This window comes from Barbatula barbatula, assembly GCF_947034865.1.
Source record: "Barbatula barbatula genome assembly, chromosome: 3".
In the NCBI taxonomy this organism is placed as follows: Eukaryota; Metazoa; Chordata; class Actinopteri; order Cypriniformes; family Nemacheilidae; genus Barbatula; species Barbatula barbatula.
This window is the reverse complement of record NC_136764.1, coordinates 17,070,359-17,128,941: the sequence shown is the minus strand read 5'-3', so window position 1 is coordinate 17,128,941 and position 58,583 is coordinate 17,070,359. Positions and strand designations below refer to the sequence as shown.

General features: G+C 38.4%; 1 protein-coding gene across 1 annotated transcript; it reads left to right on the top strand.

Annotated features, from left to right (window-relative positions):
* Positions 1-4,385: 4,385 nt before the first annotated feature.
* ntng1b (netrin g1b) lies at positions 4,386-56,403 on the top strand. Its single transcript, XM_079452838.1, has 7 exons — positions 4,386-4,709; positions 8,358-8,925; positions 27,853-28,496; positions 41,680-41,852; positions 47,086-47,112; positions 47,411-47,455; positions 55,292-56,403. The coding sequence occupies exons 2-7, from the start codon at positions 8,656-8,658 to the stop codon at positions 55,540-55,542; spliced, it is 1,410 nt and encodes a 469-aa protein (XP_079308964.1). The 5' UTR covers positions 4,386-4,709; positions 8,358-8,655; the 3' UTR covers positions 55,543-56,403.
* The last annotated feature ends 2,180 nt before the right edge of the window (positions 56,404-58,583 follow it).

Sequence of the window (58,583 nt, the reverse complement as noted above, 5' to 3'; positions counted from 1 at the left end):
CGGCACACTTTTTTCTTTAGCAGGGGGGGCGCCAAAACTGTTTCTGCATACCCCCCTAACATTGGGTAGTTGCGCCCCTGGATTTGTCCCCTTTTTGGGAAAGTGGCTAGTGCAGCCACTTAAAAAAAGGCCAACTGTACATATCAAGCCACATCAAAAAACCTGAAACCAACAAGAAGCTAATGTAATGAAACCTACGTTGAGCTTGAACCCATGCTAAACCAAAAGTCGAACCATGGCTGAATGACATCTCTCTGTAAGGTAAGGTTGAGTAAAGTCTGCTCAAATATCATATCCAACAACTCACACAAACCTTGTGTTCTTTTTAGTACTATGAATGCAGCCTTGAATGTTCCCCAACTTGTCTGGAGTTCTCCCATGAGATGTGTGAAAACTTTTTGAATTTCTTTGTTGACAAGGTTGCTGTTGTAAGAGCACATATCTCTTCTCCTCCTTTTGATTCATCTATCACTACCATGTTCTCGGCTGTTTTTAAACAGTTTAAGCCTGTGTCTCTCTCTTCATTTTGAGACATTGTAGAAAAAAATCGTCTACCTGTTGGGTTGATTATTGATAAAATTAGAGAAGGGTGTTTTTACACAACAGCAGTCATTTTTAAGCCAATATGGTTTGCAAGAAGTGTTTCAGTCTGGTTTTAAATCATTAAATAGTACAAATACAGCCCTATTGAAAGTTTTTAATGATCTTTAATTGGCCACTGACTCAAGTGATTGTGCCGCCGCCCCTTATGCTCCTGGAATTTACGGCTGCATTTGACACTGTAGACCATAATATCCTGCTTTCTAGATTAGAGCATTGCATTGCTGTTAAAGGGACTGCGTGGGAGTGGTTCAGATCTTATTTGTCTGACAGAACTTTTTCAGTCCGCCTCCGGGAATTTTTGTCTCCTGCTGCTTCTCTCTCGCGCGGTGTCCCACAGGGTTCCATTGTTGGTCCTGTTTAATTTTCTTTATATCTACTGCCACTAGGGCTTATTTTTTGGAAATACGGCATCTCGTTTCATTGCTATGCAGATGATACGCAACTCAACCTTCCTTTTAATCATCAGGATGCAAAATTGTTGGCACCACTGTTGAAATGTCTTGAGGAGGTTAGGAGTTGGATGGCCTAAATTTCTTTTATTTAATGAAGGGACAAGTCTTAATGCTTAGTCCTGGTAACAATTGTCTTCCCCCATATTTAGATTTGGGTATTTTAAAACCACTTTTAAAGTCCAATGTTAAAAACCTGGGTTTTATTATGGATGGTAATTTTAAAATGAACAAACAAATTGAAATCCGTTATTAAATCTAGTTTTTTCCAGTTGAGGCAATTATCCAAAGTTAAGTCTTTTTTATCTTTTGATGATTTTCAAAGAGTCATTCATGTTTTTATTTCAACTCGTCTAGACTACTGTAACAGCCTGTATGTAGGTATAAATCAGGCTGACCTCAAACGTTTGCAGATGGTGCAAAATGCTGCTGCTCGCTTGTTAACTAAGATACTATTTCTCCAGTATTGGCATCTCTCCATTTGCTACCTGTAGGTTTTAGAATTGATTTTAAGTTACTGGTTTTAGTTTTAAGTCTTTAACAGGATTTGCACCAAAGTATCTCTATGATTTAATTATTCTGCATAACCCAGTGAGAGCACTTAGATCTGCTGAATAATTACTTGTACCTCAAACAAGGCTAAAAAAATCAGGGGTGCCTATGGTGTTGCAGCTCCAAAACTTTGGAACACTTTACCTCTATATATCAGACAGGACTAATCACTTACTGTTTTTAAATCCAGTCTTAAAATGTACGTCTGGCTTTTAACTCGATGTTTATGTCTATTATGTATGTTATGTGTTATCTGTTTTTCATTTTCACCATGCTTGTACAGCACTTTGGAAAACAATTGCTGTTTTATAAAAGTGCTTTATAAATCAAATCAAATCAAATTTGATTTGGTTTGATAGCAGGCAGTAGAATAACTAAATCCACCAAAGGGGCTCGAGCTTTCTCATACGTAGCACCTAAACTCTGGAATAGCCTTCCTGATACTATTCGAGGATCAGACACACTCGCCCAATTTAAATCTATAGATTAAAGACACATCTTTTCAGCCAAGCATTCACTTAATGCAAAATAAACCACCGGGAGACTGCTGACATTAGATATTATTTACCAGGTGCTTTTATAACAAGTTAAACTATTCGTGTACTGTGTTTTACCTTTTTTTGTGTTTTTCTAATTTCCCCCTGTAAAGCTTCTTTGGAACAATGCAAATTGTGAAAAGCGCTTTATAAATAAATAATTTTTTAAAAAAACTATTAATTGAATTGAATTGAGTATGGCTCATGTGCCTAAAAGATTATCATGATGCTTGCTCTTTTCCAGCCGGATTCAACATGCCACTTTATTTTGATTCTGCTCCAAAAAATTATACTATAGATTACACAATACAATAAATGATTATTATATGCCACAATTATGACCTTAAAATCTAATTGTATTTAATTTAATACTCACAAATTTTAAATTTTAAATCATCAAGACACAGTGCCTCAATACTACTGTTGTTAAAACATGACAAAGATGCCATATAACCCCTGATCCAATAACATTACCACATAAATGACAGCATATGTTGTTGAAATCAAATAAAAACAGCTGGTGGGAAATGGAACCTATGCAGAGTTTCAGCATTGTTTGAATCTGTGATGTGTTTTCAAGAAGTTTTAGGTCTTGCTCATAGTGAAGCAAGAAAAACAATACAACTCCCAGATGTCTAAACTCTATTCTGTTGCTAACATTGAGTGGGAGGTTGTAGCTGATAAAAGCCATGGCAGGTGGGCTTCTCTTTGAAGCTATCAATAAACCGCTGAACAGAACTCAAAACAACTTTTCAGTCCACCATAACAGGTGTCCAACCAAAACAGGGAGTTAAAGGGAAAGCAAGTCTATAAAACAACCACACAATCTATAACAACACTCATATAAGTCTCTTTATTAAAGATCGAATAAAAATGAAAAAAGAGACTCAATTATGAAAACAACAGGGTAGAAATGTATGGGCTATAGTGTCAGTGGTTCCTGTGTTCCTGATCCAATCAAAGCACACAACACAACTGCAGGACTTTGACTTATGTGTCCGGCCCATACCTAGTGTGAATGTAAGGTTGATTTGAAGATCAAAGATTTAATAGAAATGTCAAGTTCATGGCAACACCGACTACAAACAAAGGCTGCAACCTACGACGCTCAGAGTTGTATACTTCAGATAAATGTTAATAGCTATTCAGGTCTTGGCTGCGGCAAAAAATCCCCTTCATCAGAATGGAAATTGCCTTGTAACTTTTTAATGGGTTTACAGGGCTATGTTGCATATAAATGGCTTAGGTAATCAATAACAATGTGTGTTTGTGGGGTCACACATCTTTCGGCACAGACAGACATTTTTCAGCAATTTGGAGATGATAAATCCATTACAATAATTTTCCATATAGGCTGCACTAGATCTTGTCCGATTAAAAGTACAAATCTCCCACCTATCTCTCTTTCAAATAAACACACATTTACTTATGTATATTACAACATCCGGGAAACGGAATCATAATGATCGATGTCAAGAAATGCACCGAATTGACATCTTTTAAACCTTCCCTGAAATTTAGCTTGGTGGTGTGGACGCTGTTCAACCCCTGAGCTGAGAGAAAACCTGCACTCAGTAAGATTTTCATTAGTAAATTGCTTGTTTTATTATGTGGTTGTCAGTTTAAAAGAAGTTAACAAATTGTACATGTTACCTCAAATGTATCAATATATTTCATAATTTGAAATATATAAAAGGACACATTCATTATTACAAAAATGCGTGAAGAGCAGATCATAAACTGAGCAGATCGTCCACGTGGCATAACTAGTGTAAAATGTAAACGCGGGATAACTAGTGATCATTCATCACGCTCGCTGTGCTGAACTCTGTTCTGCTCCATCCATTCAAGGGGAACGAACATTATATATTGCTCATTAGCAAGCAACATTCACCGTGTGATCTAGGGTATTTTAAAGAAAACGAAAAGGTCAGTAACCATTGGATCAATTCTGGTGACAATGTATTCTGGCATGTAAGAAAGGACACAGACTGCAAGCAAATTTCCTTGAATTGCGCTTTTATATGCTATGAAATAAGCACCGAAATAGCCAGTAAAAACAATTCCCCCAATTTGTTTTGTTTTCTTAGATATAAAGGAGCGTTTGAACGTTCAAAACGCCCGTATAAAGACCAGAAATGTTGTATAGCCAGAATACTACACATATTTATATCTAACAGGTAAACCGGTTAAGCAGCCGTCGCGGCAGCGGTTTCCTTTAGGACCCAGCGGAGAGCTCCAACGTGGGGCTTGAATACGGTTCTCTATTCCCTCAAACTTACATTTGGAGATCGACGCTTTCAGCATGTTAGTTGTTCTCTCTCAGCCAGGGTAGGTAGATCAGAGCACCCGTATTTGACTGAAAAGTCTAGCTAATAACTCGTTTAATGGGACGAGGTGCTGTGCAATCTTTTCAAAATTGTGTAAGAGTTCAGTGGGTTGATGAACAGTTGACATACGTATAGGGGAACCTGCGCATTCCTCCGGGAGTTATTTGGCAGTTGGATTTCTGGGACAGGATTTGACCATTGTCATACAGTGGATGCATTCAGTCTGGAAACCTGTCAAGGTGGGTTATATCTGTCGCTCGCATGTGTTGCACGAATCAAAAGATTTCATAAATGTATATGTAGCCTATGTTCCGAGCAAAAGTTTACGTAGATGCACTATCAATTACGACAGGTATAAAGTTATTTTTTTCTTTATCATTTTGCTCGATAACAGTGCAATGAAGTTTATTACGTTGTTGGTTTTAAACCTGCAAGGAGTTCAGTGCATCATGTTGTTTAACAGCCTTTTTGTGGGATTGCGTAAAATCGCACATTCACTTTTACACGCCCGTGTTTTTTCATGATCTTTTAATGCTTTACGCGCACGCACGAGAGAGTTTCACGAGCGTATGGTTTAGACGTTTTACTCTAATCTTAAATGTGTTTTGTATTTAGAGAACAAGTCGTTGTTGTTAAAATAGTTTTGTCTCCGTATAGTTCGTTTTGTTGCAGACGTTTGCGTCTCCTGTTGCACTTTATCTACTCGTCTAGCATAATCGGCCATTTATCATGACGCACGTTATAATTGTATTACAAGGAAATAGAAAAAGGGCGAGACCCCAATTGAGCATGTGCTTGATCACATAATGGTATTTATTCGTTAATGCATTTCCATCGTAACTGGGGCTCAATTTATATATTTACTTCAATTTAGTTAACTGGAAGTACGTGATCTCAGTGCTGCGCCCGCAGCTCACTATAGGAATTCGAGTAGCACTCTAGACGGCGCTTCGTCTGTGTCAGAGCATGCAAACCTTTCAGGAAAGAGGCATTCAATTATGCATATATTTCTCCAACGTGGTGAATGTGGTCCGAAGGGAAGCAAGTGACAGGCGGACGGTCACAAGCATTCAAGGAAACATTGGTGTATGTACCTTTTAAAAGAGCGTTTCATTCACTTGGATGCAAACTTTAGCAGTGTACTTTCCTAAAAAAGAAAATAATAATGAATCTAGATTTGAAGATGACATCATTAACACCAAAGCAGATGCTAATTCTGTCAGATTGACAGTAAACAAAGCTTCAACTTTAAAAAGCTTACTTGCACGGGAAAGGTGCTAAGCTGTTAAGATTTGTTTCCTTTCAGCACCTGGACAGCTCCACTCTTAACAATCAGCCATGTGTAAAGCACAGAGCGGAGAGAGAAAGAGACAAGAGAGAGAGAGAGAGAAAGAGAGAGCAGTGACAGCTGGGATTATAGAAATAGCATGAATGATCAAGCCATGTCAGTAGCATTGACACTATGAGGAACAACACTGCTGGTGGAAAGACCATTGAATAGAAGTATTCACATCGTCTTAACAGGGCACCTGAGTGGCTGTAGCCAACGCAAGCCATATGGTATGTGTGTCTGACCTGAAAACACTTTGGTATGCCTCAGTTGCCTTGGGAGTAAAATACAAGTGGACACTGGGGGGTGTTTTCAGCAGGTTTGATTTTAAAAAAAAGAGGAGGGATGAAAAAATAACCAGCAGCGCACTCGCTTTGGACGTTTGGGACACTTGTAAAACATTCATGGTATTTTTTTAGCAAAAAAATTGCTTCATTTTCTAAAATTTTGACGGTAAAGAAACATGTTGCTCTCTGCGGTAAAGAAACTGAAATTTCTCAGACTAGACTGATAACATATAGTAGAGAAAGGTACTGTTGTGATCTATGTTGCCCAGTACAGGTATGGAAATACCTGACTGACTTGAGGGGGAAACACTTACTTTATTTGCCATGATCTAAAGCTTCAACTGTCTCAATGCATCTCGTGAAAATTCCAGGAAGCTCTCATACTTCGGCTATCTCCCTCAGATGTATTAGTTTCCTCTCTAATGCAAGCCTGATAAGCTCACACTTCTCAAATTCCTAGAGTTAAGTGCATGGAAAAAAGTCTCTCCCATCTCTACAGTAACCCAATCACAGAACTGGGAGACTGACGCTTTATCTGGATTAAGAGTGTGATAAAACAGTTCTGTGATATCGGACCGAACCCTTATCTGTTCTTCTATCCTTGACTGCCGCCTTAAACTCAACGCCTGTTCTTGTGCTGTAGAGCAGTCCTATTACAGACATTTTTTATGAAACCTGTGATGCTGATGGCTATACAGTAATGTCTTATTAATCACATCCTACCCCGTGCCAGGGGCTGAACGTGGTAATTGGCTCCTTGTTAGACGTCAGCATGATTGACAGAGCACATTTAGTGGCTCCTCTGTCTCATCTATCATGGTCCGTCCCCAATTTGAGGGGGCATGGATCTAATCACGTCAACCGTACCCCTCTATCAGAGATTTCTCATATTGACGGATATGATGGAAATTAGCATTGAGTGCATTCTGAAAACTGCACGTTCCTTTATAAACGATCGTCGTGTTTATGCAGATAAAAGGCATGTTTATGAGATATTTTAACGTTTTATAGTTACTGCGTAAAAGAGGACCGGTTATGAAAGTGATAGTTCACCCAAAAATAAAAATTCAGTAATAATTTCCTTACCCTCTTGTAATTTCAAACCTGTTTGATTCTCGTTCTTTCGAAGAACAGAAAAGAAGACATTTTGGAGAATACCTGCACCCATTCACTTCTATTGTATGGACACAAAACCAATGCAAGTGAACAGGTGCCGGTTACCAACATTCTTCAAAATATATATTTTTTGTGTTCTGCGGAAGTCACAGGTTTGAAATGGCCTGAGGGTGAGTAAATGATGTCAGAATTTTTAAGTCAGTCACTTTAAGGCATGAACTTTTAAAGGAATACAGTTTCAGTAATAATTTCAGACGACTGGGTTTTGATTAATTGAAATCATACATAACTGAAGAAATTAAATAGAACTTAAAAAAAGTTTCCAAAATAATATTATTTTACATCATCTGTATCTCTAGTACTCTAGTAATACATAGGAGTTTTAACTCGATTAAATCAATGAAGGTCTACAGAAGGGATACTTCACCCACAAACAAAAATTCTCTCATCATTTACTCACCTTCAAGTTGTTCCAAATCTGTATATATTTCTTTGTTTTGATGAACACAGAGAAAGATGTTTGGAAGAATGCTTAAAACCAGACTGATTTTGCCCCCATTAACTACCATAGTAGGAAAAAATTTAATGGTAGTCAAAAGTGCCCAAGAACTCTTACATTCTTCAAAACGTCTGCTTTTGTGTTCAACAGAACACAATAAATAATAAAGTAATTTTTCCTACTATGAGAGTCAATGGGGGCCAAGATCTGTTCGGTTACAAGCATTCTTCCAAATATCTTTCTCTGTGTTCATCGGAAATACAGAAATACATGGGTGAAGTATCCCTTTAAGCATAAAGTATGCACAGTCTTCCAGAAAAAAAACGACATTGGCCTCTTTCCTCCACCGCCTGTCTAGGACAGAATCCTTGAAATTTCAAAGAGCTGAGGGATTGTTGAGACTTGCACTGTTGAGAGATCTGCAGACTTAGATGGTCTGTTTGTGCCTGCGGGGATGTTTGGCTATTTGTCTTCCGTAATAAGCAGGTATTTTTAGGATATTTCTCTATGAAATCTGTCTGGGCTATAAAAAACACTTGACCTGCACCTCCTCACCTCTCCCACCCGGCTCCTCGTTATACGCGCAACACCAATCCTGAACCTCCTTCACTGACATGCTCTTTTTCTCTTCTCCCTTTGTTCTTATCCCCTACAGACTTTGGAGGACACGCAAGAAATAGAGATGGACGGAAGGATGTCCTGAAATGGCACACACTAATGGCTTCGAGAAGGAATTAATATTCACAACGGTGACTTACCGCAACTTTGTCAAAATAACGCAATCGCGCACGCAGATACAAATGATTGAAATTAGATTGGCCTAAAGAAGCTGAGTCAAAGCTGGCATGCTGCCACAGATTCCAGCCTCTTTACCCCATTAAAGTTCAGTGCTAGCACAGAGGCTGTCTGCCTCATCACCCTCTGCCTGCATATTATCTATCAGAATCCATTTAATGAGGCATCAGAAGAAAGGGGAAACCATGTACTTAATAGTTCTTGTGCTACAGACCCTGTGGGTGAGTTGGTGTCATGCCATGCAGCATTTCCCGGCCTCATGGGGGCACTATGACGTTTGTAAATCGCAGGTGTACGCAGAGGACCGCCTGGACTGGCACTACATGGCCTGCCAACCTGAAGCAACCGACATGACCAACTACCTGCGAGTGTCTTTGGACCCCCCCAACATTACCTGTGGAGACCCACCGGAGATGTACTGTGCTCTGGTGAGTCATTTTTATAAAATTAGTAATAAAGAGAAACACTTACCTAGTAAACGGGAAAAATCACTCTCTGCATCTCCAGTTTGTTTCACAGCTTTCATTCTGCAACAGGATAAACGAGCAAACATGATCATATATAATAATGTATGAAATGTGTATTTCATGCACTTTTACAGTTTATAATATGGCATCATTATGGCGTTTATCATAAACTATGGACCAACACATCAACCCAGGGACAGTGAGATCTAGGTGCTTGACACGCAGATGTGACAGATCAGCTGATATCTGTAAAAAGTTTAATTATTTAGGGTGTTTTAGGGCAGTGTATTCTATTCATGAAGGGCTTTATTCAGAAATGGAACCAATAAATAACAGTAACACACTGTCAAAAACACACGTGTGGGAAGTTAGTAGATGTGTATAGGGAGACCGAAGCTAGTTGTCACACAGGGTAATACTGTATTTGAATAGAACAGAATACAGTTTGAGATTCCAGAACAAAGTACTACTAGTACTATTATATTGGTTTCAAATCTATTTTTGTGAAATTGATCTTTTAAAGAAAGAAATGTATCAAAAATCATCATATTGTCAAAACTCCAAAAAAGGTTATTTTAATGTTATTCTAAAACAAATGACTTCAGTTGATAAAAATAAACCTACTGTGGGAAATATTGCCTACATTATTGGTTAAAATGAAAATAACGAATATTAATCTGAAGTCCCCTTTTCCCCCATTTTTATGCTTTAATCCTGTAAATCAATGTTCTACAGGATACAACCGTTTATAAAAAACTAATTTCCGAATGAGACAATAAACTAATAACAGACAGACTACTGTCGGTACAGGACGCCAATATTTCGCCACAGTGGCGCCCAGGCTTAGGTCATCTAACCTATGTGAGGTCTAACGGACATAGAGGTCTATGTTTATCTCATCTTAGCTGGTAAAACAATGAAAGTTGATTTCATATTGTAGTGTGCCTTAGGGGAAAATGAGGTTGGGAAAACAGGGGTGTCATGTAACAGCAACCAGGAGTTATGTGTTAAGTGCAGTGCTCAAGGGCACAATAGCAATGCTCACTGTTTGGTGTTACGGAACACAGAGTATCTTGTTACTCAGCAATATTTTGTCTTGGTGCCTCATTAGGCATTTTATAGTGGAAAGGAAGAGCAGTATTTCTGATATAATTACACACTTAAACTAATTTACTAACTCACACCATGGCTTCAATCCATTAAAAGATTCAATCAGTTGTGTTTGCTAAGAAGCTTAAACTTCCTGGCATGATCAAATGTAATAGGGAAAAGGAACAGCAGACGGTTCATTTAAGATGCTATCAAATTTTTATGAGTAACCCCCCCTAATGTGAGATGGAAGAACAGAGATGACTGGTGTAAAGTAAACAAGTAAATAAAGCACTGCTGTGGGCCCCATCCAAGTGCCCAAAATGAATTCAACATATGAATACAGACACAAATGCGCAAAGAGTGTGTCCCAAACAGTATTTGGGCACTTGCTGGATATCATAACAAAAAAGATAAACTGGATATGTTCCTAATGCATTTTTACAACTTGTAAAATGTGTGGATATTAAATAACAAATTATTAATAGTGACATTAATTCAAAATAATACATTTTGAGCATAACATTGGACAAAATTAAGTTTGTTAGGTTTTTAATTATATTAAATAATAAATAAAATATAAAGCATATTATATATAAAATATTAGTGTTAAAAATAAAATATAGATATGGATACTTTTTGGTTCTCAAACTAAGATCCACGAAAACAAGTTGATTAAATAATGACCCTACTCAGTTTGCTCTAGCATTTCTCGTGAGAATATTTGTAATTTTCTTGTGTTCTTAGGTCCAGTGTATAGACGGTTTCAGAGGCAACAACATAAATAAACGTCATGTGGCCCAAAGTTACCTTCCAGTAGACCACTGCAAAGAATAAAAAACTGTTGAGTAGTAATCATTTAATTTATTAAAATTAAATCCGCATCGATTTACAATAAAACATTAATTTAAATACTTCATATAAATTAATTATTATTATTATTACACATCTGCCTTCCAAAAGTGAACAACTGCAGGGTTTTTTAAATGCCCCTGCACCTTTATACAATTTACTGTTTTTTATACTAAAAATGTCTGTGGGGAAATTTCACTGAAACTTATTTTATTGAAGTTACTGTTTCACTGAAGATGTCTTAGATGTCAGAAAAGTCTGCCTACAGGTAGGAAGCCATGACAGGAATTTTAACAATCCAGCAGCGCAAGACTTGAGACGTATTCCCGGGGAGAGAGAATTTGAAATAATCCAAGCTAAAAACACAAAAAGGCCTCTTCTGAACTCAGCCAGAGGTTTTATTCAGTGTGGATCAGAAGTGTCATCTTTATTAATAAAATAACTGCAATAGACTTTGTCGTAGTTCTCTTTGGACTGGTCCAGACTTGGACTGATGGGCCGGGGGCTCTTTCCCTGACTGGAATTAAAATGGGATGTTTAAAGAATGGGATTCATAGCGACATCATATTGTCCAGCTGAGTTTCTCTCGGAAATGCTGTTTATAATAAGGATTACTATCATCCCTGAAACACCATTATATCATTGTCCTTAGTAATGTGACACAACATTATTATTGAAAATAAAAACGTGATTGCTGGTCTACAGTTTGTTATGCTCTCTAAATATTAACTCACTCTGTATGAAATCTGAGCATGAGGACAGCATGACCTGTGGTTCCACGATAGCAATGAATCTGTTTTGTTTCACGATCTATCACCTCTTTCACTCATTTATCACCTACACAGAGGTGGGAGTCTGGGCTACACACACACATAGCAGAAGATGGAGTGTGTGGGACAGCTTTTTGCAGCAGGGAGTTAACCCTGATTTTATTTTTAGCTGCAACAACAAGGGAACGTGTCCAAAAACATGTAGATGAGTATTTTCTCCTCTAGTTCTCTATAACCTTACATCTTCAGCTTGTTTGCAAAATCAACAAAATACAGCACAGCGATGCAATGTTCTCTTCTTTTCTCCAATCATGGTATTAATAATTTAGCAAAATAAATCAAGTAAGCTGTCCTGAATGACTAATTCAGTTTACCAATTACCGAAATCCTTGAAGTTCATAATAAACACAACCATTTGTTTTGTCGTTTTCTTGCACTTCTACAAAAAATCTAAACGCGGACCAAGTCGGATCAACTGAGCAAAACACAAACAGCATAAACAAGAGAAATAAAACAAACAGTGAAGCGTCCCAACGGTTTTATACTAAATATCAGCACTGCTGGAATGCCACTTGACCAATTAGATTATTAAACTGTTAAACAGTTTGATATTTAGGCTACAAGATAAATATTTTCTGCAACGCTAGATCCTGCAATTAATAAAGCAGGTTTAGCATAACACATTCATCTTGTTCATTAAAACAAAGTGCTCAATTACTCTCCATCCATTTTAATTGCTTTGGGGCGGGGCCATTAATACAAAGATGCTCTAGCAAGATTTTAAAAGATCAATTACAACTACAAAAGCGGGACGAGTATGTAAGAGACACTAGTATTTGTTAATATACATAATTTCAAGGAATGTAAAAAAAAGGCATTACAAAAAAAAATTTGCATTACAAAAACAAATTTCTTTTAAGGTCAATAACTTTTTTTAATTTTAAAAGTTATGAAGATGACAACAGCTGTTTTGGAAGCTGCACATCAGTGCATACATAAGCATTGTTATTTTACCTTCTTAATGATAAATTATTTTAGGAAGGTTGTCAATTAACTACTACACTAAAACTAAACTTCACTAGATGTCTGTCCAACACAAAACAATATTGGGCTTTTATCACTTTGGTTCAGGAATCAAAAGTGAGTCAATACGGCAAATTACAATACGATGTATGGCACCAAATATACCTTAGTCTGGGCTCACAACGTTTGCCACAAATTCTCACTGAGATCGACATAGTTTTTAACCCACTGGACAGACTCTATCTAAAGGTACTATATCTATGTCCATTTCTCACAAACCATGCATTCCACATTTTTTTTGTAACTAGAGATTCTATGGAACAATAAATCAATCATGACTATGTGGTATAAAACCCTAACGCCCATTGAACAGATTATTTTGACATTGTCATTTGCTTCCAGTTAAACATGTCTAAGGTCCAAAGATTCCTAGTAGATTACTGTTTATATTTTATTATTCTTATGGTGTTTGACCTGTTCTTTCAGAATGGATAAAAGTGAACAGAGGTGCCCGATCACCATGAGGTCCCCAAGCAGCTTAAGCAAGCAGATGAGGCGAGCAGCATGCACTCTAAGCTGCTCTGAGATCATCAAAATATGGACAGGCTTTTTGACAGAACTGTCTTTGTTTTGGAACGATAAGGAAAACTATTTATAGAGCCTCTTGTTTGGTGGTTCAGTTGTTGGGGATGAAATTAATTCAAAACGCTCTATGGATAATCACATCATCAAAACAAGTCCTGACAAGGTGGCTTTTGGTATGCGAAAGACTCCTATAGGCAAGGGTATGGGGTGGACCACAAAAACATGGAAAGATCCTGTCAAACTTCCTGTCAGAAATATTTTTATATGTCATTTTTCTGAGGATAAAATATCATTGTGCAGGGACATTTAACCTTCCAGAAGTTTAATTTCTCAGTGGATATACCGAATATGCAAGTAAAAAATGAATAATGCAGAGAGTATAAAGAGGAATTATAGAGTTCAAGACCAGTAATCCTATTGTGAATGTGCTGACTGCTGAGATGAAGTGATGGAGAATGACAGTGAGACTTGCTTTTTCAAAAGTAATGAATGTACATATGGGATTTAATGGAATTTTGAATTGCATTATACAAACATTATAATAATGTGGAATTAACCTTTCATAAAATTTCTATATAAAATAATCAACAGTAACTTATTAAACTTCAATGCTTGCACTGTGCCTAGACGTGACATCGCAACACATTAGCAAAGGTTTTTGTTTGCTTGTAAGTTTCTCCACACCAGCTGCGCCGATAATACGCGACAAGCTACAATGGATTCTACATACTTTTTTCTTTTTTTTGTCATGTGACATGTCCAACTGGTGTGGTGTGGCATTAAAAAAGAAAGGTAAATAGTGGTTTTGAAATCTGAACATATGTCAATCTACTGTATAATGAGAGTGAAGGAAAACCAGATTTGGGTGATTAAAGATATCTAGCAACATTTTCCAAATTCAATCACTACTCACTCTTTTCATTTAATGTTATTTGCTGCTATGGAAATACCAACCACACATAAATTACCACAAAGCAACTTATCAGTCTCAATTCCCTAAAAAGCTTGAGCCAAGATCCGGCAAATAAATTAATGAAACTAAGGGCTTTTGGCAATCCAGCACAAACTGTCTGCCAGCCGTGTGCTCCAGACGGCAAGGGATTCCTTACAGAGTCTGGCCTGCTGGCTCTGGCACTGTGAATTTCCCATCCTCGCCTGATCTCAGTGGCTCGGCAGTCTTTGAGGCAGGGGCCTGATGAGCATTTGTCGGACTAGCAACCGAGAGAGAGACTGAAGGGATCACAGAGGTCTCAGATGGTGAAAGGGTTTTCGCTCATACAGAAGCTGCAAAACCGCTTGTGTTTGGACAGTTGCTAGAGAGATAGTTTATGGGTAATATACTTCATAAAGTGCAATAGCTATAAACATTGTTGTTCTTTGTAAAACTATGAGTGATTCTGTATTGTCCCCTTGAGGCTCCGGAAAGGACTTGTCAGCCTGAGGTGTTTTATTGCAGGTCCAAGGAAGCTCTGCCTGCTTGTTTAAGTGGCTGAGGAGAGGAGCTGGCAGTGGCCTGTGTAAGTTTTGGCACTGGAGGGGGACAGCTGCCCCAGACTGAAAAAGCCAAGCTTAATGTGGTCAGAGAACATCAGTATAAGAGTGAGAAATGTAAAATCTGTTCCAGCTTCAGAGAAGGCCAAGAAGAGATAAAACAGAAAACAAATTTTAAAGTACATTTTTGCTTAAACACATAACTTAAAGGTGCACTCAGTATTATTATGGTTATGTTGCACAAGTAAAAGTTCAAGTTAGCACATCCGAAACTTCTTAGCCAGGCGCATACTGTTGTTCTCCCTTAATTCAATTAAAAGTGGCACTATGTGGCCAATGTAGAGTAGCAAGCGTTTTATAGACCTCTTTGGATGATGTAAACAATGATGCTGTTCCAGAAGTTTATGTTACGAAAACGTTTGAACAAAATACAACCAACAAAATATGTAACATTTAAAAATATGAATAAAAATAAATAAAAACTGAAACCGGATGTGCTTTGGACCAGTGTTTGGATCTTGCAAAGTGGTCTATATTTAGTACCCTTTGGCACAAATGCATGCAACCAATGCCAAAGTCCAGATATTTCCACATGGTTTCCATTTAAAGATGCCAAGAAAGGACAATCAAGACTTGAAATGTAATTCTGACCTGAAAACTTCTCCAATTGGAATTATACTGAAAACACGTGGCTAGATGTCCCTCCACCTAATCCACATTCAAAGAAATCCCATTTCAAAAGGATTGTTTAGACAAATATTTCCTAGTAAATGTATGGAAAAAGCAAAAAATATGAGCATAACATTGCAAGTGTATTACAGTTCAAGCATTACCTGTTTGATTGAGGGAGGTGTTGAAATTTTCATAATTGCAATAAGAAACAGATGGCGTAGGGTTGGTAAAAAATAACATGGAATATTCCTTTGGGCAGTAATACAAGGCGGTGACAGCTTTGCAATTCGTAATATATAATAATTGGAGTCTAAAAAAAGGATTTTTCCCAAATCTATTAGTATCTTCAGCTGCTGTTGTGAGATGTGTGAAATCGGTTATATTTGGGATAGATTAGAATTTGTGAAGGTGAAAAATGAAATACATTAGATAAATACAGTAAAAGACAGCTTCTTGAGAAACGAAAGTCAAAAGGGTTTAGAAATATGAGCGACAATGGGGTAACTGTTATCACTAATATTTCAATTTAGGACATTTGATGATTGGAATAAATTATAAATATTGGAATAATAATATTGCACAAGAATGGAGGCTTGTTTCAAATAAACCTAAAAAAATTTAAACAAAACGAAAAAATTAAAACATGTTTCTTTAGTTAGTTTCTCTTCTCAAAATTATTTTAATTACTCATTGTATCTTAAAATACACCTAGTGATTTTTGATCTGAGCCTAACATTTATGGGAACTTTTTAGTTTTAGCAGTAATATTGAGGAATTGACTTCATAAAAAAAGAATCCCAGTAGATGTAAAGTTTCAACATTTATTACAAAGCCAATATGTTTAATCAAAGGCCGTCCCGGCAAACATTCACAGAGTTCTTGGCTGATCCTCGAATATTCAGTGACCACAGAGCCGCCTCTTCTTTATCTCTGTAACTCAAATACCAATATTAAACAGAATGCAAAGTAAGAAAGCTTGAAGTCATCTTCCAATTCTTCACTAGTACAGCTGAGCTGATGAGAAAAGCAGCTCATTAATCATGCTATGAAGTTTCCATGAATAACCCTACAGTAAAGGGGCAATCAGTAATACATGAATAGTCAGATGGTTAATCAGCCCGAGTCTGTTGTATAATCCTCTTCATAAGTATAACATCTTTAAATTGTTAGTGAGGGTCACTTGTTTCACAGAACCTATCTGACTATCTGAGTTTTACCATTTTGGTATCTATTTAGCCGATTTCTTGGTCTGGCGATAGCACTTTTACCATAGCTTAGCATAGCTCATTGAATCCAATTAGACCAGTAGCATCGCGTTCAAAAATGAGTAGGCCTACAGAAGAATCAGGTTTTAAATATGAAATATATCTAAACACTTTGGTCATTTTTTAACGCAATGCTACTGGTCTAATTGGATACTAGTCTAGCTAGACTTTTCATTTAAAAGACAAACACCAAGAAATAAGAAAATGACCTGGTCACATCTAAGAAATTCAGCTTGATTTTACGCATTGAATATTTGATTTGCCTTGGTGTAATCGGTAATAGTGCGTGAAACTGTAGTATGACAATAAAATGTATTTACCTTTACACCACATGCAATAAAAAGTTAGTACATCTCAAGACATTATAATTCAGTCAAGCAGTGACTAAATATCTTTTTCATACACATATATACTTTAGCTGAAGGCATACTATGTGCATTGACACTCTAAATAGCATTTTCTTTTCAACTTTCACCTACCACCAATGGTTTGGTAAGATTTCACAGTGTTATTTAATTAACACTGCATATAGGAATGTATTGTGTGTCTGATATTTGACCTGTGTTTTGACATCCATAACCTTTTATGTTTTACTTATAGTCAATGTTTTCTTGTACAGCTGCTTTGTAACAATGAAAATTGTGAATAGCGCTATATAAATAAAGCTGACTTGACTTGTTAAAAGTGGTTTTAAGAAAAACTGATATGTACAGTATAGCTACTCACACATGTAGTCAATAATTTAAATATTAATGCAAATCTCTACATGAAATATAGGAAAAAACTACAGGACAGTGGGTTGCACCATAACGGATTATATCAAATGCAGAAAACAAATAAAAAGGAAATGAGTTTGTAAGCTTAATCCATGTGCTTTGCATACAGAGTGATGGGAAGAGCCGGTTATGGAATTCTGACAGCTCGTTGCATTAAACTCCATCTCAAACCCCCTCTGGATAATGAAGCTGTGATAAGTTTCCCCCAGCTGGACCAAAGCCCATGGGATAGATAATGAGACCAGTTGTTAATTAATGTGGAGTTCTCCTGGTCTCTGTATGTTCTGTGAATCCTAACTAGACTGAAGCTTTACAACATGATGCACTTGAATTTGAAGGAATTTACCTTTTTAGATGCCAAAGTATGGCAGCCATTGCTTATTTGCTATATTGTCTGTGTCGCCTTGGTATTATGAGTTTCTATATTATAAGGTTCTATCTGGATTCGGAGCAGTTTTGAGATATTGAACTTCAAAGTTTTTGCATTACATTTGACTTTGTCGATTTAACCTTTTCTAAAAATGTCCAGATTGTCACAGAATAAGAACATGAATTAGAATATGTGATTGACATAAGTGGAACCTAATTTCAAGGCAACGATATGTCAAAATGAGTCATAACAATTACTTTTGACCCCTTAAAGTAGGAATGGACAGACCACAGGGAAGACTTTTGTACATAAAAATAGTAACTTAAATATTGATTTAATATTTTTTGCTATCAACACCTACTCAATATGTCCTTATTTTTCACACTCACTATTAGTGTTTAGTGGTGATGTAAGGAAAACCTTTTGCGGGTCCAAAGCATCTTTTAATTTAAAGCGGAGCTACAGCTTAAATATTTAATCGAAAACTTTATTAACTACTAACCAAGTCACCAGGCTCACAGAATCTCCGACATAAATATTTATTTAACATAATTCATAATTAAATTATGAAAAATAAATTGCTGACTGGCCATGTGTCATTTTGTTATGAAGATAAAGGTTAGGATCGTGGTTTTCTGATTTTATAGCTCGCCATGAGCGTATATTAGCAATTCAAGTTGTTTGCCTATAGCATCATATTGAGAGTTTGGAACCGGAAACAGTACATGACCTTCCATATGTGGTGGTGTGTAATGTCAGGCATAACGAGTGGATCGTTTTTGGAATTGCATCCCCCACTCTCATTGAAAAAGATTTGTCTCCTTGCAGGTAACTTACCAAGGGGGTGGGGTGCCATGCCATAATGCATCACGCCCTATCTTGCATGTTGCAGTGGCCCCGCCATATTTGGAGGATCATACTCCACTGCTATTCTTGTTTTAATATGTACCATTACTTGTTTTGTTTGATATATGGAGAAATTGAAAGTGAAAGCACCATGGGCTTTCCTGAATGACTCAGCGTAATGCAATTGCAGTTTTAACACAGCAAGACTGACCTACCATAGTTATATTTCCTAATCAAACAAGAAAACAAAACACTGCATTGAACGGACTAGCAGCGATCCTCCCAATATTCATCATGGAGTGACGTATCTTCACATTCTCTCTACAACACAGCATGCCAAAAACATAAACTCGGCTATAGACACACTTTGTCACGCACTCATCGCATTTGTTTACTCGCAGCTCGCTTCAGGTATATTATGTCGAGGTCTGACGTTTGACTGATAATTTATATAGTGCGATAAATAAACATGCCCACAGAGCCCGCAGTGGGGCCAACCGGGAATGTCACGGTAGTCCTAAAGGCCAGTACATGCCTGGACAGCAGTCAATATAAGTTATATGGTGGGAGTGTGCTCACCTGTGTGCCGGGCGGAACTCTGCCGTGCACGCTACAGAGAGCAAAGGAGAACTGCCATGTAAAGACAGAAACATGCCGTGTAAATAAGATTAATAACAACAAGGGGATCTAGTTTAATAAAAACTCAAAAACTGTAGACCTGTTCTATACGAAAGGTAACATTAATTGACTTCTGTTGTGATCTGGCACTATAAAGAAAAGAAAATTAACTTGACCTTCAAGGTGGCAAGGGTTGCCGTTGGAGGGGCGCCCCCCCCCCTAATATGATGACAGGGGTAACACTGATTGCTTATATGTTGCTCTGCATATATGAGGGTTTTCCAAACTTTCAAACACCAAAAAGGTAAACCTTTTGTGAGGTACCCCTTACCTAATAGATTTATAGATTTTTCAACTGTAAAAAATATTTTTAGTTTAAATGTATTTGTCCTGTAGCAACATTTTCGAACAAGTTTTTGCTTCAAACTGTATGCTATAATGTTGCATGTGTAGTTGCCCCAAGTTTTTCATTTCCTTAGGGTTTTACAAATTAAACTTGAAAAAATTTATTTGACAAACACTTCGGAAATCAAGTGTCCGAAAACTGTTGCACTCTTAGCACCATTTACATTTAGTCATTTAGCAGATGCTTTTATCCAAAGCGACTTACAAAGAGTTCAGGGAACAATAAGCGATATGTCATACAAATAATGACATACACCATGACTGAGCGAATCTATAATTTCTTCCACGCAGTATCTGTGTTGTGTTTTCTGTGTGATCCAATGCTACATATCTTTTATACGCCGTAGACATGCAGGGATTTACCCGGCCCAGGTTCTTATCATAATGTGTTCATGTTACAGCCAATGAAGTGATTTCCACATATCCTATCGGCAATCTGTCAGGCCCATGCCGCCGACCTTTTTCAGCAGCATGTGCAGATCTCACTGGCTTGAGAGCGCACCGCTGTTTTGCCTTATTTCTTCCATGGTCAGTGGGGGTAAGTCCTGTTCTGCAGTAAAGCACCTCGATGACTATGGACCATTAAAGCGCTATTGAGTTTCTGTCAAATCGCCAGCACCCACAATCCCTCACTGTCCCACCTCTCGGCCCACTTCATTATCAGGGCCCTGCAGCCAGCACAGCTCAACATCGCCAGAGATATAGCTAAGATTACCATACCTTGACAGAATCTGCTTTAGTTTCGACCATGTAAAGCTTGTGTGAGACCGGATGTGATGTATCCCTGTGATTTTGGGGCTAACCCGTAACCCTACATCAATATAAGCTTAAGCAATTTGGTTCTTCTGGGAGAGATTGGCAACCCAATCTCATATAGTAGCTCGTGAAAACCCTTGTAGTAATTGAAAAAAGACTCTTCGAAATGGAGAATCAAGCAGACAGATTGAATTTTTCCCATAGTGGATGGGAGCGAAAGAAATCTCAAAGAGTGTGCTGACCTGGTGGGGTAACAAAAACAGAGTCATAAATAACAGGCCTACCTTTTAAAAACACCAGCATGAGATGCTGAACTGGTGACCCTATCGGGCTTCTTATCTCACTTAACCAGCAAGCCTCTGTCAACCAGCTTCAACAAAACTACATCATGGTTAACCAGCTGAGGTTCATCCCAGCATGAACTATTCTGGTCTAATGCATATTTTTACTGTATTTACTGCATTATAGAACTCAATACCAACACAACACAAAGACTCATTCACATTTAAAGAAACTGAATTGCTTGGGAAATATGAACACCCTTCCTTCATAAATTCTAGAAGCACCACATCCTGTGTTTGTCTAGGCAGGATGAGATTAATATGGCAGATTAATCAGACATGACGCTGAAGCCAGACCTCCTCAGGCTCTCCCTTGATCTAGAGTCTAAACGGTGAATCTGCATTACAGCACTCCCATATATCATCTGAACCACTTCAGTTTTGCTACTTGGTTTAGCTGACAGGATGTATTACGGATAGGTTTGGGTAAAAGAACAAAGACCAAAAAAAAGATGCATTTTTTTCATTAAATATGTTATTTTAATAAGTACGTTTAGTTATATACTGTAGCAATTTTTACAATTCACAATTGTAAAACACACTTACATAAAACCCTACTGTAGTGTTATAAATATCTAAAAGACCGATCCTGTTTTTAGTTGAAAATGAAAAGGTTTAATTTTTTTAGAGATTTATTAAATGAGGATACAGGCATCGATTCTGTGCATGTAAGGAATGGGAAAGGACTGAGTCTGTAATCTGATGAGTGATAGTCAAACATTTGTAACCCCAGCTGATTTGTGGGGCAGCTTGAACCTATTCATCAGAATCTGTTGTCACTGTGCAGTGAATTTATGTCCCTCATCCACATCCTCTGTCCCAAACCACATCAACAGAAACTCTTCCTGTCAGTCTCAACCTTCGTGTCTATCACATCTGCTGATGTGTGTGCGATAGTAAGATGATTTCTATCTGCCCTTAAAACATTTTTGAAGCATCTTCATACATATGTTTATCTTTAATGCTCAAGCATTTTGTCCAGATCTCTGAATATAATGGTCAAATGGTGTAACTGCTTAAAATGTATTTCCAATTTCATCCTGAATAGAAAAAGCTAGTTTCTGTTAAAAAAAATATGACTTTAAAATATAAAGTCAAAGAATTATAGAAGGGTTAGCTGGGGTTAAAGAGATTTATTTTCAGTAATAAGTAACATATGGTGTGATGCTGTATTGTAAATGAGTAGGGCAGTTAATGGGCACCTTTGCAGGGAAACATTGTTTGCTCCACCGGGAGGAACAGACGTCTCTGAAGGATATAAGAAGGTCAAGAAGATGAGTATTGTCTTGTATTGCTTTTAAAACATGCCACTGTGTTTTTGTCACGCTTATGGTGTATCTTTTGTGTCACTGTGTGCCCACAAATGTTTGAAAACAATATGTTATGGTTAATTAAAGGCACAGTTCCCCAAAATGAAAACTCTTCACCAGAAAATTAAATAAGATATTTTGAACATTTTCAGTAACCGAACAAACATTGAAATAATTTCTAATTAAAGGTATAGTTTAAAATTAAAACATTAAAATTCTGTCATGAAATACCCTCAAGTTGTTCCAAACCTCTATACATTTCTTTGTTTGATTAAACACAAATAAAGATATTTGGATATTTGGTTAGCAACTCACCTTTCTGTGGCACCATTGACTACTATAGTAGGGATGTGCAAAACAACAATAACACATAGCTCGTTGTCACACAGAAATAAGCAAGGGCTGATTCAGTGGGTGTGTTTGACTTTATGCGGTGCTGAGCGGAGTGTTCTTGCGGCACGATTTGAGAACACAAATCTCAGCAGTCCTTTCTCGGGGTGTGCACAAGTGGTGCTGCGCCGGCTGGTCTCACGGTGCGATTTGAGAGCATTCACGGAGCAGTCCGCTCTTGGGGTGTGTGCAAGCCAGTCTGTACACAGCACAGAGTAGAGCAAACCTGTACCGTATGTTTTACCACCGTGTCAACAAGCATTCGAGTGGTGGATGCAAAGCGATAAAAGACAATAAAAAGAATTAAGGCATTTGTCATATTGCTTCGCGCCGTATCCAGTGACAATTGTTTTTATTATAATGGATACTAAAGTAATTTGTTGCATCGCATCGTGCGATTTGTGTGCGGTGTAGACAGTGCAAGGGCTTATGTTTATAATTTGATGCTTAATGTTTGGCAACTGAGCTGTATGCTTTAAATCAGCGCAGAATTAAGAGGCATGGCGATCTGCAATGACGCAAAATAATTCCGATATGACAGTTCAGATTGAGGTGGCATTGCAAAACAACAGACCTGTATCTGATTAAGGACCATATATGGAAGTGGCCCAGATCAGATTTAAGAAGATCGAATTCCATGTGGTTTGTCCTGTTCACACTGCCATGCAGTTAACAGATCACATATGAGGATTTTGGTGGCAGTTTCAATGTAGTCTTAGACGTACTGTAGGCCTACTACATTATAAGTGAACACAACCCCTAATATACTGAATGTTTTTTTCAGTGGACGAATGAGTTTAAAATAAGTGTGTAACATGGACCATATGTTTGAGCTGTACAGTTCTGTACTATAATTCACCTCATGTTTGAAATTGTCAGCCAGTTTTTACGCTCTTGGGGCAAGTTAGGGTAATGTCATTGAACACTTTCATTGAAACTCACAAATACTCAATTAGCACAGGCTTGTATGATGAATGCCCTAACATTACCAGTTCAAACCATCGGCCCGCTCTCCCTCTCACAGTCAGACACAATATTGGATTGCCCCTGTAGCTTTTCGAGGCAGGACCTCATTAGCGACCAGTCTGACGTGACCTTTACGTTGAAGTGTCTGTGATGTGCACTTCTGTGGTGGTACTCTAATCAACAGGGATTAATAGAAAGAGGCTTTGGAAATTACTCCTGTGGTCCAGTCTTGCTGATGGAGATGTCAACTATTCTAATGCGCACCGCTGCACTGTCTCTGTCCGCCTCTCCTCATCTAACAGAGACTGTGTACGGTATGGAATACGATCCTTCAACCTTCAACATTGACCACATTATACCGAAGTGTAAATAAGAGAAAGAGAGTATTGATTGCGATGCTTTTGGTTAGAGAACAACTGAAGAAAGGCCTTACACCCTTCGTCACCATTAAGCCACTGAGTTTTAGTGGCATTAGTCGGTTTGTGTTGTGATTTGGTGGAGGAAGAGATGATCAATAGTACGGTGTGTCGCATGTGTGAAGGCAATACTCTGCTATAGTTTACCACACATTGAGAAAAAGTGATGATTCAATAACATGCACCAATAAGTAAAACTGAAGTTCACCCAAAAATGAAACCTCATTATTTACTCTTCCTCGTGTTGTTCCCAACACATACAGTATGCTGTTATTTTCAGTAACACAAAAGCTGTTGTTATAAGGGGGAATATGAGGAATATGAGCCGTTATGGATACTATGACTATAGGCGTACTTTAAAAACACAAAAATACTTAAAAAACTTGAAAGGGGAAGTTTCTTAAGATATTTATGTGACATCCAAGAGATCCTAAAAGGGCAAGCGGATGTCGCCTAAAAATCTTCATTTGTGCTCCGAAGACGCTGGAAGTTCTCTAAACATGTTTAACATGTGGATAAGTAAACTATGACACAAAGTTGATTTTTGGTCGATCTTCACCTTTATAGTTTTTAAAGTATTTTTTAAGTACTCCTATAGTTTTCCACAGTCAGGTAAGTGAATTTACAACTATCCATAACGGCTCATATTCCGCTTTAATGGGCTTAGGCCCAGGGCCCCGGGCTGAGCAATGTTGAAAAAAATGTAGGCACTGTGAGTGTCTATTTAAGTTACTGTATACTGAGAAATAGCCTAACTTGTTTGTAGAAGATATTTACGTTCTGTCCACCTGTATCTGATTGTAATAGAGAAAGAGTAAGAATGACAAAATTTGGAGTTGAGAGTGACTCCAGTGGTGTAAGATGTAAAGTCTGTATAGATTGATGCTGGAGACCCGGGTTTGATTACAGCATATGTGAAATTTGCTATTTTGCCCCTTTCCATTACATATTAGATAACAAAGACATTTCTTTTCAATAAAATTTAGAATGTATTTGAAAATTGGTAGCAACATTTTAAATTAAGTATAAAGTTAAGTCTAGGTGTAGGGCTTTATTATCTAAATTTTAATAATTTTAATAAATATAAGGATTTACACTCTGTTATTAGGTCCATTGCATAATGTTTAATGCACAACAATATTGAGGTGCAAATCGTAGCTTCCACTTATAAGTTGGCTATCAATAGCATCTATCTACTACACTTAATTCAACGAAAATACAGCTATTTTATTTGGTGTAAAGCATATCAAAGCAAGGAAGGAAGACTGGTTCAGCTTTACTAGGACTTGTGCATTTATTTACTCTCCCCCAAAGTTCAAAACCTACGCTTCTTGCGCATGCTTCTACGCTTCCACAAACATTCATAAAAATAAAGACAGTTCAATACAATCCAGTTTACTCTCTCTCAACTTTCTTCTTTTTGGCTGCTTTTCTCCTGGCTCCCGAAGCCACTCGCTGCAGTCAGGTGTGTGCTATTTGTACTTGATCCTCACCGCTCCTTTTGAAAATCTCTCTCCTGCTGCAGACTTCGCTAATCCCCGCCCCAATATCGCTAAGAAATGCTGCTATTTTCACTCAGTGTAACAGAAACTTAGTGTTAATAGCTGCTGCCAGTAACTAATTATGGAACCTGAAGTTAAATTGTTAAAATGTTTAAATCATGTTTCCAAAAGATTTAAATATAAGTCATTAGAATTTTAAAACAATAAACAAAATTATCAGACAATCAGATGATACATTTTATATAGATAAACATAAGGGAATCCTGTGGAGCTGTATTATTATTATTGGGCTATGTGCATAGTTAAAGCAGTTATATTTGTATATATTTTACATGATTTAAGATTTTGTGAGTAAGATGTAATTCTGGTGAATGAAGAGCCCCTCAAGAGGTAAAGACAAGGGGCCCCTTACAGTCTTGAAAACGATTTTATGTTCTATAAATAGTCATTCCTTCTCCATTTGTTGGGTATTGTTGCTTCTGGTTTGTACGTTTTAAATTCACAGAAATCCCACAGAGTATGTTGTCTCTTAAAAATGTGTGTCCTGTTTGTCACATTCATTACACGTTAAGTTTTACAGCGTTTTAAAGTGTATAGACTGATATTTCGGAAATGTATGGAGTCTATTATCGAGGGTTTAGTAAAATATAAACAGATGGCTCAATATATTGGTAATAAAAACATTCTCTGAGAATTTATATGTCAAGTTCAAAATGTCAATAATCCCTTACGATGAAATTGCCCTTTTACAGTTTGTTCCACACAAAGCCATTATATTACTTGGCATGATCTCATAAAGTATGAACTACTTTGATGCTGCCAAAAGTCAGTATTTCTAAAAAATGCTAAAAACCAAGCATTCGTGTTTGTAACAACACGAAGGTTAGAAAACAATGACAGAATTGTCTTTTTTTGGATGAACCATCCCGTTTATGTGGGTACACTATACCTGATCATTTTGCCCATGTTTAATTATTATATAGTCAAAAAGGTATTTGAATTTCACTCTGAATATTCCTGAACTAAACAAACGTGGGAAACAAATCTGGATCCAACAACACAGAGCAAACCATTAATGTGATGGGAGAAGCCATCACAATCTGTCGACTCCTCACCTGACAGCGATGAGATTAAATTATTATTCAAACAAAGCCAAATATTTCCAAATATTTCAATTCAGATGTTAAGCATCCTTTGTAATTGTATTCCTGGCCTGTTTCTACCTAAAACAAACCATGATTTATGAGACTGGCAGGCAATCAAACATGCATACAAGACAGAAAGCTGGAAATGAATGAACGTCTCCTCAAAGTTCATGGCTGATTGTCATTTGCGCCACGGCTCAGAGGTGTGCTGAATGTTAATGAGAGAGTTGATCTGAGAAACAGTGGCGGTGCAGGGCAGACACAGGTCCATGAAAAATGCATGGAGCTCTGTGTGTACCTCCAACTACACTCATCGGAATTCCAATCCCATTCCAACTGGCCAACAAGCAAGAATATCAATTACATTTGCAATTTGGGTGGTAGTGAGTGAGTGAGTAAGCACGGAGCTTCACATGATAACTCTCACAAGATGAACCGCTCTGAAGGCACACAATGACCATTCTGAGCGCAATACTCCACGGGCAGTTTAGGAATGAGGAGGACATCCAGCTTATTGTGTTAAATGGAGACTGAAGCTGAAAGAATGTGTTCATTATCACGATTCTCGTGGAGCATTTAACATCTTCAAATGAGAACCTATGACTCGTGTGCAATCTGCCACCATTAGCCCAGGTCAGAAATTAACCACGGTTTGGGGAAAATACACAAATGTGTGTCCAAAAAATGTCCCTTATATTCTATTGTAGAGCTAAAGTATCTAGTTATGCGTTTGGCACATCTACACTGACCTCAAGCTGTCTGAAATCTGCTCTCAGTGGTGAGTGTTGTTTAATATGTAGCTAATATGCAATTTTCGATGGAAATCAAAACTGCAAAAAAATCATGGAACAAGTTAAGAGACCATATCAAATCATTTTCGTTTTTTTCTGTGAACTAGTAACAATATTTCTCCAAATATCCGTTAAAAATATTGTTTCAATTTGCATTTATTTGCAGAATATGAAAACTGGAGAAACAGGTCAAAATAACAGAAAAGATGCAGTTTTTTTCAGACTTCAAATACTGAAAAGAAAACAAGTTTATATTTAATTTTACAGTAATATTTAGAACATATATTTAAGGTTAAGTTTTCCTCGATTTTTATGACAGTTTGTCTTGTCACCCTTCAGTCTTTCACGTTGCTGTTTGATGACTTTGTCACTCTGTAGGTTTGATTTTGTTGAAATTCAACAGACACTGGACTGAAATAGCCACAATACATCTAGAAATGCTGAGAAATTTTACATTTTGAATGGTATCTTTAAAATTAACAGATTTTCTTCCTATCTGTGTGTTGCAGGAAAACCCATATATGTGTAACAATGAATGCGATGCTGATACTGAGGAGCTAGCTCACCCCCCTGAGCTCATGTTTGACTCCGAGGGACGAAACCCCACAACGTTCTGGCAGTCTACCTCCTGGAAGAAATACCCAAAGCCCCTTCAGGTCAACATCACACTGTCCTGGAACAAAACAATAGAGCTCACAGATGACATCGTCCTCACCTTCGAGTCCGGTCGACCAGAGCAAATGGTCTTGGAGAAGTCGCTGGATTACGGCCGTACGTGGCAACCCTACCAGTTTTACGCTGCTGATTGTTTGGATGCTTTTACAATGGAGCCAAAGGCAGTGCACCAACTCACCCCGAGCTCCATGCTGGAAATCATCTGCACCGAGGCCTATTCTACAGGCTATGTGTGGAAGTACGACAAGACTGTACGCTTTGAGATCAAAGATCGCTTCGCCCTTCTTGCGGGACCTAGGCTGCACAACATGGCCTCTCTTTACGGGCAGCTGGACACCACCAAGAACCTTCGGGATTTCTTCACCCTCACTGACCTTCGCATCAGACTTCTCCGACCTGCCACTGGAGCCACAATGGTGGATGAGAACAATTTGTCTAGATACTTCTATGCCATCTCTGACATCAAAGTGCAGGGCAGGTAAGCTAATGTTTCCTTAGCTCGGAGTTGCAATTTCACTGTTTCATCACACAAAAAAACTGAACTTAACAAGGCAACAAATGCACTGAAACGCCGCAGAAAATAAATTAAGCCAGTTTCATTCTTTACAGGGAAAACCAAATAAATTGCGTTTAACATAACATTTGGCTGTGCATGCCCCTAAAACATGATTTGCATAATTCGCTTAGTGAATCAGAGGCTAAAACAACACAAATAGAAAACATTTTAGGCCATCACAATAGGTTCCTCACAAATTCCCCCCTGAGTCATAACTAACAGAACACGCCTAGGGCATTGTACAAAGGACAACTATAAAATGTCAACACTTATGAAAGAAGACTGTAAATAAATGTAAACACACACATAAATCTTACTGCCAATTTCCCCTAGCTTTTTCTTGCTCTTTACTTTTGATCAAGTATGATATCTCAACTACATTTTCTTTTAGTAACTACAAAAAAGAAAAATCAGTTCAACCAACTTGAAACAACTGGACAACAAGCAAATGTATGAGTTCTCTTAACTATGGATTAGTTAACCCCCAATATTAAGTTTTCTGATCAAAGCAGCTTGTGTTGAATCCACTTTCAGGGATTTTTTTATAAATTTGATTCAAAACCGAACTAAATATGCCACAATGCATGCTGGGAACTTTTCTGTTTGTTGTGCTTACATAATCTTGGACAAAAGCTTGAGTATCTGAGTCCATATTGGCTCCTTTTTTTGTAGAAGGAGCCAATATACTATTTTGTGTGTACTGAACAAAAAAATTTTCCACAGCATTTTGCTGACAAATATTTGTTGACTACACACAAAATTATGTTGGCTCCTTCTACAAAAAAATATTTGTTCAAGTGGCTAAATTGTTAGCTGAAAATATTCAAGATTTTTTACATTGCAACGCCCAAACGTCCCCTCTCAAAACCAGCGTTTTTTCGAAGGGCTCCACATGGAGTCAAGACAGGACATGCATAATAAGTGGCCACCCATTTTCTACTCTAAAATTAGAAGTCAAGCTGGATAGAGGGAAACGGCGATGGCAATAAAGAATAAAATGAACCTCCACGGTCTCATTCAGCTTTGCGAATAAAGGAAAAAGGGAAAGCATGACTTCGAGTATCTTCACAAGTCGAAATGACGGCACAATAGAAACAAAAACTCAACAGCTGTTCTCCAAATTGGGCCGGAATGGCTCATAAGCAGTTGGTTTATGTGAGAATAACTTGGTTCATAATGATGCGTGTGATAGGTCCCCTGTGAATCTAAATGCACGGCTCTGAATGAGGATTCACAGGACTGCAGTGGTAGATTAGGGCAATTAGACAGATATCTAATTGGAAAGAGACTAATCTTCTAATTAAGACCATTTACTGCTGATTAAATAATAACCACTGGGGACACATCACCATGCGAGTGTGCCTGTTGGGTGACATTAATATGACTTTGCATCTGCAATGAATGCTGAAGATATTTCATGTTGATGGCAGCACGAGGGGTTCAATTCTTTATGTTGTACAGCTCGAGTTGAAAGGCGGGGTGTCCCATTTACGAATTACGCTTGTTTGGACAAAGTCGGGCCGAAAACAAAACAACCTTGTAGCCAATCAGCAGAAAGGTGCACAGGACGGACATTAGTCGAGCCGAGTGCTGACAAAAGCGAAAGATGGGAGTAGGTGGGTGTTTGTTTTGACGATTTGAATATCACCATGGCTAAGAGAAATCAGACACCCCGCCTTCAACATGCATGAAGACTTTTTTTGTTTAAAGACACATTTATAGAATGCTTGTCAGAGATTGTTTGCTAATTAAGTCATTAGCATGTTTTCACACACATTATTAGCTATGTTTTCGTGTGCATTTTGAAGAATCACATCAGAAACAAGTAAATATTTTTACAAAAATGTGTTATGCTCTGTCAAGGTGGTTCTTGACATGCGCGAAAAATTGTTCATGTGAATTATAGGAGATGGAAACACATTTGCTGAATAAGTCTGACGTAGCGAACATTAAACAAACTAAAATGCTTTTGAAACGGATGACTTTGAATATATAATGAAAAAAGGGCAGCCTATAAGAATACAGAATAGATGGGATCTCAATTTTATTTAAAAACATTTCAGCGAAACTCTGAGAAGCTGTTTGATAAAATGGCAAGAAAAGATTTCGGCAAATTAAAGGCAAAAGATGACTACGCTAAAGATGTATTATTTTTCTGACAATGTGAAAAAAATATGAATAAGTAACGTCAGACAGTATCGTAAAACGTTTGATCAGTAGTAGATGTGTGAACAAACAATTTACAAATAGCATCAAGCACCTTGAATATAACTGTCTGAAAACGGCTATGGAAATAAAAGACTATCTATAAGGCTTACAAACAAAATAAGAAAATGCTTCAAATTTGCCAGCTAGTATTTCTCAATGCCAACAGTTGCATTGACAGCACAGAGCGTCAACAAAACAATATCACAAAAATCCGTGCAATTCGGGACTACTTTTAACACTTTTTATAAATCACAAATGAAAGTATGTGGCAGCTGAGGGTGATTTTTTACTATGAATGCTCGATCAATCAACTTTGAGCAGGCGATGAATTATAAATACGTTTGTGGAAAATTGATTGAGCCTATGATCTAAAGTGAGTTTTTCAGAGCACCTCTGCCTCAGTTTTGAAAAGCAAAATAGAGCAAAGAGGAGATAAGTGACTGCTCTGGGTCTTTAATGAAGGCGTGCGGGCTGCTGTTGTTTAGCTTTGATGTGTTGAGAGGCTGGCAGAAGAGGAAGGTATGCAGGGTGGAGCTCTTAATGTTGGCAAGTTCTCATAAACTACTACATGCGCACAGACTAGTCTGATTGAACCTCACAGGAATTGTGGGTTCATTATAAGCAGCAATTGAGTTATCATAACTCAAATATATGCGTCTCTGTTTCCAAAAAATAAGACCATAAATGTGTTGCATTAGTTAAAATTTATTGGAAAAGTCCTATAAAAACGTGAAATGTAGACTAGCTGTGTTTTCTCCTTGCATTGTTAAAAGTAAATAATCACATAATTCAATTTACTTATTTTGGTAAGGAGTTTGTAAAAAATAATAAGTAAGGAAAAGTTTTGTTAAGGATTCAGCAAGTTTTCAATCTCAGGTTTCTACCTCTCTGCAGTGACCCTATTTTGCCATTTATTAGTTCTTTAGGCAAATCAAGGTACCTCCATCAGTACCTTCAATATCGTATGCTGCCTGTGGGTTTTCCATTTAATTTACTCCCAGAAATCTCTGACAAAGGGAAGAATATTACACAGGGGCTCTTTTGACCGAGGCTATGTAGTTATTCACTTGGATGGTGTTAGTAGTTTTGAGGGAAGCAATGACAATCTTTTCAGTCTCTGAAGTTCCCTGGCTGCACACAGATGAGAGGCATCACAATAAAATGCCTTTTCCTTTTTTACACTTTCCTATAATAGTGAGAGGCATAACACTGGACCTTCAGCAGATACGATCAGCATTGTCCAGAAAAATTGCGTACTTATGATTCTTCTTGCATAACCGGATCTGCATAACATTGCCATGATATACAAGGGTTACAAAATGTTATATAAATATATGTTCTTCATTTGAAATCAAAACAGGAGAGTGAAATAGCAGACATTTCTTTAAATTGTCATTTTTTCATATTGTTAATGACACTTGTCGTGCGGTCAAATAGAAAACATGAACTGACCCCCAAATCTCCTGACATAGCTCTCCACTTTTAAGACCTTCTCACATTTAATAAAATATATTTTTAGCCCATTGCATTTTTCCAGCTCAATTTAAATATGCATGATCTGAGGAGAAGATTATTCAGATGAAACGCTCCAAAGGAAGATTCTCTGAGAAAAAGCTGCACCACTTTGGCTGTTTTTAGTCCCATCTGACTCTCACGTTGTATTACTAAAATAAGTGTTTCGCACGTCAAAGAGTGCCAAATTTGTTGATGATTTGAAAGCCTAGCAGTTGAATCCTTCCGTTTATTCCTATTTTCAGTCATGTGATTTATATTTCCTGTTCTCACACTGATACATGGTCATGGCAGCCAAGATGAAATGCTGCATAAAATAACAACATTTTACAATTTAATTTAATAAAGCATTAATTATTTTAATAGTGTAATTTTATTGAATATTTCCGATCGTCTGATATAACTGGATAAGAATGATCTACATTACATGTTCCCCATTCCAATAAGTGCTATTGTTTAAGTACCACAATTTCACCGCTGGCACTCCACAGTTGGCTGCCAAGTTGTGTGATTTTGCCTGAGTAAAAAACAACAATAATATAAAAAATACGAAAGAAATGAAATATTACACTTGGCTTAATTAAAGTATATCTGAAAAATTAGCAATATAACTTGAGATTTGTCAAACTTCATAAAGTAATGTGGTGTTCGCCTGAGATTTGATTTAGCAAGTCAAACTAAAGGCTGAGCTTCTCAACACACATCTCTCAGTTTGTCTCATCTGCCCATGTTTCATGCCAGTCATTCTTGATTCACAACTAAGATGTTTAATTAGGCCTAATGAGAAGCTTTGCTGCAGTCATCAATAATAAACAGGAATATTAACTCAATATAAACTCTCCCTGGAGGTACTGCAGTAAACTTGAATATCAACACATACAGCACTCTGAAAAATAACACTGCATTATTCATTGATCCCAGCTGCTTTGGAGCCAACATTATGCCACCGAGTTTTTTTAATAACAAAATCTAAGTGAACATAAATTCAGACCCATCCGCTGTGACTGAAAAACTGCCAAAAAACAGTCATGCTGTTGTTTCGAAATGTCCTTTTTGGTTCTATTTCAGCCATTTACTAAACAATTGATAAGAATTTGTTCCAACACTAAACGTATCAATAATCACATCATTTCTTTACATACTTCCATATACGCCATGTCCCCACTTCACTGTTTATCCGAGCAGCTTTGAAGATAAGATAAGAGGTTATGTTTGATCAAAGCACCGATGTGGCAGATCCCTTATTAGCATAATTTTCAGGCAGATCAGTGTAAACGCTCCATAATAGACTCTGTCGTTGAAACAATTTGCAGGCGTAGCTCCCAGCAAAGCCAACTACGTAGAGTGCCACAAATTCAAATCGGATTTGGTTGCAGTGGAATAATCGAAACAGTCGAATTACGTTTTGATGAATTCCTAATATTTCTGCAGAAATCTGGAGAGCCCCTCCGGGGTCGACAGCATTTTGAGGTGAGACACAAACAGTTTGCCTGAGATGTATTACATTCCGCCTGGATGACAGAAGAAATTGGCCACCCTGAGTTAGTCAGTCCTAATACGGTTCCTTCAACAGAATAGCAATAGTGAATAATGTGGCCGTCACTTGAGAGGGTCATTTTAAAAGTTTTATAATACCGAAGGCACAGGGCATGTCAAAAGGCAATTGTGACGCTTCCGCATTGCTGCTTAATGCAAATAGTAATAAAGGAATAACACTGACTTGGCCTGAAGTATTACACCCGCGATGATCTTATGGTGGGTGACATAGAGGCGTAGAAGGCGATCTAGTACACTAACATCACAAAGAGTCTAATACATCAGAACAAGGTCAGTGCTTGTTTTAAATTTGCTCTACTTTCACAATTATTTTCCCACTAATCCTCACTTGCCTACTCTGTGTTCCCCTTTAGAAAAAAAGACAGCTCTCTTAGATGTCATCATTTACTCACCCACTTGTCATTTCAAACCTGTATGAATTTCTTTCTTCTGCAATACAGATTTGAACATACAATAAGATATTTTAAAGAATGTTGGTAACCACACAGAGATGGGACTCATTCACTTGCATTGGTTTTGTGTCCGTGCAAAAGAAGTGAATGGGTACCGCTGTTGTTCGGTTTCATTGTTTTGGGTGAACTATCCTTTTACAATGAATTCAAGTATCAAGTCATAAAGAGCAAAAAATATTGAGTTATTTTCTCTCCTCACTGAAATAGTTCCTCAACAAAAAGTGTGGGTCAGATCAACTAAGCAGATTCCACAGTAACTACCTTGGTTGACACACAAAAGCAGGTAAACCTTGAGCTGGAGTTGTGAAGTTCAGGAAGATGGACAGGTTAGGGGTTCTTTCGCCTTTGTGATGAGATGGCTGTCAGACTTCTCTGCGGCTCCACTATAGTTTTCCTTCTGAGCTTTACTTTCTTCTGCTTCGAACTACAAAGACATCTGAGAGTCTTCTAAAGGCCCGAATGTGGGAGATGTTTTTTTCTGCGGTCAAACAGCAAGAGCAAAACTACTGTGACTTTTCCTTTATACCTGTAAAGTTTACTTACACACTTAAAATTCTTCAGTATCATTTCAGTTTGTAGCTTGTTAAGTTTCAACAGCGGTGAACAACAGTAAAAGATGTGGCAGGGTTGTGCACAATTCAGGAATATAGGCTACTGAGAATGTATTTTAAATTATAAAATGTTCAAATATAAATTTAATTCCAAAGATTAAAGGAAGCAGTTATTTCTTGAGGAGAATACATTGACAAAATAACAGACAAAAACACAAACCCACTATTCTCACGCCTTAAGAAATACAAAATAAAAACAGATACAGATTTGATGTTTCGTAATGCGACCTCATGCAACAAATCACTATAGAATCCATTATAAGAAAGTTTGCCACTGAATATGGCACGAATGCAACATGACAAACGCCTTAATGGTTTCTTTTGTCTTTTATCGCTTTGCATTCACCACTGGCGTGCGTGTTGACACGGTTGTAAAACATAAGCTATTGATGTGTTCTACAGTAGAGCTACTACACCATGCTGCAAGATGCCAACCGGCTAGCACACATGAGGACTGCTCCAGGAATGCTCTCAAATCGCGCAGTGAGACCGGTCCACGCATTCTTTTTAGCACCTCGGTGAGCTGATACCGAAACAGCGAGAACTTTGTGGCGTAATGCTGCAACTGCAATTACAAAAGACTTTCGTGAAGACACCCGACATAATTTGACAGAGGCAAATCATTGGGATCCTTGAGATGCTTCTATATCCCATGAGCCCAAGGGACAGGATACGACGCACAGCCCGCAAAACAGTCACAGCCACCATTCTGGTCGATTAAACATGTTGCTAATTATTGTAAAACTAATGTACCTTTGACCTTGCTTTGTTCTTAAATTGACCGTGTTTTATATTGTACATAGTTTTAATTCATAGCATTAATATTTAGCTTATTTTCAGCAGTTTATTTACATTTGTGTTTTATATGTATATTTGCCCTTTACAATATTATATATTGCTTAAATGTTTTTTTTTACTCACAGATATAACTAAATTAAGGATGCATGGATATGTACATTTTGGCCGATAACGATAACCGATAATTGTTTAACCTTGGAAGCCAATAAGCGATATATCGGCCGATTTAATATAAAATTCCCTAAGACTGAAGCAAAAGGCTAAAAAGTGGACAACTGCGTTTATTTGAAAACATTGACTGCAGAAATCAAGGTAACCATTAGTTCTCTTTTTACCCCCTGAAATTCATGTACCAAGTCTACTTTACAATAATTAACGATTCTTTAACCTTCAAACTTTTCTGGTATATTTTTTATTTAATAAACAAATTATAGATATTCTTCCCATGAAAAAAAATCTCAATAGCCACGTGTCTAACAGGTCTCAAGACAGAAAGCATTCAAGCATTCGGCTTTAAACAATATGTTCCTATAATTTACACATTCATAAATAATTTATCTACATACTGTACCTACTAGAGATGCGCAGATGGGCTATTATTTCATCCGCAACCGCATCACAAAACTCATCATCCGTCCGCCATCCATCCGCACCATCGTTTTTGACCAATTTTCAAAACCGCACCGACCCACCATCCGCTGATTGGGCGATGCAAGGCGCTGCTGATGACAGCCACAAGACTAGAAAGCTCTTACCTCAGAATATCAGCAGTGAACTCCGATCGGTGCACAGGGAAAAAATAAATAGACTAAATTAAAGCAAACCGAAGCGCATCTCTAGTACCTACATCAACAATGTTTTGCTAACAGCAATCTCTAGTCCTAGTCCAGGCTCTTGTATTGTCCAAACAGGATTATTGCAATGCGCTTCTGGCTGGACTTCCTGCTTGCACAATCAAACCTCTCCAGATGATCCAGAATGTGGCGGCAAGAGTGGTCTTTAATGAACCAAAGAGAGCGCATGTAACTCCGCTCTTCATCAGGTTACACTGGCTCCCTGTTGCCGCCCGCATAAAGTTCAAAGCTATGCTCCTGGCCTACAAGACCACCACCGGGTCTGCACCATCCTATCTTCACTCGCTAATGCAGACATATGTTCCTGCCAGATCCCTGCGGTCTGCAAAGGAACAACGATTAGTGGTACCATCCCAAAAAGGAAAAAAGTCACCCTTACCTTCTCTGGATCTGTTCCACATTGGTGGAATGATCTACCTACTGATACAAGATCAGCAGACTCTGTTGCCATCTTTAAAAAAACGCCTGAAAACGCATCTCTTCCGTCAACATGTCGCGGATTGATTTTAACATAATTCTCCTCCCTTTCTTTCTTCTTAATCAAATTCTTTTTTAATAAATAAATAGAAAAATACTAACCCCACTATTCTTAGCTTAGGACGGGAACAGAGACGAGACCGGAGAGAGCCTATGGCTTCAGCAAATAAACCATAATCGCCGCTCTCCACACAAAACATGAGACTCTGTCATGATCCTGCCACTAAACCAAGAGAAACATGACATGATGCGGCAGAATCATGACAGTATTTTGTTGCCTATGTTGTTATAATTGCTTCCAATGGTTCCTCATCTGTAAGTCGCTTTGGATAAAAGCGTCTGCTAAATGACTAAATGTAAATGTAAACAGCAGTAAGTCAATGATCACGACAGAAAGTTAGTACTGTGCTGTATTTTAACTGTGAGCAGCGTGCAGCTGAAGTTGAACAGTAATTGATTATCGGCTATAATATATCGGCCTTAATTAAATTGAGATAAATTATCGGCCGATAAATGATCATTTAAATCAGGGGGTTTTAACGGATACACTTTGGCACAATTCAACTTTTGAATCACCTTTCATAAACGAATAATTACAAAACACAAATAAGCCCTAAACCAGTTAATTACTACTTATTTATCCAAACGAAAAATGAAGAGATGTGTTAAAATGGTGTAGTGTTATGGAAAAGGAAAGAAAAGAACAGATTAGAAGAAAGTGAAAGTGAAACGAGAGCGTGGTCAGATAACATTTGCATAACGTCCATGTCAAAACATGCTTAGAACATAAAGAACACCACGGAAGAGATTTTCTCAGGTTGTTTTTAATACTGCAATAGAATGCATATAAGAGCAACGTATATACGTAAGAGACATCAACCAATAGGCAACACAGACAAAAGAATAATTCGCAACAGTTCACAGTCGATCATTTTTCTTTTACAAAAAAAGCATTTCATTGGCAAAATCATTCTTCACAATTGTAAGTGTGGATTGGCCTGTTATTGCCGAAATTAAACTGAGAAAACACATCGCAAAATCAGAAAGATGCTGTCCTTTCAATTGTTTACTTTTATCAAAAGCATATAGCCCTACAAGGTAAGGTGAATGTGAATGTGCTGTACTTGAAAATGTTAAGCTATGTTTCATGTGTTTCTTTACTTCTTTACCCATATTACGGTGGTGATGCCTGTCTCTTATAACTTAAGTTGTTGCGCTTGTCATTACATCACTGGCCCACATTCCAGTACAGTAAAACAGAAAACAGTGTTCCCATGGCATACGATGGCCGGATTGCAGTCATACTACACCCAATCAGAGAAAACCATACGTACCCATTTAGCGCTGTTAAGTAGGTAATCAATTCACACTTCTGTCACTCAGTCTGTAGGGTGTGGCCAATTTCAATTCCAAATCATGACTTGAGTGTTTTTTCCATCCCTGAATACAAGGAACATCCCTTGGTTTGTTTTTAATAGTATCATATTTTGCACCATTTATTAACTTGCTGCTTCTAATGGTAATTTGGTCTCATCTATTACCAATTAGTGTAGTCTGATAAGCCTTCATATTACAGCCGCTGTAGCCTCAGGGCACTTACAAACAATGCAAAATAAGACAGACGATGAATAGCAAACAGCAGGACCGGGATGAGGCTGTGATAAACATCGGCTTGAAAATAACCCTGTCCTATTAAGTCTCATTTGCCACGGCCATTAAGTAATAACTCTATAACACTTTTTTTGATAATAGAGTTCAAACACAATAAAAATAAGATAATGGTATATAAAACTGCAATTATTCTTTTATTAGACTACATTTTAGAGACAAGGAGCAACTCCAAACACAAAAATATAAACAGCTAATGAATAATATAAAGTAGACTCTTATATCTGTTAACATATTTCAATATCTAGATACATACAGTGGTGTCTGCAGAGAATAAAGGATGCATTAAGCAGTTGCATGGCCTCAATGGTAAACACTGTGTATTGTGATACTGTAGGGAATTCATTCATACAGAGACATACAGAGGACAGGGAAAAGGAATAGACTGTCATTCTGGAAAAACACTGTTAACACTGTCAACATTCCACGAGAAACCAAGGTCAGACTGAAGCATAGCAAGAGGAAGCGACATGAAAGTCGGCCTTCTACTTCCTGTGAACTTAGCAAATCAATTTCAAACATTGTTTATATTTCTCAGTAAAGTTGCATGGGAGTGCAGACGCCCGCATGTGAGAGGAATGGTTATTTGGCAGGCATTTAGAATGCATTGCATCATGTGATTCCATAATCTAAGCCATGCACGTCCCCAGTTGAAACATCCACAAAAAGGAGGGTTAGTTTATTTTCTATTGAAAGAGGCTTCATCTGAACAGAGTGTGTAGAATTCCCATTGTGGCAAAAATTCATGAATATGAGTTATGAACTATACCTAATAGACAATGACGCTGTGCACAACGCCCCGAGCCATGTCTTTAGAGAGCGAGCGAGTGAAGCGAAACACTTACATACGCGATTCATAACAGGCGGGTGGAGCGTGGAGGTAAATGAGTCACTGAGTGGTGCCATTCTTAGATAATGGCCAAAGCCCACTATGGGAGTGCAAGCAGAAAAAAAGGCCAATAAAGAACTATTAAATGGATTTTCATCTTTCTTCCAGCACAAATGGTTGCGGTGCCAGGCTTCTTTCTCCCAGTGGTACCTGCAAAATGTTATGCGACGGTTCCTCCAATTTCAATATGACAATGCCGACGGCAAAAGCATCACGTCCCTCGCTGCCGTGCCATGGATACGCTGAACTTTGTGACATAAGCTTGATGATCCAGTTTTGACTGGTTTTTAATTAACCCGAGGGTCAGATCTCAAAGCACACCACTTTAGGGAATTTTACTATCTGGATGAAGGGCGTTTAGATACATCCACAGATTACAGATACGGGAGAGATTTAATTGACTACACTTATGACGCTCTACAGAGGCAGTCCACGTGATGAATATATTTGCCTCCAGAATGATTAAATTCAGACTATTCATATCAACACAAAAACATAGGCCAATACACCAAAGTTCAGTGGATTCTTCACTAAAACACTGACCGGTCCTATTAAAAGTAGGCTTGAGGAAGAACAAAATAGCCGTCCTCATCATCATCATCATCAAAGTCAATTCTGTAGACTCTGAACAGATCGAAGCACTCAGATTTATTGCACGTTACCGTAAATGGGTTCCTTTGCCGAACGAGGTACAGAGGCATGTCTACAGCTAGCCATCATTAAAGCGGAATTGAGAATATTTTGGTGCAGTTTTCCCGCAGTTATTAATCATTGATGTGCAATGTCACGAGAAGTAGAAAGTCAATTGGAATGGATGTATTTCTGACTGTTTCTGTAATATGTCTGTCTCAGGTTCACAGTGGGAGGTACTCACCACTGTGGTTCTCCAAAGAGCAAAAGTCCTCCTGCGAACGCGCTGCAGAAAAACAAATACAGACTTGATATCATACCGAACACAAAATCCCCGGAGAGGTGTAGCATATCCAGAATGCTCAATGATCTCATTAACCGCTGCCCATCACACTGGGAAACGGAGGTCAGAGGCACACAACACGGTTGTAACCTTTTGTCTCCTGGCAAAATCAATGACTGCAAATTATATTTAGAGTAGATATGGAAAGCGAGACCACTCGTCTCAAGTGACAACCGAGATAATCATCCGCAAACGCCGCTTTGTGTTCATTGTGCGAAGTGTTCATTGCCCTTCTAACTAGCAAATTATGATTACAAACTACAAATGCCCCTCCCTAAAAATATCAGGGAGAAGTATCGTATATCGCAATACAAAAACATTAAGATATGTATTCTGTTTTTTTGTTTAAATAAAAATGGTTGAATTAAACCTTGAATATTGTAAATTCTTAAACGTAATAACAAATGTTTCTAAAAAACAGTCAGTTTCATATTTTATTATTTTGACCAATATCATGATGTTATCATAATGGAATCATTATCGAAAACTTAGAATCGTGTATCCTATTGAATCGTGAGCTGAGCATATCGTTACACCCCTACAGGGAGACCAAAGAAAAGTAGTGTTTGACATGACAAACTCACAACTTCAAAAGTCACGACTCACTACAGAGCAAAAATAAGGCCTTTTTATATTTAATGCTCACCAAACAACCTAAAACAACAGTTAGTTTTTTTTTCTCAGCAGACATCAGAGAAACTTTGAAGAGGTGCTGTTAAGTGTCAATAGACTTTCCGCTTCTATCGTTCTTGATTTTTTTCACATTCGAGCCCAACCACTGAGAGCCTTTCATACAGCTTTCATGTCACAGATGTGACCTGCGCTTCTGTTCAGCATCTCCACAGGGGCACGCTCAAATGAGCTCTGTTTTAATGGCATAATGAAGCTCTCTTCCGAAGCATCATGGGAAGTCTACGTTAAAGGTTGGAGTTTGTAATGGATATGCCACAAAGAGGCTCGAACCCCCATTGCAAGGAAATTAATATTATGATCCGGCTAAGACGTCAAACGTGGCCATTTCTTTGTTCGCGGCACCGCCGTTGAAACATTAGCCCGGGTTGACATTTACCATTTGTTTTGATGTTTTGTGTTGTTCACCATGCTAGGTGCAAGTGCAATCTCCATGCCAACAGCTGTGTGTTTGACAAAGGGAAGTTAGGCTGCGAGTGTGAACACAACACCACGGGTCCGGATTGCGCCAGGTGCAAGAGACACTACCAGGGCCGAGCCTGGAGCATGGGCTCCTACCTGCCCATCCCCAAGGGCACTGCCAATATATGTGAGTACATCACTTCGTTTCCCTCTACACGTGATTATGAGAAAGCACAGTCCTCCATCATGAGCCGAAATGTGACCTTTTCAGTTGCATGTTGTGAATGACATTTTACTTCCAGAGCAAAAATAAAACCTGTAGGCACCACATATTACAAAGATTTATTGTGGGTTTCAATCTAGAGCTAAAATGTAAACCAGTGCCGACTCATGAAAGGACTCGTGTGTGATTTCTCTGTTTTTATACAACTACTAGAATTAGTAAGAAGTGAATTTCATGTAACATATTTTCCAATTATCTATTGTCAACTTTATTCAGGAGATTATTATTAGGGGTGGGAATCGTTTGGTCCCTCATGATTCGATTCAGAATGGATTTTTAGGGACCTGATTCGATTTAGAATTGATTCTTGATGTACTAATTCGCCTATTTAAGATTGAAGATGTCATCGCGTCACGTTTGGGCTCAGAGTCACACTTGTGTTGCTACATTGGCTTCTACTCTAGAACTGTCACACATTGTGTATACAACCGAGTGCACAGTAAATCCATTCTCATTGATGTATTCTGCTGTCAGACATTAAAACAAGTACAAAATAGTAATTCGACTCATTAGTGCTATATGTTAAACCAGGGGTTCCCAAACTTTTCAGCCCACTACCCCCAAAATAACAGTGACTCGAGACCCCCACTATCCTCGGAGGTGGTTAAAGTATAGAAACGTTGCACTTACTAGGTCTATCCAAACACGTGTATAATGACAACACAAAAGAACACAGTCGAGCATAATATTATTTTATAATAATTTGCTCATTGTTGATATTAACCAATGTTTCATTTCGACAAATAAAAATATCCTAAACTTAAAGGCTGAACAATAATCTGCGTGCACATATGGTGATGTTTAACGTGGTCCTGTAAATTGACTTGCTGCACCTAACCTAATGCGGTTGCTGATGTTGTTAATGTGATGTAATCAAATTATTTCAAAAATGAATTCACAGCTTTTGAGAATCGATATTGAATCGACTGGATTTTAAAACACAACTTGCCCATACCTATTTGCCACCCCCACTTTGGGAACCCCTGTGCTCGACGACAGTCACTTCCACACATTGCCACATCGTATGACATTTACATTTAGTCATTTAGCAGACACTTTTATCCAAAGCGACATACAAAGGTTTCAAGGAGTTCAGTATAACAAAATCATCATACACATACATTAAAAGAACGCTTTTTTAACCAGTTTTTGTGTGTTTGTACTGTGCAGAGCAGAGCAGTATCCGTCTGGCTAACAAACTGTGCATATTTACAGAAGTATGTTCATGTTCTTAAGTCTAACCAGTGACAGGTTTTGGAAAACCTGAGATATAGTAATGATATTGAATGTGCTGTTTCTCCCTGTCGCTCACTCACTACACAGAGCAGATGCAGAAAAAAACATCCAAAAAATCCCCATTTATCCTGCAGTGTAGTCCTACAGGGCTGAATGTATTTGGTTTTCTCTCTTTTTCTACTGCTACTATATGCTCCGCTGTGCTTGCGCATGAGGTGTGCACTCCGGGTGCTGCACCGACCTTGCAGTTGACTTCACTTATTTGTTCCAAAGACGTCACGTCATTATATTTAGTAACGTTTAAAAATATATATTTTTGAAATTTGAGAATCGATTCGACTCGCTAGCAGATTTAATCAATATTCATTGTGAATACAAAAAATTCTCCCACTCCTAATTATTATACAAATCTTTGGTGAAGACCAAAAGCTCATGCACATTGTAATGAAGCTCATGCACATTGAGGTTTAAAGTAACTGAAATCTGTTACAGACCACCATTTCATTTCAAATAAATTTTCGCTTGGATCAGTGCCAAAGATAATAGGATATTAACAAGATGCGCCCACAGCCATTACAAGGAAAGGGTAGGGAATGCATCGTCCAATTTGGTCCCGCCTTCCAGTAGAAATACCCAATTGTCAATCAATAAAGACTATGGCTGTCAAACCATTAAACGTGATTAATCGCATCCAGACCAAAAGTTTGTGTTTACATAACATGTGACCCTGGACAACGTATGGGTACATTTTTCGAATCATCTGAAAGCTTAATAATTGAGCTTTCTATTGGTGTATGGTTGTTAGGATAGGACAATATCTGGCGGCAATACAACCATTTAAAACTATGGAATCTGAGGGTCCAAATCCTAATTATTGAGAAAATCGCCTTTAAAGTTGTTAATCAGAGGCACTGTAGCAGGCCATCCACTCACAAAAAATTAAGTTTTTATATATTTACGGTTTGAAATTTACAAAATATCTTCATGAAACATGATCTGTACTTAATACCTTACTGATTTGGGGCATAAATGAAAAAAATATCATTTTGACCCAAACAATGTATTTTTGGCTTTTACTGACAAAGTTCCCATGCTACTTAAGACTGGTAAATAAATACATGTAAATATTTTCTAAATGTGTATACATGTACGTGTATATGTTTATAAATATAGAATTAATATTTCTTTGTCTGGGTTTAAACGCATTATATCGCATAACTCCCTGCCTCCATATCCCAACAAAAGAGACACTGCTAATTGATTCCATGTTTCCTAATACAATTTGATTTGTTTTGTTAAATTACTTTCATTTGATTTACTTCCTCATCCAAATAGTTGATCACAGCCTCCCTTCTGCCACCAAATCATATAACCTCCAAAATCATTTTTTTAGATATTAGTTTGGTGCTTCTCCCAATCTCAGAGACGCAGCAGCCATCATTTCCTATAGTTCCATGTTGCTATTGAGTAGTGGAACATCTGTCAAGTTCTTGGCCCAAAGCAGGGGGCTCATTGCCCTAATAAATCTAATGAAGGCAGTAACTGTAGCTCAGGGACAGAAAGAGGCTCACCACTGTCCAGATGGTGCAGGTAGAAGCCTCTGGCCCCCTTAGCGCAGGGCCACCCAAAAATAAGTCACTACTATCAAGAATAAGCCATTTAATTTATGCTGTCACACCCCGGAGACATTTTACGGCTTGGTGGAAAGCGTCAACTTTGATATTTCACATTATGAATATTCTCTATATTCTGAACACAACGATGCATGCCTGATCTTTCGTGACAATATTGGATTTGGCGCACCGCAAGTACGCATGTCTATGTGGCGGTACAGAAAATGTTATGTATGTGTACACATGCTCTCGAAAGGCTTTAATATAGCTGTAGCCTTTCCTCTCCCCGTTATGAAGGCCCTCATAATGCAGGGCCAAAGCTCAGACTGACAGCCAGTTATTAAAAACCCAATACCGGGACACATCTGTGCCAACCAGAGGGAAGCATGGACCGGCTATATCAAAGACATTATTAGCACCTGTTTTGGCAAGAAATTCACAATGCAAAAGGCTTGCATATGAAATCAAAACAACGTTATTACCCCTGCGGGTTTGTGAAATCAATACCTGTCCTCCTGTATTGTCCCCCATCCCCACTAAGGCATGTGAATCCAGTGTCACGCCACATGTCCTACGCAGCTCGTATTACATGAGAGGTTATTAAACATATGGCTCTCGTATAAAGACAAATATGCTGAGAGTGCACAATTTAATTAAGCTGTTATAGCTTTCATCTGTCATCAAGTCCTCTGCTTTAATCATAAGGGCAATGTATCTCTTTCTACAGATGGGCAGGTATATGGCTGTATGTAGATACACCGCGGGATGTGACCCTGTGTCTAATAATTCAGCAGGAAATTAAATCCATGTCATTGCCGGGTGGGATGGGAAGAGAGGAATATATTTGTGTGAACGAGAAAACTTCATGCTGTGCCTTTACACCAGCTCTAGACTGACAGATAAAATAAGAGACCAATCTCTTGCCAAACTGTAAAACAAGACTGGAAAGGACATTACATATTGGTACATGAGTTGTTAACTGTCTAACTGTAAGAAAAATACCATTGACTAATGATATTAGTTCGTTGGACTGTGTGCAGTGGCCCCCAAAAAATAATTAGACACTTATGTCATACTTAAATATATCTAGATGTTACTGCATTTAATACACAATATCTAGGAAGTAATTAAACGCTTTATTAAAAAAAAGAAAATGTCCATACTTACTGTCAAAACATATGGCTGTTATTATTCCATTATGACATCCATGTACTTGAGAAGGGAAAATGACTACTCATCTAGAAAAACATACAATGAGAACAGCCGACTAAGCCGACTTTTAGTTAGTTCTGAGGTCGAGCACAGCTTGCTTGTAAATTCCACTTGGTTAGATTTTTTGTTATCTAATACAGTGACATTAATACATTTTTCAGTTTCTTCCCTTTCTACAAACTTTGTAGTTTTGCTCAATGTATCATATTAAACAAAACGGTGAAATATCAATTCATGAAGCATACTTCTGGAGTCTTTAATATGTTTAACACATTCTTAAGATCCTGATTGTGCCAGCAGAGGGGGGTTTTTGAACCTCTGTTCTTGTTTGCATGTTGTGTCCCATGTGGGCAGAACAGGTGCTTGAGGAGTAAAGAATTATGTGTGTTCGGGACTTTTGCGATGAATAAAATGCGTGTTGGCTTAATCAATGCACGTTAAGCTCATCTACCAGCTGTCCTCTTCTGCCTGTTTTTCAAACTTGTCTTTCATAGCTTAGGTGAGCAGAATTTTAAATTAGCCTATTTTAAATTAGTCGCTAACTCTGTAAAGAGACCTATGATAAACAGTGAGTGTTTTCTCTTAACAAAAAACGTCTGAATTATTTGGAAGGCAATAAAATAATGTGGCTTGATTAGTCTGCTGGATTAGTCACAGCTGGCAGGTCACACAATTTACAGAAAACACCTAAATATAACATCAACCATCACACCAATCTATAGATTATGCAGCCAGTTGCATGCTGGGATATTGCACTGCCACGATAAGGCATGGTATACTAGTAAAATTGTTCTTAAGTGGAAGTACACAGGTTCAACCGTTTAAATATTAAATCTGTAATGATATTTGATGAGCTAAAATTAAAAAGGATGTGATGCAGAGGAAGTCAAATGATTTATACAACTGTACAGAATTACTGAATTTTAAAACATAAATACCTGGATGTTAATAAAAAGGTACTTTTCAATTCATGTGTGTTTTTGGCCAACACCATAAAAGTGTCAACAATTCTTGAGGGGAAAGATAAAAAAAAATGTGACTTACATGCTAACCTGAGTTTTCTCTTTTTACTTCAGGTATCCCAAGCAATCTTGTCAACTCTGGTGAGTTTCATTTGATTTGAATTTTTTTTTATCAAATTAAAAAAGATATGGAACATCGGCATGTAAAACAGCGAAAACAGAATTGACATTTCCAGAACTTTTTCATTTACCAAATTTGAGGTCTGCTAATCACAAAGCATTGACAATTCATAAATAATTTACCATAGTAATCGTTGTCTGACATCACTGCGAGGCATAAATGTAAAAGCTGAATGTGAACACAGATTTTATCAGTGTTACTGAATACTATGAATAAATTAATTGCAACAATAACTCTATATCTTTTGTTTAAACGAAGTTCGACCAAATGCATCCTCGCTTGGAGCAGCCAACCGAAATCAAGGTAAGATCTCTATCCTGCAAAAATATGGCTACCAAAAAAACAATCACTGCACTTTTACCATTATACTTTAAGTGCCCTTAAACAAAAAATCGTCTTTGTTTGTTTAAGTCTGTAATCGTGTCGATAATTAGTCTAACCCAACACTCAGCACACTGTCCAAGAACTGTTATGTGAATCACTGCTGAATATCACAATGAGATGTGTATAATCAGTAAACAAAGCTTTATAGCAGAACAGCTTAGATGTGGCTGCTTTTACGGACGTTAATGTTGTCATATTTAAGACAAGCGGATTGAAATGCTGAAGGATTCGGCAAACCCCTGCTGATTCTGACTGACAGAGAGCGCTCCTTTTTCTGTCAGGAGCAGATGCAGAACAAAACAGAGGATTGTGAGCTTCTGCTGGTTTGTAGCACAGCCACAGCTTTCAGATCCTATCCTACTGTTTGTGAGCAGCCAGTGGACAGCTGCGTTTAATGATAACCTTGTGGATATCATGGTCATTTGATAAACTCTCCATGTACTTTGATAACCTCTTCAACAACGTTAAAGCTTATCCCATATGGTTTGCCTGCTTTGACCGCCACATGAAAAGTGTGACCGATAACATCACAGTAGAAGTAACATTCACATTAACCAGTCAAAACGCTATTGGAAACTAGCTTGGAAAAATGTAATATCAATGACACCGAACATATGAAAACAAAGCAACAAACATGAATTGGGTTGAATATAAAAGCATTTTGCTCTCAATTGGGCAACTTGAGGGTCTAAAATAACTTGCCCCTCTTTTGTCTCAAGATGTACACTCGATTAAAGGTACAGAGCCAGTGTTATATATTTTGTTCAGCTGAGTACTTACAATATCTCAAATGTTTCCAACCACTTGTAAATCTTGAGAAAAAAACACAGGGCTGTGCAGTCGCCTGTGAATGGTGTCATGTCCGCGTTACCCTTTGTTACTGCCTTTACTGACGTAGAAACCGCATGTTAACAGTGTCGTGGACAAATGCGGAAGTAGTGTCTAGCATTTAGTAAGCCACTAGCTTGTTTCGAGCAGTCACTTATTTATGGACCACAATTATCCGCAACATTTATAAAACTTTATTACTTTACCTCATTCACTAACATGATTTCTCGTTCCCGTCTGATTGATGGCCATCAGCGGTGGAGTTGAAGACAACCGATCTCAGCATTCCACGCTCCCTCAAAGCATCATCAAGCTACGCCATTGTTGTTGTATTGATCGTGCACCCTCTAGCAACGGTTTTTACAAACAGTTTATAATAACTACTTTCTTGTTCTAATTTAAGACTAATTTATTACATTAAACCTGAATATAATCTGTGTCTATAAAACATAAGCAAATGACGAGAGTTCTTATTTTGGTTGAACTATCCCTTTAAGAGAGAGGGATAAAAAAACCTAAAAGCTAGGAAAGACGGTGACAGCTGTACATTTATGTACACTGATTTCAGAGACTTGAAATAATCCCTTGAGCAGATAAACCACATAGTGGGGAAACCATCAGTCAAGCCAAAAGAAAGATTGAAAGACATTCACAAGGGAAAACAAAATAACAGTAGAGATGCTGTCAAACGAAACACTCCTGAGCATATGAGATTCACTTACAAGTTAAAAAAGGCCATAGATAATAAGTGCTAATATCAAAAGAACACAAGACAAGAGTTTCAGATTTATTTGAACTGGCAATAAAATGCGCTTGCGCAACAGAAACAACAGTGTTTTCCATTATAATCCAGACAATATTGGTAATAAAACTTTGTGACATTATAAACCTGTGACTGCCAGAGACTGCTTTTTTTGTATTTCTGATGCCGATGCGGGTCTCCTTTTCCTACACCTGTCAGGGAACAGATAGATCTGTTGTATGCGGGTGCCACTATTGCTCTAGTCAAGAGCTGCCTGTTCTCTTCGAGTGTGAAAAAGTCAGTGTGCTCGAGGTAGGTGCGATACAGTACATATGTCTCCCAGGGAGACACAGACCTCAGAGGGGTTCACACCACAGTCTTTTCTTAGGTCAGAAGGTAAAGCGAACCGCAAGTGCAAATGCAATCCATGCCACTGCATGTGATGGGCGACCTAGCACACCCACACAACTGGCAGAGCGAGCCAGTTTACATTTACATTTGTCATTTACATGCGACCTGTATCTGGATGTTGTCCACATACACATTGAAAAGACAAGTGTAAATGTGCTTCTGATCAGAATGTTATATTCCTTAACGGCTAGTCAACTGGCAGCCCACGGGCCAAATGCGGAATGCACGCCCTGAGATGCCACATTTTTTAACTCCAAAACGCTGTTACATTCAATACAAATGTAATATTCATAACAACACTGACGTTTTATAAAGCTATTTGATTGGTCTGTCCAGAAAACGTATCTTATTTACAACGTTATAATCGGCAATCCACAACCACGGGTAGTTGGTTTGCGCACGTTATATGTCGCGTTCCAAAACACGTCTTGTGCCTTTGAAAGGCTGGAAGGGTACACCACGTGAATGGTTGTCTCAGATAAAGGAGATCTGTGTTGTTTTTAATGCAGCATTCAGCACCTATGTATGATTTAAACGGCTACATTTATGAAAACAGCTGTTCATCCCCCTCCAGAACTCGCACTACAAAGGATCTGCCCTTTTAATTGCGTGGGGCACATGAGTGCGATTGGAATTCATCTGAAGATGAGATAATAGTGTTCAGTTTTTTGCACAGATCAACTGATTATTTTTATATGATGCCAGTTTAACGTCACAAGGGGCATGGATTACTTTTATGCTGAAAATATTAACGTTTTTGACTTTCATTGATTCATAAATATCTTCTTGAAAAAATAATGCCACCCACATCTTGGATGGACTGGGGGTGAGTAAATTAAAAGAAATGTTATCTTTGCGTAAAAAAACACATCAAGGAATATAAAATACAAATACAAAGACAATATCCCTTTAAATTAAATATCAATAAAAGGAACATGCAATATCTGACTGCATGTTTTAATATATGAACTAAAAGTAACAGCAACGAAAACAGTGTAAAAGAAACAAAATGCATATATATAACTATAGAGATCGGATCAGATATCCAGATGTGGAAGCCACTTGATGTTGACATGTGTAAACACGCTGTGTTCTGATGTCTGAAGATCCGATCTGCTTGTTCATATTTTCAATGCGCTATTTAAATTTGCGCATTTTGAAGGGTAATGGAAACACAGCTACCGGAAGGAACGAGAGTTACATTCCTATGAGTTATGAATGACCGCCAGAGGCAGTGCTTCCAAAAAAAAGTTGGTCTGATTTTTCTGTGGCTCTGATGTAGCTCCGGAGAGCTCTTACTGTACACAAAAGTCCGCTTCCACAATCCTCTTGTGTATTCGACCTTGAAGGTCTCTCTGCACCTCTAAGGAATTGAGTAACCAAGGCATGGGCTCCCAATGGCTGACCATCTATTCTTACTAGATGTGCTGAAATTGCAGCCACATAGACTTTAAAAAGTAGAGGCTGCCCGATTATCATCTAGCAGAGATCGAAGATAACGCAACACTAAAGGGACCAGACATGGCTCCGGCAACATTGTCTGCCCCTTACACCAATCAGAGAACATCATCCACCTATAAACCACTTCTAGTGAAAGGCGCTCTAGAGTTCAATATGGTGTCCTGCACATCTTGATCACAGCTCCTCAGAAGTGGTTCTGGCCCTTCAGAGACCAAACACACAGCTGTAGCCTGTCTGGTTTCGGGTGCCAAATCTGACCTCCTAACTGATATAGCAGATCTCTCCTATTCGGAAGGCTCCAGGGCTCCCTTTCTACGAGCCTGTACAGCATTGGAAACCAGGGTCTCCCTGGCCAGTTGGGAGCAACTAGCAGTAGCCTGTGGTGTCCTTGAAAGACTCTGTGAACTGATGCCAAGATCAATGGTATTTGGGGAAAGTAACAGGTCTGGCCAGTCATGGGCTAGAACATCCTGCCCCAAAGGGCTGGATCTCTCTGCCAGGGAAAACCAGGGCATTGGGCCACCATTGCTGAGGGAATCCTGCCCAGAGTAACCCCCTTGGTCAGATATGATCTCTTTCTCCAGGGTTTCAACGCGAGAAGGCCTTGCTCCAAAACCTTGATCAGTTTGTTCATGTGCACACTGGGATTCAGGTGAAAACTGTTCAACCATCTTTGGAAGGGCTGCTGCTATTGCCATCATACCCATGAGTCTCAGGAAGTACCTGATTGAAAGCCTGGTCCGACTTCGAAATCGTTGAAGGAGCAGCACAATACTGTTCACCTGCTGTTCTGATGGTGAAGCTTTCATCAACTGTGAGTTCAGGATATTCCCTATGAACTCCACTGACTGACTTGGAGTTTGCTTGCTCTTGCTGAAATTCACCATAAGGCCCAGATTGGTAATATGGGAGAGCAGCTGCCCAATTTCCGTCGTAGCCTGCTCCTGAGAGTAGGAGCACAGAAGCCAGTCATCCAGATATGGGAGTATCTGTAGTCCCTTGGGCCAATGCTGCTGCCATTCACCTGATGAAGACCCTTGGGGATAGAGAGAGACCAAATGGAAGTACTCGGAATTGATAGACCTGATCCTGGACTGCGAAACGAAGAAATGGTCTGTGTTGTGGAGCAATTGGAACATGGAAGTAGGCGTCCATTAAATCCACTATGGTGAAGTAGTGCTGTTGCTTCCCACCCTGGAGAACATCGGTCACTCGCAACATGCAGAACGGTAATTTCTCCAGAAATTTGTTTAGGGAATGAAGGTCGAATATAGGTCTTACACTGTCATATTTTTTGGAATTAAAAAGTATATTGAATAAAACCCACCGAGCCGTTCTGACTCTTTTACTGGTTCGATGGCACCCTTCTCTAAGAGTTGTTTTATTTCTTGATTTAACAAATCTGAATGTTTTGGGTCTGAAACTGTTGTCGTTCTGACCCCACTGAAAGAGTGAGGCCGGCATCAGAACTGCAGCTTGTTCCCTTGAGATAGGGTCGCTATAACCCAAGGGTCTGAGGTTTTTGTTTCCCAGTAATTGAGCTGCTGATGAGAAAAACTTCCAACAGCCGGCCGCGGACCCTCAGGTCTCTATGATCTCTAGGGGGCAGTTGGAACTGTAGGCAGGACAGTGGAACCCTCCTTAGATCCACAAACTGCTATCTAGTCGTATCCAGCTGGAATCTGGGCTAATTGTCTGCTGTGCATCTTGGCCAAAGAGCTGTCCAGGAATTACAGGGAGGAGACTGCGCAAGCCAGACTTGTCGGCGTGTCTGTGTGAAAGTTGACATAAGCCTGCCCAATTCTATTGTCATAAATGCAACTGCTTATAACGAAGCCTCTCCCAAGTCAATGTATAATGTAGTATCACTTCCTGAAGCCTGGAGAGACTGGGAAAATGCCAACATTAGATGGGAGAGAGAGTTGCCAATGCGAACCATACACGCTGCTGTGTTATAAGCCTATATGAGAAGATTGTCAGTAATTCGACATTGTAGGTGAGGGCAACAGACATTAGTTCTCAACACTTCCTCTGGGGAGAGGACAAAAGTGTCAGCATCTTGCATCGTAGCCAATGCTCTTCTTGCACTAGTGTGGTGTGTAAGTGATTAAGGGGTTAGTCCAGCACTTCTGTAATTCATCAATACAATCTCTTGATGGTGGCATAGTAAGAGGAGAAGGTTGAGTTGAACCTCTGAAAAAAGCATTAGTAGTGGTTGTAACTACTGGAGCTGTATCAAGGCCTAAACGAGCCAATGCAGCTCAAAGGGCTCACTTCACCACCTCCTGTTCTGATTGTAAACCTTCTGTAGATCCACCTCTGATATCTTCAGGGTCCTTATGGGAGACCCGAGAGCAAAAACCTCTTTTTCCTCTACAAAAAACTGATTGTGAGAAGCTGTCACCGACATGGCATCTTCTTCCGACATGGGAGACTCCATCGTGGGAGCTTCAGCCAAAGGGATTGGTTTCTCAGCCGATTGTAACTTCATAAGCAAATACTTAATTTGAGCAAACTCTGCAGACAACCCGTCCATCTTCTTAGTTAAGGAATCTTCTTTAGATCTGTTGCCAGCCGAAGCACCTCTTGTTTAAGTATGTTTACGTTTAGCCACTGCTTTACATTGTGTCGACGGTGGAGGCAGCAGTGACTGTGGTGGTTCTTCCACCATAATAATTACCCTAGAGGTCTTCCTCTCCCAAGAAAGTACTTTACAGTCATATAGGCCTCCTTTGTGAGACAATTTTTCAGATGTTCCAGGCCCAAACAGGAACGGCAACATTCGTGCCTTCGGGGCTTGCACAATGTGCTGAAATTAGAAAATTGAGAAATGAGAAATTCTCTAGGCCAAGCGAACGCTCTCTGACCTCTGCTGCAAGATAATATCTCGTACACATCACAAATATCAATAACGGTATATAGATTTATACTCTTATTATATATTTTATATAGTATATATTTTTAATATAGTATGTACATTTATAATAGAAATATGTCGCTGTATCCCACATTTTGCGAGCAAACCCACGCATTATTTGCCACAAAACTTGTGACACCTCCAAAATGTATGTCTTTCTTCAGTATGATAAAATAATCTCCTTCTATTTCTCAGCTTTTTACACAATATTTTGAATTGACTGCCCCTAATCTAATGTGCAGTTTGACAACATTTTCTGAAGGTTAGCGTCTGCTTTCACCCACCATTTGAAAAGAAAAGAAAGAAAACGTGTAAAAAAGTTTCAGACCCCATTTGGTACCATATTCATGAAAAGTGCCCCTCCCCACAAACAGAAAACAGCACAAATGCTATTGACTGTTAGAGTGAAAATACTAAAATTAGCTGTTAGCCAAATCATTCCAGTATGGCATTATATATTACTTCATCATATTACTTATATCAATAATGTGGATCTCTGCGTCTGCTTTATTTCATTTTTATTCTGTCCCTGCTTCACAGAGGACCTGGATGTAATCCATCTCAATGAAGAAAGCACCCAGTTTCTTTTTACACTCAGTTTCTGAGCAAATAGTCCTGTCTCTGCTCCCAAAGCAAATATTTTCCTCAATAATGGAAGGGAGTACAATGCAATAGCAATCATCTCTTTTCCACTAAAGATCGTGTTTACAGGTCAAGAGAATGATGATTAAAGTGACTTGTGGTTGACTTGCATCATGTCATATCGTTCACTGCACACCTCTGTCCTGTTCGTCTGGAATTTTAACTAGAAATGTGAAATGAACAAAACTCAAGCAAAATGTAATTATGAAGTATGTTTGTTTTTCATTTTCCGAATGATTAAAAGATGGATCCGTCTTTCAACCAGGTAAGAAAATCAACAGGAAATGTTGAAAGGTTCATAAACAGTAGATGTTGATTGTACTGTTCTGCATGGAAGAACAACCTCTCAGTTCCTGTTTGCATATATAAAGCAATTTGCACAGTTTTTTGTTTTGAACTTTCATTGATAGCTTTATAAGAAAGATTCACCAAAAGTCAACCGCTGTGTTTTCAATTTCTTTCCCATACTGAAAAATGTCACAAAGATATATTTCATGCTCCGAATTCCACCACATACTCGCTGATTAATCATATCACTACTGCAATATTACATCGGGACTGTCGTCCCAGCGTTTCTTTAAAAGAAACCCCTGAGTGTCTCTCCAGCCCCCATCATAAGCAATCAAACACACAGAAGCCTGATGATTAATATGATAGAAGCACATTTTTCCCCTGGACAATGTTTCCTGATGGGTGGAGATTGCCGCAAGAGGGAAGCAATGCACATTCACCTATTTTTCTCTGCTCTCCACAGCTCGGGTGTGCGACAACATGCTCCTGCGCTGTCAGAATGGAGGCGTGTGCCACCACCACCAGTGGTGTCAGTGTCCAGCGGGTTTCACCGGCGTACTGTGTGAGAAAGTCCAATGCCAGGGTGACTCCTGTGACAAGCTGCAGTCCAGCCAACCATCTCTCCACTCCTCACCCACTGCGCAGACTCTCCCGCTGGTCATTCCATCTCTCCTCTCCACCCTGCTGGTCACCCGGGGCTTAACGTCTCTCTGAGAAAAACGCTCAGACCCCAGAGACATTCTCCACGGGGCACTCATCCTGTTAGAGGACACAAGCGTCATGGCTGAAAAGAAATGCTCTCGTGATACAAAGGAAATTCAAAATGAACCTTCTTTTTAGGAAACCACAAAGTTTTCTACTCGATACTACACGTCAATTAAAGTTCGCCGGGGATGATAGATAAACCCACTAAAAACTACAAAAACTAAAAAGGGAACATACAAAAAAAACGATATTAATGACTATCAATCTTTGTCCTACAAATGTTAGAAAACGTCAAATCAATACTCTGTTACACAACTTCGAAGTCATTTATCAGATGAAACATTATCTCAAGTCTGTGGGCCTGCAATACATTTCTGGAGACAAGATTTATCGAAGATGAAACAAGATGTACTCTTTTGTCTGGCACCTACACATTTAAACACACCCTACGAAATTGGCTCACACACCGACCCTGTCGCACTTTCCTGTAATTCTGTGAAGTCATGCAAAAGCTTTGTCATCTGTACCATCGGTGAGATTGATGTGTCACACATGTATTGGTTCATTTGTCAACAACTGATCAGTCAGACCTTACTGATCGATGGTCATCTGGTATTATTAAATATAACAGAAAAGAGACAGCTGTAGTGAAATTATGTATTGGGATATTTTCATTTCTGTAACCTGTACAATATGGGCGGTATAATATGGGAAGTATTGCCCTAATGAAGTATCACTGTTCATTTGCTAATCCTTTTGCTTAAAATATACGTTTACATTGTCACCAACTAAACTGTACTGGAGGTTTCACCAAAAGACTTTGGTGAGAAATCCTTGTTGCTTGAAGCCAATGTTTGTGAATTAAAAGTGAAACATGACTGTTGGTTAATTGACACTTCATTACTTTGAAGCATCAGGCACAGTGAAAATGCTCATGAGAGCCTTATTTCATAATATTAAAATAGTACTTAAGAGAGATTTAAACTATGGCTGAACAATATTTTTTAAAATTAACAAAATATCACAATTGTGCATAACACAACATGAATATTGCAACAGTTTGTTGAAAAGGTCAACGTTTTAGCTCAAGGCAGATAGCAGAAGGGCTGGCAGCGTTAATGTTACTATTTGTGTGTGCATCTTAATGTGGTTCAGATTTATTTTACATACTTAAAACATATAGCATAATATTTCGTATTCTATCTTGCACTATTTTTTTATTTAATTTTTACATTATTCGATATCATGCATCCCTGAACGATCCTTTTCATTATTGTTTTAAAAATAAATTGATAGTTGTTGCAATGCTTTAAATTAACATTTAAAATATGATCACAGATTAAAATTTCCTTTGAGATTTTTTGGTAAAAAGGTCTGAAGGGAGCAATTTTTCTGAAACTTGCTCCAGCTATAGGTAGTGAACTTAACAGCAATGCAATAAAAAATGTCCTGCGGAGACTGAAATCAAATGTAAATCATAAAATGAATGAGTAAGAGCGGTGTGTTGACGAAGTGCGGATCGGAGAATGTCACTCACCGTGAGGCATAACATGCAGTCGTGACACAGCAATCATTTGTCCACGCTGGGCACTTGAATGAAAATGAAGCCATTCTGAGCCTGACACACAGAGCGAAAGCGAGCCGAAGGCTGGATAGATTACATTAGCGAGATTAGGCCTCTTCATTTCAATCAAATGAAATCCTCTATCGCCCTTCATCTTAATAACTTTCCTCCCCAAAAGACAAGTGAAGATGTCATTTTATTTTGAAGAATAACTGCCACGTCCTTTTTAGTTCACTGTGAAATTGGTGATTAGGCTCAGGTTGCCCTTTTATTGTCCGCCCCATTTTGCTCACTATTATGAATGTGGTGAAATAATTAGAAACACTGCACTTCCAGATGGAAATTTAAGATTGGGCAGATAAATGAGTGTAAACGCTGTAACCGGTAAACAAGTTATACTGCATCTCATTATTGAATGCAAATGCTGTCAGAATGCTAATGATGTGTAATGAGTCTGGAAACAAACTCCCCCCAGCAAACTAACTCCACGGTTTTTCTGATGGACATTGAGGGTCAATGAGAGTTGTTTTTCTTGTTCGTATTATACAAGTAGAGGCTTTATAGATTCTTTAGACTAAAATGTGAAACACAATTCTCAGATGCTCACCTAGCTGTTTATTAATTGTGAGGCTTATGTCGCCTGTAAAAAACTGAGTTTTGTACAGGTTCACCCAAAACGAAAATAAATGTTTTCTTTCTTTCTGCGCCACTGCGTGAAAGTCCTCGGAGACCATAAAAACTCTTTCAGTACGGCCCCAATGATATCATTGTTACATTATCAATGGTTTACTGAAGTAGTGGCTCGTTCTCAAGGTCCAATGTTTCTCAGAGCATAAGGAGCTGCTCACTTGAGATCGTCCATGACAATGTTACTAGGCCAAGATGTCCCACCTCTGAGATGAGAAAGAACACGAGGTGCAGTACAGTTAGGCTAAATCATACCCCTTTATGCTTTTGCTCCAACTTCCTGAGCCATTTCTAAAAACTTGTAAAGGTTAAAGTATCAAGAATGTGTGCATCACTCATCCAGTTGATGGAAATTGATGTGTGTTACACTGCTGCTCTAAAACATTGCTCTTTTTCTTTAAATTGTGGCCTGTTTACAAAGAATGATGCAACTCTCAGAATAACATTCAGGCAACATTCATCTCCAAGGAACAAGACTGTTTCTTTATTCATGGCAAGGTGTGACTATTTGTCTAGTAAAAAGATTAAGTTAACACGCTTTTTAGGTACACAACACACTCCACCCAGATTTAACAGATATATCCAAAAGGCTGAGAGCACTAGTAAAAATGCAATCTTCTATTTTCACATTTCGTACGTCCCCTTTTGATAATGATATAGAATGCACTCGAGCTGGCACTGACCCCACACGTTTGTTCTGAACCTGATATTCTGATCGCGTTCGTGATTTGGGAATGTTCCAAAAATCATCTTGTGTGTTTCAACAGACGCCAGAAAATCTGCCGGAGGGAGTGAATTT

What these genes read in the sequence shown, in the direction of transcription:
- ntng1b (XM_079452838.1), top strand. Translation starts at nt 8,656, where the DNA reads ATGAGGCATCAGAAGAAAGGGGAAACCATGTACTTAATAGTTCTTGTG. An exon ending in CGGAGATGTACTGTGCTCTG is followed by an intron (nt 8,926 to 27,852) that starts GTGAGTCATTTT and finishes TGTGTGTTGCAG; the next exon opens with GAAAACCCATATATGTGTAA. An exon ending in GACATCAAAGTGCAGGGCAG is followed by an intron (nt 28,497 to 41,679) that starts GTAAGCTAATGT and finishes TCACCATGCTAG; the next exon opens with GTGCAAGTGCAATCTCCATG.